The sequence below is a fragment of the Amborella trichopoda genome, chromosome 12, assembly GCF_054954075.1.
Source record: "Amborella trichopoda isolate Santa Cruz 75 chromosome 12, AtrichopodaSantaCruz75HAP2 v2.0, whole genome shotgun sequence".
In the NCBI taxonomy this organism is placed as follows: domain Eukaryota; kingdom Viridiplantae; phylum Streptophyta; class Magnoliopsida; order Amborellales; family Amborellaceae; genus Amborella; species Amborella trichopoda.
The window spans coordinates 13,153,066-13,225,154 of NC_142347.1; the positions used below are offsets into that span (position 1 = coordinate 13,153,066).

The 72,089-nt window shown below is 35.9% G+C and overlaps 1 long non-coding RNA gene and 1 pseudogene across 4 annotated transcripts; one reads left to right on the forward strand and one right to left on the reverse strand.

The window, feature by feature from the left end:
- Positions 1-11,195: 11,195 nt before the first annotated feature.
- Positions 11,196-22,132, forward strand: LOC148779449 (uncharacterized). 4 transcript variants are annotated; one of them, XR_016046531.1, is made up of 4 exons: positions 11,196-11,521; positions 12,077-12,236; positions 14,699-14,931; positions 21,868-22,132. It is a non-coding gene; the product is annotated as an uncharacterized LOC148779449 (long non-coding RNA). The 4 variants fall into 4 exon arrangements; XR_016046532.1 differs by having other exon boundaries at positions 12,095-12,236; XR_016046533.1 differs by lacking the exon at positions 21,868-22,132 and adding an exon at positions 15,536-15,792.
- Positions 22,133-44,425: 22,293 nt separating this feature from the next.
- On the reverse strand, positions 44,426-44,865 carry LOC148779450 (peptidyl-prolyl cis-trans isomerase pseudogene; annotated as a pseudogene).
- Positions 44,866-72,089: the final 27,224 nt, after the last annotated feature.

Genomic DNA, 72,089 nt, shown 5'->3' on the forward strand with positions numbered 1-72,089 from the left:
ATAAAAACTCCACGGTTGTATGTGTATAACTGCCGATTACACCGTCCATCACTGCATGACACTAAACTTCTTAGAGGGCTCTATGGTTGTAGGAGCTAGAACTGCTAACCAACCTTCTTTTTCGAAATCTCCTCTTCTTTTCAAAATTCTCTCTATATGTCTTGTGTTCTAAAAAAAACTTAATTTCTTTGTTAAAATCGTAACATGTCCCTGCTCCGGGTTCTATTTCAAAAATTTCCCCTACTTTCCAAATTTATAAAAATGACTTTTAAAACGAAGGAGCTTGGACACCCATATATGATGATCACTGCGTTGCTGCCTCGTCTCTCTCTTCGGATTCGGCCATACAAGGCTCTACTTATAGAAAGCCTTAGGAAATCTTGAGGAAATCCAAAAAAATGCAAGTCTGCAGATTTGAAACTGAAGTTAAGTGGCACAGCCAGAAAATCCAACTCAAGTTTCAATCTTGTATAACTCACCAACATCTTACACTGAAAGACCCTAGGAGGAAAAATGCCCCAGGTGGGTAAGCTCGTGAGAGCAATGACTTGGAGGGATAGTTGGTGTGCCCTCTGACCACGGGACATCAGAAATTTTTTTTCAATGTTGGCATTATTCTCTCTTTTCCTAAACCTATAAAAAGCCTTATGAAACCCTAAGGAGATCAAAGAAGATGCCAGGTCTAAAATTTCAAACTGCAAAACCCCCTGAAGTTAAGTGGAATGGCCAGAAAATCCAACTCGAGTTTCAAGCTAATGTAACTTACCGACATCTCAAGCGGAAAACCCTAGGAGGAAAAATTCCCTAGGTGGGTGAGCTCGGTGAGCGCAATGACTTGCAGGGATAGCTGGTATGCCCTTTGACCACGTGACATCAGGAAGAAGTCTCTGACATTCACCTACCCCTTGAAGGACAGGGAACACCAAAGTGTCTACTTCTTTGTCTCTCACTTGTCCCTTGAAGGATTGGGAGTGCCAAAGAGGAGCATTTGTAGAAACCCCACATTAAATCTAGCAAATTATATGATTTGTTGGACTCTTAAGACAACACGTATCCTAGTAAACCCAAATCCATAGTTCACACAACCTAACTTGTTGCCCGGAACCAGTCTGCCAGACCGGAACCTGTAAAAACCTTGTTTTGACCCGGATACTTGTAAATGCCTTGCTTTACCAAGAAACTCATTAAAAATAGTAAACTAATCAGTTTTGACCCAAATGTTTTCTGAGAGCTTCATAAGAGGCTGAGGAAGACATCCAAATTAAAAAAAATCAATTTGGACAAGTTTTGATTTGGGCGAAACTAGTGGTGTCGCCCGGGTAACATTGGCGGTGTCGCCCGGGTGACATTGGCGGTGTCGCCCAAGTCATTTAGTAAATGTCCTGTTTTACCAAACAAATCATTAAAAATAGTAAAAAAATTTGTTTCGACCAAAATATTTTCTAGTTGCTTTATAAGAGCGTAAGGAATGCACTAAAAGTAAAAAAAAATTATTTTTACCAAGTTTAGTTTGGGTGACATGGGCAGTGTCGCCCAGCTACTAGTGTCACCCAGGTGACACGGCCCGTGTCGCCCAACCTATTTTTCCCTGAACTGAGTTTTGATGCTTTTTAGATGATTTTTACACTTTTCTTGGGTGACACTAGGCAAGTTGCTCGGGCAACACGACCCATGTCACCCAGATCCGTGACCCTCAAAGTTCGCACTTTTTGACCGAGGATTTGTTTGTTACATAAGTTTATCCGTCCCAACAAGCTTTGACGCCTACAAGGCCTTTTTTCATGGGTATGTAGAGGGAAACAACTAAGGGATAGGGGGGGAATGATGAAGGATAGAGATAGAAAACTTAGAAAGATTAGAAACCCTAGGGATAGCTTCCCTCAGTCACCTAGAACTTCAACCCTTAAGCTTGAGAGAGCTTGGATCTAAGACACCTAGAACAATCTATAGGGCACAACCACCCTATACTGAAGAGACTTGCTGGCTAATATCTTTATCAGAAAGAAAAAAGAGGACCGGTTCTGATACAAGCGAGCCCCAGAAGGCTCGGGAGTCCTGGGACATCCAGCCCGGTTCGGTAACATTTTATTCCCTTTTATCTCTTTTTCTTTTATTATTTTCATTTTATTTTGATATGTTGGTTTACTTAAAAATCGAATTTTGTAATGTCTTGGATCATGCTGGCTCTGCCACAAATCTGAGAGTAGATCTGCTCGTTTCTAGACTGATCTGGTCTCATATCTGAATTCAATTTGTCCCACTTTCTTTACCATTTGTTTTCGTTAGTTTAAGGTGTCAGATCCAAGAGATCTTCACCACCAAATCTGTTAGATTTGCATCATAAACAATAAGATGTTAAGTTATGGGATTGAGAGTGGGAGCTTGAATGGCTTCTTACCAAGTGAGGAAGAATTATCTCATGGTCATATTCTACCCTACAAACCCACTTTATTCGCTTGCAAGTATGATGATGGTAAGAAAGGAAAAGGGAGTAAAGGCGGTAAGAAGAAGAGGACCCTTGCTCAATCATGCCCAACTGGAAATAGAAGTAGACATCTTCCATCACATGGCTCACTATAGCTTTCAATATGGTTTGGTGGGTTTCCCATTAGTCTCATGTAATATGATTCTCAACATGTTTTGAGTTGGTGAGGGACTGCACAATTTTTAGTCGATTGTTTTATTATGTTCCATTTGAGTAGAATTTATGAAGAAACTTTGGCCATTATTATTTTCCATTATAATTTTAATGGATGGCTCTTTATCTCTATCTTCTTGCTTATAAATGATTTTTATGTGAATGACCTCTCTCTCTCTCTCTTTGTTTTTAAATTTTGTTTTACGACTATCTTGTGCCAATAGAAAATGACAAGGCACAAACAATTCAACATGCTCTCATCTACCAGTGAGTACAGATTTCAAAGATAACTACAAATACAAGATGATAGAGATGATAGAGAGAAATCCCAAATTTTGAGGTAACTAGTATATACAACTTGTCAACACGGTTACAGCCTCATTGCCAACTATTCCAACACTCCCCATCAAGTTGGTGCAAAAAGATTGAAAGCACTCAACTTGTTAAGAATTTCTTTAAATTTCTCCTTCCCGATGGCTTTTTTAAAAATATATGCAAGTTGGTTTCCACTGTTAATGTAACGAATTTGAATGATCTTGTGTTGAACCTTTTTGCTGATGAAGTGACAATAAACCTCAATATGCTTAGTTCTTCATGGAACGCAAGGTTTGATGCTATGTGAATAGCGGCTTGATTATTACAATGGAGCTTAATTGGAATGGAGTTTTTGAAACCAATATTCGGAAAAAGAGCCTTGAGCCAGATGAGTTCACACGCTCCAGAAGCTATAGCCCGGTATTGAGCTTTAGCACTAGATCTAGCTACACCGTTTTGTTTCTTACTCTTCCAAGTGATTAATTTCCTCCACAAAAAGTACAGAATCCCATAGTGGATTTCCTATCACAAGGATCCCCTGCCCAATCAGCATCACAATATCCCATAATAGTAGTATGGTCTCTTTTCTTCATTAAAATTCTATTTCCTGGATAACTTTTAAGACACTTTAATATCCTCTTGATAGCTTCCATGTATGTGGTACGAGAAGCAGGCATGAACTGACTAACTAGACTCACAGCATGAGTGATGTTTGGTCTACTGATAGTTAGATAAATTAATTTTCCCACAAGTCGTTGGTATCTTGAAAAATCTTTGATTGGTTCCCCATCATCAATAGTTAATTTCTGATTTATTTCAACTGGTGTTTCAATAGGATGAGCGCCTAATTTACCAATTTTCTTTAACAAATCCAAAGTATATTTTCTTTGAGATAGAAAAGTGCCCTTTTTTTAGTATGCAACTTCAATACCCAAAATATACTCTAATTTCCCTAAATCCTTTAGATCAAAATCATGATGAAGATATTTCTTAATGAGATAAATTCCTTGAACATCACTTCATGTGATTATGATGTCATCCACATAAACAAGAATAACAGCTTTACCTTTTTTTCCGGTTTTTCCAAACATAGAGGAGTCAATAGTGCTCCTAGAGAAACCTTAAGAAATAAGTGCAGAGCTCAATTTGGCACACTAGGCTCTTGGCGATTGCTTCAGGCCATAAATAGCTTTTCTTACCTTGCAAACCATATTTGAGTTTTCCTTTGGATGACCTTGGGGAATTTTCATCTAAACTTCGTCTTCAAGATCCCCTTGAAGAAACACATTTTTAACATCAAGTTGGTACAATGGCCAATCAATGTTGCTTTTAATGGGGAGCAGAACTGTAATAGTATTCATTTTAACAACATGAGCGAATGTTTCCTTGTAGTACCCTCCATTGGTTGGAGTAAACCCCTTAGCAACCACCATTGCCTTGTATCTCTCAATTACACAATTACTATTGTACTTTATTTTATATATCCATTTATTCCCAACAAACGTTTTTCCTTATGGTAACTAGACAACTTCCCATGTGTGATATTTATCAAGAGCAATGAGCATTTCTTTCATTGACGTTTTCCACAGTGTGTTAGAAAAGGCCTATAGAAAGCTAGTAGGTTCGTGATTTGCAAAAATAGAGTTAAGGTAGCAAGGATGTTCTTTAGAAATTTTAGAATAATCTAAAACCTTTTGAATGGGATATTTCGAAGAAACTTGGCAAGTTTGAAAATCTTGAAACTTACTTGGAGGTCGAATGTTGCGACAGGGCGATTAGAGTCAATAACGGGTACCATGGGAGGAGCCACTTGAGGAGCTATTGTATAAGGGTCGGTGGCTTGAGGTTATCATTGGTTCATTCATGATTAGTATCGGTTTTAACATAGTCTTCACTGGTGACAAGAGGCATAATATAATTATCCCCCAGGAGCTTATATTCCTCATTGTTTTGGGTGTGAGGAAAATAAGATTCATTTTCTTGAAACATAACATCACGAGAAATAATTACACGCTTCTTTGTATTATCATAACATTTATAAGCCTTTTTTGTGGGAGAATAGGCAATGATTTTACATGTTTGTGCCTTAGGGCTAAGCTTGCTGGATCCAGGATTGTGCATATAACAAACACACCCAAACACCTTCAAGTGAGATGACAAGTTGTTCTTCTTTGTTAGCACTTCATTAGGAGTTTTTTCTTGCAAAAATTTGTTAAGCCATCTATTAATAAGGTAGCCGGCCGTTAACACAGCATCACTCCAAAAATGCTTTGGGACATTAGATTGAAACATTAGGGATCTGGCAACCTCTAAGAGATGTCAATTTTTTTGTTCAACTATCCCATTTTGTTGTGGGATGCCCACACATGAGGTTTGATGAAGAATCCCATTTTCTTTAACAAAGTTAGAAAAAGCATGATTAACATATTCTGTCCCATTATCAAAAGGTAAAATTTTGAATCGAGTCCCAAATTGAGTTCAATCATTGTATTCCTGGCCAGTTGGGAAAACCTGATCCTTAGTTTGCAAACGATAGAGCCAAGTAGTTCTTGAGAGATCATCAATAAACGTTAAAAAATAATGATGTCCTCGATATGAGAGGACTGGTGCAGGTCCCCAAACATCAGAATGAATCCTATTAAAAGAAGTCGAGGAAATCCTACTTGATGTCTTAAAGGAAAACGAGTCTAATTAGCAAACCGACAAACACCACAACTTTCCCCGCTCAAATGTAATTAAGGAAAGAGAACGCTCTATACTCTATCTGAAGGATGACCAAAACGCCGATGCCACAACTGGCTCTCTGTTACCTTCTTCTTATTAGAAACCAACTCCTTTGAATGGACATCCATTATGCAAAGATCTCGTTCCAAAGGACCCTCACCAATCGTCCTCCCCGTGGCCCGGTTCGGAAAAAAGACATTGGTAGGAGAAAAAATAACATTGCAATTAAGATTTTGTGTAATTTTTCCAACAGAAAGGAGGCTAGACAAGAAATCAGGTAAGTACAGAACATTAGTACTAGGATAATTGTAAAAAAATGTTAATTTTCCACTTCCTTTAACAAAAACCATGGACCCATTAGCAATAGTAACAGGAGTATTTTTTTGAGAAGTATGATATTCAGTTAAAACTTGTTTAGATCCTTCATATGGTCAGTGGCACCAGAATCAGTAATTCAGGAAGACAAAGAATGAGAAAGTAAAGAAGGCCCCTGCTTTTTTTTTTCTTCACTGTAGGTCGGAAAACCCCTTCAAGTAGATCTAAGGTGACGAAAAAGTCACATGTTTTCCACTTCCTATAGAAGCTGGAAAACCCCTTTGAGATCTAAGGGTACCTGTCTCTTTGCCTTTGGGGAAGAGAGCCTCGATTTGGTGGTTTCGACTGCCACAGAGTAACTCTCTCTAGGGCCAATCTCTGATGTTTAAAGAGGAAGGGCACTTCTATTCTCTCTCCTCTTTGCCCATCAAGGATTATCTATTGCTGAGGGATAGTTCATGTACTGTGCCTTGCTAATCGCAACCATACACAAATGCAAGGGATGTCTACCGTTATTTATGAAGGTCCTCTGCCTCCTCTTATCTTTGAGAGTGCTTCTGTCCAAAAAGGATGATTAAGTATTCTCTCCTTGGTTGCTTTGACAGCTATTAAAAATTATAGACAGAGAACGGTAAAGGAGGTTATCTCAGAGATTCGGCCATAATCAGATTAGGTAGCCGAAAAATTTCATCGGAATGGGAAAGACTTTAGAAAGAGTAGGGCCAGAAAAACTTGTCAGAAGAGAGAGAGAGAGAGAGAGAGAGAGAGAGAGAGGGCTTTTGGGGGGCAGATGGAACCCTAGCTGGAATGGGATACACCTTTGGGTGAATGTGTCGACTGGTGTATTATACTCTTCTCTCGTCGGAAACATTTTCTACGCTGAGATGAGAAAAATAATAAGAAGAAAAGAATTACGTGTTTCGCATTTTTGCCTACATCCATGAGAAGGGATATTGCTTGTTATTATCTCATGACTCCTTGTTTCCCTTACATGATATATATATATATATATATATATATATATATATATATATATATATATTTATATATATATTACAACTACGGCCTCAGAGTTAAGAGTAAAAATAGAAGATGATAGAGGTGATAGAGAGAAATCCTAAATTTTGAGGTAACCATTATATACAACTTGTCATCACTATTACAGCCTCATTGCCAACTATTCCAACACTTATGCCTTGATCTAACAATAGACACCCAATTCGTAAGTGATAGCCTTGAAACTAGGCCCTGCATGAGGGTTTCTAATTTACCTAAATCTTTAGGCTTTTAGTTTAGGTTCATGATCTTCCATCAAAGTGATAAAGCATTGGCCCGAAATTTGTCTCGAATTTGTTGGGTTCGATTTGGAATTTCACTTTTTTTTGTTTCTGTAGCATATACGTTTTTTGTGTAATTCAGTGGGGATGATGGGCCCCTATACTTTTTCTTAATCGTTAGTGGTTTTTGAAAGTGTTTGGTGAGAATGGAAGCCTAGATATTAGCTGAGGCATAAGTTGTGCTACCACCACCACCCCAACCCCAACCCCAACCCCAACGCCATTCTCGATAAGAATAAAGCCAAAGCTGAAATCAGTGTATCTAGACATGGCCGAGTCCACTTGAGGCCAATTTATTTGACTGCCATATGGGTGAGGTGAGTTTTTCCGTACGTCAAATTTTTTTATTATATAGAATTAACGTATCATTTTTTATTTAAACACACCGAAAGGGTCTGTCGGGAGTATGCATGTTCATTTTATGCTATAGTGGGGTATTGAATCCCACTAAGGCATTACCTTTATTTTCTCTTCTTTCGAAAGTTTAGAAAGAAGTGCTTGATGAGGAGTCCACCCAATAGCCTCTCACAAAGAGGAAGTCTAAGAGTGGAGATGCAAACCAACAGATCATTTGTCGTTGGTTGCAAGAAATGTAAAGGCTATAAGGCTATAAAAGATAAGGGTGTGGTTTGTATATGGCCGAAGCCCCAAACAATCAAAGTAAGGCGCACCTTTAAAGTATCGAAAGATGTTGTTCAAGTAGTGAAAATCTATGTGATGAGATGAAAATTTATTTTTCTATCTATGTAATTTAAGTCTCCAAAAATAGTGTAGATCGAGCATATCTATATACAATTGAAATTCTTGAAAATTACGGTCCTGAAAATGCATTTCAAGATGCACTATTTTCAACACTTGAAATCCAGGGAGAGTAGGCATAGCGTTCATAATCATTATGGAAAAATTCCGAAAAAAAACTCTGGCCGGTTGGCAAATAACAATTAATAAGGTTGAACTGAGGTTGTCATTACAAGGGCTAAATATCTTATTGTGGTAAAAGAATAGTTGCTATGGGAGATCATCAACGAATGTGTTTAAGTAAGTGAACAAGAATATAGGGGCTCCTTGCTTATTGAAAATGTTGTGGGAACCGTTAGACTAGCAAAAAGATGGTGTCCAAGAGGAAGATGCGACGTTACATGAACCCGTACATGAATTTACATTATATCTATATTACAATTACATTTCCCCTCCCCCAATATTTGTGGCCTCAAGGCATTTGTTTTGACCTTCATTTGGCACATATATTCTCTTGGACCATGAATAAGCTCATAGAAACAGTAAGGAAACCCTAGAAAAGTACTGCTTTGCACTTGATGATTAAGGTTTTTCATCTTATGGACAACTAAATAGACTTCTAAGAACTGATAATCATTTTTTTTAATTGTTCAGTGATGTGAGGCAATATATAAAATTTGGGGACCCTTGGGGCCACAATCTAATAAGATGTTTTGTTTGTGAAATGGATGGTTTTCATTTTTCTGGGTTTCATTCCTAAAAAACTCCAATTTCTAGTGTTCTTCCAGAAAACATTTCACAATTGTCCAATCCCTAATGGTGCTGAGCAAAAGTTAGGGATGTTGTTGTTGTCCACTCTTAAGCATATGAAATATTTTTCATATACATTTCCTAGGTTATCATAGCAAACCACTACTCTATGTTTTAACTCTTTTGCCTTCATCTACTTCGTCAAATTTGTCTGTGCGTCTTTTATTTCTATCCCTTGTATTTTGTTCTCTCTTTTTTCATGGGAATAATTAAGTGGAGAAGGCAAGCCCCTACCTGTTTTTCATCAACTAGTTTAGGAGTTAGTTTTATTAAGGTGTTAGATGGGTGGTTTCTGTGGGAAAGGAAACCACAACGTGGTGACTAGGGTGTGGGGCTGTTACCACTACAAGCCCAGCCCCTTTCCCTTGTTCCCTATTTTTTTCATCTATAGAAACACTAATATATTAAATCTCACCTTAGAAAATTTATGTGGCCATCATTCCTCTCTCTCTCATTATCTATTTATTATTCTTTTGTGTTCTTCCAAAAAAAATTCACAATTGTCCATTCCCTAGTTGTGTGAGCAAAAGTTAGGGACGGTGTCACAATCCACTATTGATGATAGGAAATATTTTCCAAATGCATCTACTAGGGTATCATAGCCAACCACTACCCTCTGTCTACACTCTTTTGCCATAATCTACTTCCTCAAGTTCATTTGTCCATCTTTCCTTTCTATTCCCTTGTATTTTGGTTTCTATTCTTCTTCGTTTTTGGATAATTCAGTGACGAAGACTAGCCCCTACCATTTTTCTCTTTGCAAATATTTTAGAAGTTGGTTTCTTGAAGTTGTTAGTGGGGTGATGTCAATGGGAATGGAAACCACAACGTGGTTACTAGGGGTAGGTTTGTTACCTCCATGTTCGCTAGTTCTTACATATCAAGGTTTGTTACCACCATGTTCGCTAGTTCTTACATATCATGGTTTGTTACCACCATGTTCGCTAGTTCTTACATATCAAGGTTTTGATTGCATAAGATCGTTATGGTGTACTTCCCAAGATCATATCTGGGGTATTCATATCCTCAAAATATCTAATATCTAGCATTTGCTCATTCCATAAAAGAATTGGAATGAGCAAATCCAAGGTTATGAGAAAGCTAGCTTTTGCATTGGGGCACATGCCTCGTCCCCTTTTTCTTTCTAACTCCTTGTAATAATGACATTATTCTATAGTTATAATATTTTGTATTTAAAATTTGTTGTTATTGTTATTATTAATATTATTATAATTGTTATTCTCGACGTTGTTGTTGTTATTAATAATAATAATAATAATATTAATATTAATAGTAATGTTGTTGTTGTTATTGTTGTTGTTGTTGTTGTTGTATCAAGGATAAATGGTTACATAATATACTTTCCCTAATAATATAAGAACTATAATAATATCATGAGATAATATTTTACTACAATCATTACATATAATACCATTATAGTTTTATTCTATTATTATGTTATTATCGAAATATTTGAATATTGTATTATGTGAATCATAAAATAGAATAAATTACTAATATTTGTTAATATATAATTAATAATAAAATAAAATAAAAATATTATTATAATTATGATATTATTGTATAATAACAATATTTACGTGTATTATATTAGTAAAGTAGTGATCATTTAAATATTTTTTATTATAATATAAAATTATTATCTTAAAATATTAATATTATATTATAATGCTATTAAAATATTTGTTAGTTTTAATATCATAATCTTATATTAATTTATTTATAATCTTCATTATGAAACATCATCAACTATTAATATTGGTACTATTATATTATAAGAGAAATGATCCAATAGGACCTTAAATTTGGCACGGAACTATAGAAAATTTAAGTCCCACACCAATGTGATAACTTTTTCTAGATATCCGTGTCAACTTTAATAGTGATCATTTGGGGTCTTACACACATGGGTGGAGGAGGGTCCTAGAGGATCATTACTCATACTCTTATAATGATATGATTATAATATTCTCATAACATTTTCTTAATATTATACTAATATTATATTAATATTTTAAAAAATTAATTAAATATTATAGTTATGATATTACTGCATAATTTATAATATTTATGTATATTATTATCATTTTTATTATTTTTATTATTTGAAATATTTGCTCTGTTGAATATAATCGTCTAAAGGCTCTTTCCCTTTAGAGCCTCCCAAAATTTCATAATCCAAAAACAAATCCTCCAAAATAGGTCTTCTACCCAATGGAGTAGGCGTGTAATATGGAACTGTGGGAGGATCATAAAGTTTGTTTCAAAAGAAAATACGATATGAATAAGTTTGTTAGAGCAGATGATCAAAGGTCTCTCTCTAAATCTCTATCGGATTGAGATGTTGTAGGATTCTTTTAAGCCAGGATCTCTACATTTAGGAAACTCATTCGTCTCTCAAGATCAAGAAATGCGAGGGCCCCAAGTTTTCAATTAACAACTCTATCTCCCTCTATAACTTCTCTCTCTAAAACCGACCGGTGTAATAAAACTCCAACTCATATGATCAATCCAAACCTATATAAAAGGATATGTATTTTTCCTTCCTATTCTCATAAAGAAGTCATACCGGAATCGAGAGAGAGAGAGCAGTAGAGACATACGAATACTTCTTTGCATCAAGGTCAGTTCAGCTTTGTTTCTTTTTAATCTTAATTATGCTTTTTGTTTAATTGAGTTCATCAGTTTATAATCAGTCTTGCGGGTTTCTATTTTTTATCCTTTCATCAAAACCTTTATCACGACCATATACCATTGTTGTTTCTTGGGTGATTCTTTCTCCGTTTTCATTTTCTATTTGCTGGTTCAATCCATCAACAATTATATTTGGCCTTTTCAACTGTTTCTTTTTGCAATTGTTTAACCAGAAAAATTTATTTTTATCTTCTTCTTCTTAATTTATTTTTCTTTTTTTAATTTTGGGTGAGAGAGAGACAGATTGTAAAATCGTAACTCTCTCTTTCTCTAGGCACTAGCCCCACACCCTCTCTTCCTGACCTGTTATCTTTAACTGCGTCTTCTCTCTCTCTCTTACCTGGCTATGCTCGTCCTATCAGTTTTTTTTTTTCGACTGGCTATGTTTAAAGAGAGGGTGCAACCAATACTTACTAAAACTATAGGTTACAATTTCTATACAGGTATATCATACAATTAGACACTGACAAATCTCAATATCCAGTTGCCATTTTTGTTGCAGTTGCCATGTCTGTTCACATTCCCCCTCAAACGCGAGATGATTTAAAAGGAATCATGGAGAGTTTGGAAACAAACTGTAAGAAAGAATGCGGGGATGAGATTAGTAAATAAGTCAGCAAGTTGTCCTGCGGTGGGAACATATGGTAAGGAAATTGTGCCTACCAGATACTCTTGTCGGACATAGTGGCAGTCAACTTCAATTTGTTTCGTGCGCTCATGGAATTCCGGATTTTTAGAAATATAAATTGCACTCTTGTCGTCATAAGAAAGTGGAGTAGGAGTTGAGATAGTGACACCCATCTCTGCATGTAGCCAACGTAGCCAAACAATCTCAGTGGTGGTTTTTTCCATAGCCTGGTAGTCAGCTTCCGTAGGTGCTACTTAGCTTCTATGTAGGTGTTAGTCAGCTTTCATTTCATAGGTGCTACATAGCTTCTGTTTGATTGCCACTACTTAGCTTTCATTTCATAGGTGCTACTTAGCTTCTGTTTGATTGCCACTACTTAGCTTTCATTTCATAGGTGCTACTTAGTTGCTGTTTGATTTTATGAATTGTGCCCATGTCATTACCAGAGAAAATCATGTCGTCCACGTATAGTAACAAAAGAACCCATTCGTCAGAAGTCTCAGATACAAAGAGCACTGGGTGATGACTTTGTCGAAATCCAACCGAAAGAACGTCATTCGAAAAATTTCTCAATCCAAGCACGAGGTTCTAATGTGAGTCCAAGCACGAGGTTTTATAAATAAAGCCTTTCTCAGCCCTTCCCAAGAGCTTTGGCCCTCTTTCTCCCACATTTTGCTCTCTCTCTCGCTCTCTCTGAAACACTTAGAGTCTCATGTTGGGGAGCTCGGGGAAGTGGTTGTGTAGGATTTTTGGAGCAAGTTTAGAGCTCAAGTTAAGTAGATCATGTTATTGTGAAGCATGAATTGAAGCAAGAATCTAAGCATGTATGAAGAATGATTTAGGCATGATAATCTTGAAAATAAGCATGAGATTAGCATGAGATTGTATAGAAATTTGGGTAGAAGAATAGGATTGCATGTATGTGTTTGTGCTCTGTTTTTCAAGAAATTTAGGCTCCTTGTATAATATGATATGCACTGTTGTGATTTTTGTTGATCCTGAAAATTTGTGGGTTGATGGTCTTGTGAGTCTAGTTTAAGCTAGAATTGGATTCATTGATAATCATGTGTAGTTTGGAAGTTATGCTTTGATCTTTGAGGCATGTTATGGCTGGATCGTGGAATTCTAGGGAGAATTGGGGTATTGGTGTCTCTCTGTTCACCAATTAAGTGTTCTCAGAATTACATCAAATCACCCATTGGAAATATTTCTGAGTCTAGTTTGAGTTTGATGCTTATGTCTACATGATATTCTTGATAGATTGCAAGATATGATGTGAAATGTGCATGAATGTCATTGTTATCAGACTGTGAAAATTTCCAGAAACATCGCTTCTGTTGTACTGAGATTTTGCCAGACCTATTGGAGTCCAAATGATATGACATCATAGTCATTCGAAATATGCATGAGTCGATTGTGATTTTTATGTTTTGACGTTACTCTGATTCTTTATTTATGTAAATTTATACTTTGAAACATTCTAGTAGATCATAGTAGACAGTTTTGGTAAAAACACAAAATTGATGTCTCCGATGTCAAGAGTTTTGAATGACCAAATTAGGTTTGATTTCTTCCAAACCACTGCCGTTTGAAATAGTTTTGAATAAGATTGAGATTACACATTTAGCACATTTCAAAATTCTCCCTAATTTGAGAGTTATACGATTAATTGTATCAATATGTCACTATGGACAACTTTTATAAAACTCAGAATTTATGCCTTTGTTGCTATGGATTTTGACTAGCCAAAAGGGGTCCATTTTCTTTCAAACCACTGCCATTTGAACGATTCATGAGTGCACTTAAATTAACATGTTGATCACCTTTTGGAATTTCTTCTTGATTGTGAGTTATGACGTAAATTTTAAAGACATGTCACTGCTTTCACTGCACAGCAGATTTCAGGTAAAATATCTTCATTCTTTTGAACTTTTGAGGGGCCAAGAAAGGTGCAATTGTTTTCAAACTACTCCGATTTGAAAGATAGGAGAAAAATTGGTTTTGGAACCATCTTCAAACTCTAAATATTTCAATGATTACGGCCCTAATGGTAAGCGCATGTCATTGCCTTGATGGCAGGAAATTCAGCGGTAAGGTTAACTGAAATAATATCATTGTTACTATAGTATGATCATTGTGATACTGTTAAAATGTGATATGCCACACCCAAACTGTGATATTGCTACTATCATGAAAATATATTGATATCCTCATTATGTGGTATGTGTTATGTGAATGGGTACCTACTGTGTGAATAATTCTACCGTGTTGCTTATGTGTTATGTGTATGGGTACCTATCATGTGAATGATGGTACCGTACCACTTATGTGTTATGTGTATGGGTACCTACTGTGTGACGATGGTACCTTGTAGCTTATGTGTTATGTGAATGGGTACCTACTGTGTGAATAATGGCACTGTGCAGCTTATGTGTTATGTGTATGGGTACTTACTTTGTGTATGATTGGACTGTGCAGGTTATGTGTTATGTCAATGGGTGTCTACTATGTGAATGATGGTACCATATTGCTTATGTGATATGTGAATGGGTACCTACTGTGTGAATGATGGTACCAGCATACTAAGATATTGGTGTGCTCTGAGCGTATTGCACGACCAGCTGTGACAAGATGAAATTTCTATTGATATAGGAATTTCTCGGCATGCCTTGTGCGTATCGCATTGCTTGGGACATGTAACTTCTCATAAGGTGCGCAAGAGGTGATAAGCTATGTGAGACTTCTCGGCATGCTTTGAGCATATTGCACTGCCTAAGATATGTGACTGATTATTATTAGTGAGGTGCCCTCTTTGAGATGTAGGGTCTGCTTGTGTGTTTGATGCCAGTAAGGCACATTCCTTAGAGTGTAATGCACATCTCTAACTCTGTGAGTGCTAAGGGATGAAAATATGCTTTATTATGAAATAAGAGTATGCTCCATTATAATAAGTATGTATATTGTAGAACATGTCAAGTTATAGATGAGTGAGTAGTATTGAAGAGTGCATATGATGATACTCCTGAGGAAAGGTCTTTTTGAACTACTAATTCTTGTGAAATCCATTATATGTACTGTGAATGTGAATAGTAATTACAGCATTGAACAAATGTGAATTCTGATATCTTATATTGTGCTTGCTCTACCTGAAAAAAATCATCCTATAATTGTGACATAATTGTGATGCATGATTCCTGTTTTATGTGCATGGCTTAGAATCTTCATCAGTGCTGTGTGATAATACTTATAGGCAGGGAAGCGTAATGTTGTGATCTACTTACTGGGCTTTTTAGCTCATTCCTTTGCTTCTTACAGCTGCAGGTCGAGAGTGGCGGGAGGTGATAATGTTTCGTGGACGGATAGCCCACGCTCAACGAATGGATCTATGTTCTTGTGTAGTTCTTGAGTAGGTGTTTGTTTGTTGTCGGTCATGAAATTGTTGTTATTGAAGTTCTGTATTTTGATGACGGGCCAGTGGTGCCTTGGACGATTGTAATATTCTAGATATTGTTGTCATGACCTTGGAGATTGTTTATGGATACGAATGGTTTTAATTTATCCAGCTTTTGTTATGTTTCTGGTGGGAGTTTATGTTTTCTTTCGTGGTTTTCTTCTGATTCCACCAATCGGATGCATTGAGCTACTCCCACCTGAGTGACATTCGCGACCTCTATGAACGCGATCTCGCACCCTGTCGTCCTCCGGTATGGGACAGAAGCGTTCGGGGGGCGCGGTCATGGCAGTTATAATATTAGAGCAACCAGGATATGATCTTCGACCTAGTGAGTCTTAGAAGTGTGTCTAGAATTGTTTTGGCTAGTTTGGTTACTAGAGTGCTTCTGTTGTAGGTCAAGATGCCAAGGACTCATATTGATGATGCGAGTTCGAGTAATGAAAATACCGAGGCCCTTGGTGAGTTTTTAAAGGCTTTAGGGGTCATGACCCAAATGATGAAGGAGAATATGTCGGCCCCGACTGCCTCTGGCTCAAGACTGTATGATAGTTGTTTTCTTGAGAAGTTTAAGAAGTTAGGGCCACCTACTTTTGCGTCGCATAGCGGAGTAGAGAAAGCCGAGAGACAGCTGATACAAGTTGAGAAAATCTTTAGAGTCTTGCAATGCACAGATGAGCAAAAGTTGAGGCTGGGTACCTTCATGCTAGAAGGGGACGTTGAACATTAGTGGTGTTCATCCTAGTAGGCTTGGGAAGAAGTGGAGGCTATACCTACTTGGGAAAATTTTCTAGGAGCCTTCAATGAGAAGTAGTTCCCTGACTCTATGAAGGAGTGGAAAGAAGTAGAGTTTATAGAATTGCAACAAGGGAAATTGATTGTGGAGCAGTATGTGGCCAAGTTTTCAGAACTGTCTCGATATGCGTTGTACGTTATCAATACGGAGGCTCGTAAAGCAAGTAAGTTCAAGAGAGGCCTCAGGTCAGACATAAGGAAGGAGGTAATATCGGTAAATTTAAAGACCTTCTCCCCACTAGTGGATCTGGATAAAGAGAGAATGTGATGAGTATCGGCTAAGGAGTGAGAAGCAGAAGGACCCTACCTCCGAGAGGTTTTCAAGAGAAAAGAGGCGGGAAATATGGTAAGGTTCAGAAAACCTTTCAGGATGATATTCAATAAAACCAGCCAGTGTCATGTGGTTCTCATGAGAACCTCAGTCATTCGGCTCCCGAGTGCTGACTGAAGACGAAGCTATGTTTTAAGTGTGGCAAGCTAGGCCACTTGATCAGAAACTACCCTGTGATGGGATGTGAGCCTATGCCAAGGGCTCAAGGCCGAGTGTTTACTCTTGTGGATCAGGAGGTGAAGGGCTCTACCCAAAGGTAAGGCCCTTTGATTGTTGCATGAGATGCTAGAATTCTGTTTGTGTCTGATTGCTTTCTTGCTCTGTTTTAGCATTACTATGATGTCACATAAGCGTTGAATGAGATTTCTTGGCATGCTTTGAGTGAATTGCATGACCATATTATGATTTGTGATTTGTGATATGTGCATTATGACAATTGCAATACTGTGGTATGTGAGTGACTTGCCTGCTTTAAGTGTATTGCATGGCCAATGATGTATAATTATTGACATTCTTTGAGAATATTACATTGTCTGACTTGTGATTGGCATGCTTTGAGTGTATTGCATGGCCAATGATGTATAATTGTCGACATGCTTTGAGAGTATTGCATTGTCTGACTTGTAATTAACCTGGTTTGAGTGTATTGCATAGCTAATGATGTATAACAGTCAACATGCTTTGCGAGTAATGCATTGTCCAACTTGTGGTTGGCATGCTTTGCGTGTATTGCATGGCCATTGATGTATAACTGTCGACATGCTTTGATAGTATTGCATTATCTGACTTGTGATTGACATGCTTTGAGTATATTGCATGGCCAATGATGTGTAATTGTTGACATGCCTTGAGAGTATTGCATTGTCCGACTTGTGATTGGCATGCTTTGAGTGTATTGTATGGCCAATGATGTGTAATTGTCGACATGCATTGAGAGTATTGCATTGTCTGATTTGTGATTGGCATGCTTTGAGTGTATCGCATGGCCAATGATGTATAACTGTCGACATGCTTTGATAGTATTGCACTGTCCGACTTGTGATCGACATGGTTTGAGTGTATGGCATGGCCAATGATGTATAACTGTCGACATGCTTTGAGAGTATTGCATTGTCCGGCTTGTGATTGGCATGCTTTGAGTGTATTGTATGGTCAATGATGTATAAGTGTCGACATTCTTTGAGAGTATTACATTGTCTGACTTATGATTGGCATTCTTTGAGTGTATTGCATGGTCAACGATGTATAACTATGGACATGCTTTGAGAGTATTGCCTCATCCGACTTGTGATTGGCATGCTATGTGTGCATTGCATGGCCAATGAAGTATAACTGTCGACATGCTTTGAGAGTAGTGCATTGTCCAACTTGTGATTGGTATGCTTGAGTGTATGGGATGGCCAATGATGTGTAATTGTCGGCATGCTTTGAGAGTACTACATTGCCCAACGTGTGACTGGCCCGCTTTCAGCGTAATGTATGCTCGATGATGTGTGATAGTCAGCATGTTTTGAGCGTATTGCATTGTCTCACTTATGATAAGAGATTTGATTGGCATACCTTGAGTGTAATGTATTGCCTGATTTGTGATTCATGGCTTAATGTGTTTAACCTGTAATGAATTATGGAGAAATCTCTTTGGTATTTGACTCTGATTGATGTATTGTGTGTTTGTATGCTAGAGTATTGCCTATAAATTTTGACTCTCTTGGATGCTTAGGATTTTTTGACGCCTTTCTAGGCGTGTGTTGGTTGTATGTGCTTATCTCAATAGGTTGATTGGAAAGAAATGCCATCGTTGAACCCCCATTTATTTGATGAACAAGTATACGATTTTGAGGACAAAATCTTTTTTATAAGGGGGATGATGTGATGACCCAAGCTTTTACCGGCTGAGTAAGAGTAAGAGGCCAGCGTCGGTTGGAGTTGTGTGGAGAGGCCAGTGCCCGTTGGACTTGAATGGAGAGGCCAGGGCCGGTTAGAGTTGGATGGAGAGCCAACGCCGGTTGGAGTTGTGTGAGGAGGTCAGCACCGGTTAGGAAGTGCGTCGCTGGCTGAAGTTGTGGCCAGCGCCAGCTGAGAGAAGAAGAAGTGTACTAGCGCTGACTATGTTGAGGCATAGCGCCAGCTGTGAAGAGAGATAGACCAGCGCTGGCTGTGAAGAGAGATAGATCAGCGCCGGTTGTGTAACATTGCACTTGAAGAGAGTCACCACCATGCCTGACTGTTTGAGTGCATGGTAGATTAGGGAGCTCTCTCTCTCTCTCATAATCATTATATCTATTCTTGTTCTCTCTCTCTCCTCTTACATGTCATTTAGGTTTGCATGAATGACACTTGTCACTTGCTACCCTTTTCTCTTTCATAAATCAAGCCTTTCTCAAGAGCTTTGACCCTCTCTCTCCCACATTTCTCTCTCTCTCTCTCGCTCTCTAGAAAACACTTGGAGTCTCATGTTGTGGAGCTCGGAGACGTGGCTGTGTGTAGGAGTTTTGGAGCAAGTTTAGAGCTCAAGGTAAGTAGAACACGTTATTGTGTGTTTTAGTATGAAACATGAATTGAAGCATGAATCTAAGCATGTATGAAGAATGATTTAGGCATGAATAAGATTTAAATGAAGCATGAGATTAGCCTGAGATTGTATAGAAATTTGTGTGGAAGAATAAGATAGCATGTATGTGTTTGTACTCTGCATTTCCAGAAATTTAGGCTTCTTTATATAATATGATATGCACTGTTGTGATTTCTGTTGAGCCTAAAATTTGTGGGTTGATGCTCGTGTGAGTCTAGTTTAAGCTAGAATTGGTTTCATGTGATTATCTTGTGTAGTTTGGAAGTTATGCTTTGATCTTTGAGGTATGTTATGACTGGACTGTGAAATTCAAGGGAGAATTGTCGTTTTTGTGTCTCTCTGTTGACCTATTAAATGATCTCAGAATTACTTCATATAACCCCCATTGGGAATCTTTATGAGTCTAGTTTGATTTTGATGTTTATGTCAAAATGATATTCTTGATAGATTGAAAGATTTGATGTGAAATGTGCTTGAATGTCATTGTTATCAGACTGTGAAAATTTCCAAGAACATTGCTTTTGTTGTATTGAGACTTTGCCAGACCTATTGGAGTCTAAATAACATGAAGTCACAGTCATTTTAAAGATGTGTGAATCTATTGTGAGTTTAATGTTTTGATCTTGCTCTTATTCTTCATTTATGTAAAGTTATGCTTCGAAACATTCCAATAGATCACTGTAAACATTTTATGTAAAAACACAAAACTGATGTCTCTGATGTTAAGAGTTTTAGACAACCAAATGAGGTTCGATTTCATCCAAACCACTGCCATTTGAAATATTTTTGAATAATATTGAGATTACATGTTTAAAACTTTCGAAATTCCTCCTACTTTGAGGGTTATATGATTAATTGTAACAATATGCCACTATGGATAACTTTTATAAAGCTCATAATTTATGCCTTTGTCGCCATGGACTTTTACTAGACAAAAGGGGTCCATTTTCTTCCAAACCACTGCCATTTGAACGGTTCATGAGTAAGATTAATTTCTCATGTTGAGAACTTTTTGGAATTTCTTCTTGATTGTGAGTTATGAAGTAAATTTTGAAGACATGTCGCTGCATTCACTACACAGCAAATTTTAGATAAAATATCTTCATTCTTTTGAACTTTTGAGGGGCCAAGCAAGGTCCAATTGTTTTTAATCTACTCCAATTTGAAAGATAGGAAGAAAATTGTTTATGGAACTGTCTTGAAACTCTAAATGGTTCACCTTAATGGTAAGTGCACATCATTGCCTTGATGGCAAGAAATTAAGCGGTCAGGTTTAACTGACATAATATCAATGTTACTATAGTATTGTCAATGTTATACTATTAAAATGTGATGTGCCACACCCAAAATGTGATATTGCTACTATCATGACAAGATACTGATATCGTTAATATGTGATATGGGCTATGTGAATGGGTACCTACAGTGTGAATGATGGTACCATGCTGCTTATGTGCTATGTGTATGAGTACCTACCGTGTGAATGATGGTACCGTGTTGCTTATGTGTTATGTGTATGGGTACCTACTATGTGAATGATGGTACCGTGCAGCTTATGTGTTATGTGAATGGGTACCTACTGTGTGATTGATTGGCACCATGCAGCTTATGTGTTAATGGGTACCTACTGTGTGAATGATGGTACCGTACAGCTTATGTGTTATGTGACTGGGTACCTATTGTGTAAATGATGGTATCATACTGCTTATGTGATATGTGAATGGGTACCTACTAGTAAATGATGGTACCAACATACTGAGATGTTGGTGTGCTATGAGCGTATTGCACAACCAGCTGTGACATGATGGCATTTCTAGGGATATGGGAATTTCTCGACAGGCCTTGTGCGTATCGCATTACCTGAGACATGTAACTTCTCATAAGATGCGCATGAGGTGCTAAGCTATGTGTGACTTCTCGGCATCCTTTGAGCATATTGCATTGCCTAAGATATGTGGCTGATTGATATTAGTGAGGTTCCTACTTTGAGAGTATTGCAGTGCGTGCCTGTGTGTTTGATGCCAGTAAGGCACATGCCTTGGAGTGTAATCCACTTCCCTGACTCTGTGAGTGCTATGGGATGAAAATATGCTTTATTATGAAATAAGTGTATCCTCCATTACGATAAGTATGTATACCGTAGAACATGTCAAATTCTATGATGAATGAGTAGTAATGAGGAATGCACATGAAGATACTTCTGAGGAAAGGTCTTTCTAAACTAATAATTCATGTGATATCCATTATATGTACTGTGAATGTGAATAATAATTACAGCATTGAACAAATGTAAATTCCAATATCTTATATTGTGCCTGCTCTACTTGAAAAGCATCATCCTATAATTGTGACATAATTGTGATGCATGATTCTTGTTTTATGAGCATGGCTTAGAATCTTGATCGGTGCTGTGTGATAATACTCATAGGGAGGGAAGCATAATGTTGTGATCTACTTACTAGGATTTTTAGCTCATTCCATTGCTTCCACCCTTGTAGATTGACTGCTGCAGGTCGAGAGCAGCGGGAGGTGATCGTGTGTGGTGGACGAAAAGCCCACGGCCGATGAGTGGATCCATGTTCTTATGTTGTTCTTGATAAGGTGTTTGTTAGTTGTCTATCTGGCAATTGTTGTTATTGAAGTTATGTATTTTGATGGTGGACCAGAAGTGCCTTGGATGATTGTAATATTCTGGACATTGTAGTCATGACCTTGAAGACTGTTTAGGGATATGAATGGTTTTAATTTATCCAGCTTTTGTTATGTTTCTGGAGGGAGTTTTGTTTTCTTTAATGGTTTTCTTCTGATTCTGCCGTTCTTATGCATTGAGAAACTCCCACCTGAGTGACGTTCGCGACGTCTGTGATCGCAATCTCGAACCCTGTCGCCCTCAGGTACGGGAAGGCAGGGTTCAGGGGATGGGGTTGTGATAAGAGAGACAAGGGGACTAGTTGGGCCTTTCATTCTAAGTATTTGCGTTCACGGTGATCTTGATGGTGCAAACTAACACTGTAGCAAGGAGGGTTTATAAAATCAAAAGAGATAGAGAAAGGTAAGAAGTGTTTTGTACCAAATAAAGAGGAAAGGGTCAACAGAGAGAGAGAAAGAAGAGAGGAAGCCCTTTCCTTGAAAGGCAAACCATGAGGCTGGAGCCCCACGGGCACACAACGATAGAAAGAGGGAGGACGGATATTGGCAGGGGAGATGAGTGAAAGAGGAGGAGCGAAACTTCCAATCAAAACCACCCACAAAATTCAAATCGAAGCCATCGTTCTCATGCAGAAAACTACAACAATTGAGAAAACCAACAAATCGGCTCAAGAAACTAGCAGCAAAACCAAAAACCAGCAAAGGGAAAGCACTATCGGGTGCTTGTGGAGCAATTCTAGAGAGAGAGGGTTTATATATAGAGAGAGGTGGGTGCTTGCATAACAGATAAGCAAATGATTTTCTTAGGTTTTCGCCTCTATTGTTGGGTGATTTTCTAATCAGAGTGGCATAACACCATGGGTGCCAAAAATACAGAGGGAGATGAAGTAGACAGTAGCGAATGCACGTTAGGTTCAATCAGCGAATCCTAGTGAGTGATCAAGGAGCAGAGGGACAAGAGAGATTTTGGGGACATTGAGATTTGGGGGCCGAGATATAAGAAAGATTTGGGGCAAAGAGTTAAGATAGATTTGTCGGTGGTTTAGAGATATTTGAGGGCAGAGAGATAAGGGGGATAAGAGAGATAAAAGAGAGAGGTCAGAGAAGTATTAGAAAAATACCGTCACAAAAAAGATTAGAGATGAGCTTGCATCGATGGCAACCGAGCTTGCATAGATCGTAAAAAAGACCCAGACGAAGAATGCCCAAACAGAGAAAGCCATGATAGGATCACAAAGAATCTTGCTGTAATACCATGTGAGAAATAACCTTTCACTGTATTTCTGTATATACTAGAATTATATACCGTTTCTGTATATACTAGAATTATAGAGTGGGTGCAACCAATACTTACTAAAACTATAGGATACAGTTTCTATATAGGTGTATCATGCAATTAGACACTAACAGATTTCAATATCTGGTTTCCATATCTGTTGCAGTTGCAATGTCTGTTCACACCTCCCACAAAATTTCTCTGATTTTCACTATCTACCTCAAACACCATGAACACATCATGCAACTCTCTGAAGTACCCCATAGCTCTTCATGGATGCTAAGAAGTATCAAATGCAGCAATGGCATACTTTGCATATTAACAAACAGGGGTGCCTTCTGTATTGTAAACCCTGCAACTGGTCAATCCACTTGCCTTCCGCATATTCATGGGCCCAGTGTGGTGAATTTTGCATTCTATTTCAACCCCCAAATTTTAGCATTTCTAGGACCCAAATTTTAGCATTTCTAGGACCCAAATTTTGGATGTGACCTCTTCAATCCATTTGCTAAAAAAAAAAAAAAGGGTTTCCAAGTCACATTCATCATGGGGAATAAACAAATAATGCCTCGAGATTGAATAGAAACCGTCCAATTTTTAAATAGTAAGATTTATGTGTAAAAATCAAAATTAAATTTATTCCTTCTATCAAAATCGTCTGGTAACTTTTAGGTGGTTCACAAAGTTTTGGGTCATAAGAATTTTCTTAAGTTTTCTACCTGAAGGAGTAAATGGACAGTATACTCCCATGGAAGCGTAGTATAGGTGTTATATATAAATGTACAAATATATATCAAATTAAAGGATAATAATGGAGAAAAAAGAAGGACAAGCCTTCTAGGAAGTGTTTAGGGAGTGCCAGGAAACAACAACACCAGTACTGCAATAGGCATAATTAGCAATAGATCTCTAGTATCGTACAGCATGTTGCTAGAATGTTTTACTCCCCAGTCATTTCTGGTGCCTAGCAGATGCTACTCCTAGGTTTCTTTTTTCTTAGAAGTAGCCCTTCACAGCCGATCCTAGGGTACTTTCTCGGTTGTTTCCACATCATTTCAAGCTTGACATGCCCCATCATGCATTCTAAATGGTTCACAACCAAATCAAGGAAGATCTTAATATGAAATCCCCTCTAATTTATAATTTCAATTATAGATGACACTAGTTCAGCCTCACATCATCCCTTTCATGATCTATCAGCTATATCATCTTAAGAATGCGTAAAACCAAAGGAAAAAAACTCATGAAAACACAAAGAAACATAAGGATAGGTTTAACAATTGTTTTAAGGAAAATAAAATAGATATTAAAAGAAAAGAAAAGAAACAACTTATTGGCAAGGCAGTCCCCCAAGCTTGGCTCCCATAGTTGGCTGCCTAGATTAGACATAGTAGTCGAGGTGTCTTTCTCCTCAACGCTTGAATTTCACTCAAACCAGGGAATTTATTGGTCTTCAAATGTATTTTCTCTTAATGTGCAATTGAACAATGGATTAAGGTTTAAATTTATTGGTTTATGGAGCTTCAATAGGCTGTTAGATTTGTAGGGTTTGAAGGCTAAAGGATTCGAAGGTTTTGTGGGCATAGAGGGTCTCTTATCAAAATTTTGGGGCTTTTAGGGTTCCTCCCATATATTCAAAATCACATTATAGAAGGGTTTCATAGGCAATCGCTCGAGTCCAAAATGCATAGCCCACATTCCAAAGGTTTCCGTACCCAATGGGCAGAGCAACACTGACCATGCCGCTTCTATCTTTATGGACTTTCGAGTGACTTTCATAAACTTTCAGAATATTGGTTACGCATTTTGGAGTCGTTTGAGTGCTCTATAAGTACCCTTCTCTGATGCAATTCAAGCCAAATGAACGTATGAGGAAGAAACCCTAAAGCCCTAGAATTCTAATCTCAAACCTCCTTTTCCCTCTAAACCTTAGGAACCCTAAGCCTTCAAAACCTAGAATTCCAGCAGCCATTGGAGATCTAGAAACCAAGAAATTTAGAGCTGAAGCCATTGTTCATGCTGACGTTAAGAAAACCCTAGGAGAACTCCCAGATCAAATCCTTTTAAGAACCAAAATATTCTGTGATTCAAATGAAATTCCAAGTACGAGGAAAAGATGCCTGAGGGTTTTGATTTCCAATTAAGTTGTTTTTTTTCTAGTTTATTATCCTAAAAAAAAAATTGAAACCTATAATCCTATTTCGTTGTCTCAAAACTCTTTTTTCAACCTCCATGAGCCTCTTTTTTTAAATTTCACGTAATCCTAGCTAACACTACCGATGGATCATAAAAGGGAAGCCATGATGCTGAATTGTTGTGATCCATAATTCCCTTCTTTTTCAAATGTCAATGAAGATAATAAAAAGATTAATGAGATGTGAAAATCATTATGTTAACGTATAAGATTGGATGTTGTGCAAAAAAATTTATACGTGAATGCTGGGGAAAAATGGATCTTAAATGTCTTTTGCTTTGTTAAGAAGAAACAGTGCTCTAAAAGTTCAATGCGGATTCAAATTTCCTGTGGGAATATGTAAACTCTTTGATTTGATGATTGCTTGATACTCATTGAAAATGTAGCTCGCTTGAATCTCCATACATCTTAGTTAAAAGGATGGATAAGGTGCACCTTGGCAAAATATTCATAGAACTACCTTTCAATCTATTTTAATTAGGGTGTGGTTTGCACATGTTACAAATGAGATATAATTTTGGTTTCGAAAGTCCTAAGTTGGTGATAAAACCTATTTTTATCTCTAATTATAAATTTTTAAAATCAAAAAATTGTTCAAATCAAGCAAATTTATAAATAAATGAAAACCCTAAAGATTTATTTTCCAGATAATATATTGCAAGGTGTATTATTTTTAGGACTTAAAATCTCTCCTTTTTTCAGTATCCATATATTTTGATATCAAGATGGTCAATTAGATATTTTTTCAACATCAAACAACACCTTTCAAATGACTTTAGAGGTACACCTTGATTCTAGATTTTAAGTTGTCAACCTTATATAAACTTTTTCCCTTAATTATATGGGTCCATTCCTTTGTTTTGCTATTTTGTTTCATACGATGCTCAATGAACAACTAAAAATATGCAAAGAAGGTGTCATTTTCAATGTTAGGGGAATTTCTATTTTTACGGTTGAGTGGAAGGCGCACTTGTGTTTGAGATTTCAAAACGCACAGGAAGACTTGTGACAAAGATAAAGACAAAACTTGCAATATAGTCAACTTGCATGACCCATTTCTTTTGCTAAAATGTGCATGTCTGCCTATGAACATCTGCTTTTACGCTTGATTCCATTATCTATATTTTTCAACCATTCTTGCAGGACCTGTTAATGAACTCAGAGTTTGCCATCCTTGGTTTCACTTTCTTGTTCTCTCTCATTTTCACTCCAAGAGAAGATGGCTTCAAATCAAGAAGATATAGCGGAAAAAAAATCTGGCAAGTAACCTACTCAAAGAGCGAAGATGGCTCCTCAGTGAGTTCTATTAGCTCTCATCATGCTCTCAAAGAGAGACGATGATGATAATGCTCTCATCATGTCTAGGGTAAAAAAGATCAACATATTCCAAGGCCAACAATTCTCACATTCCATCCATTAAAAGTAAATAATTTCGGCCAATCCAACTAAAAATCATAACAAAAACAAATAGAAATTACTTGCCATGGACTAGGTTGAGATTTTGGAAGATGTTTCTCACACTAGGGATTTGTTAGGGGGAAAACTTAGGCGACAAGTCTTTCTTTCTCTAAGCCTTTCTAAAACTAGGTTTCTCAACTTTCCAATTTCTTTCAAATGGAGAGGTAAGAAATATTTATAGATCTCCCATGAAACATGATTGCAAAATCAAAGAGAGATGATATCTAAGTGGAAAATTAACTTTCTTTCTCATTGTTACTCAAAAGGGTAAGTTCGTTACGTTCATTTTGGTGAAAATGTCACCAAGTACCCATGGACAGCTTGGGATACTCTATGCCCATCTAATTCACCACCAATTTCACCAGTTTTCCTCTTGTTTGTGGGCATTTTGGCCTGGTAAAATTGTTAAGCACCACTTCCATTTCATTTGCAACAAATTTTACCCAAAACTACAAGAATTGAGAGGATTATGAGTAATTTTGTAAATTTGGACCAAAGACATCATAAACATCCATGAATCCATCCAATTCTCTTATTTTGTTGGGATCTTACTTGGTTTTTCTTACTTTCACTTTATGAAGTTGAGAACTTCATTCAAGTACCATTTTGCATCAAACTTGGATCAAAATCGCCAAAGATTGGGGGAGGTTTTTATTGGCCCTTTTTCTAAAATTCATCAACCTTTGTCTTTTGGACATTGTGAAGCTTTGATTTGACCCAAATCATGTCATAGACCCACCGGTGAATTATATTGATGTTTTGGGCTTTGAACAAGGACCATATCTATAAACATTCAGCTTAAAAGTTCTTTTAGATTGTGAGAAGTCCAAACAAAAATTGGATTTGTTTTGTGTGGACTATAACTCATGAGCAACATTTTGATCATTAACCCTTGTATTCAATTTGGTATTGATCCATGAAACGAACCCCTTTGATATGTACAAAACTTGAAAGTTGGGTGAACTTGACATGTTGCTGGGTTTTCCCTTTCTACTGCAAGACCATGGCCACCTTATGGTCCCATGTTTCAAAAACTGGTGATTGAAACTTATTCTCCTTGACTAAGTTACTCATCTGCTTCTTTTGTTCTCCATCTTCTTAATTTGAAGCTCACCCCATTTGTTGCTTCCTAACACAAATTAAATGAATGAAATGAGCAGTTCCGACCATTTTATTGGCTAAAAAGCACGATGCTTCGCTTTGAGAAAAATTTAAAGAGTAAAGAGAGCAAAATAAGGGATACAAAAAGCTGAAATCATTAAGAGGTCTGGCAGGCATGGTTGACAAATATAGAGAACATAATCGAGGATAGCAAGAAATTTTCATAGGTATGCATGCATATTTAGTGAGGGAAATGGGAGGTGCTAGTCGTCTATTGCTTGTTTGTCTTTGTTCAGGTCACAAGTATTTCCATTTGTTTTGAAACTTCAACTGAATGGTCTACTTCCACTCAACTGTAGCAACAGAAATGCCTCTAACAACACTTACAATGACATCTACTTTTCATAATGCATTTTAGTTGTCCATCGAGTGTCATATTGGTTGCCCAAAAATGTTTCAGGAATGATTTACAATGCCATGACTCCAAATTGGAACCAAAGAACTAATACATTTTGGGGCCCAGTTCATATTAAATTCATGTATTAGAAATAAAATGGTTTTGTACATAAAAGTGGGGTTCGTAAGGAGCTTTAGAAACTCTCAATTATTGTTACTATTCACATTAGACTTTATATGGGTCGTGAAGCACATAGAAATCCTCAAGAAATAACATATGCGGAAACTACAAGAAACCTCAATACCAATAAGTTTGTCATGCCTGTATACCTAGATATATACAGGGGTACTACCTGAGCTCTACTCCCTCACATGATCTACGCATCAAGGAGTATATGATCAGCAACTTTCTCTATGTAAATGTCCTCACGTGGGATTATATCAAGGCTTATCTTCTTTACTTGGTGTCTTAAAAAAATAACAGGAAGAGTTCATGACTTCGTCTCTTCTACTCTCTCTTTCTCTTAATCATGTAGAAGAAATATTGGACTTGTGAAAATCAAAATGATCTATCAGTTTTCCACTATACCAAAGGAGTTTAAATATACTTCCAGGGAGTAGCAACCATGATGTCACCCAAATCATTGACTAAAACCCTCTCTGTCATAAAGTGGTTCGATGGGATAAGTATCCTTTTGAATTTGAAATAATAATAATCTCAAATGCTTTCAATGATGAGCTTTCATCAAGTTTATACCAAAAGCATCCTAATATTCAAACCAAAACCTGAAACCAACAGATTTGTTGTGATATTGTTAGAAAAAATAAGGGAGAGTGATTACTTGGACTCATCATTAGCCAAGCTTGCCTATTATTCTAGCATGTCTAATTCTAAAGGATGCCACTCTCTCATGATAAATCCTTTGGATTTAAAACTTTTCATGTGATACTTAATTCAAAGATGAACTCAATGGTCTAAGTGTGTTCTTAAATGGATCAATAATGTGAGAGACATGGCTCACCAAATTCGACGAATTTTTTCTACAAATTGTGACAGCAGATATGGCCCTTGTAGATGCAACCGTATTTTTCGCATGGTATTCTAGACCCTGTGAGTTTGATAATCTTGTCGAAGGGCTCATGATGCACAATTTTATGAAATTTGAGACAAAAATATTTTGTATACTTTGGAGATATTTTGGACAGGCAGTCAAGCCTTTGTATAAATTTTTTATTTCTATTACAAGGCTAGCCTCTCTCCTATGTAAGCCCCATAAGGTGCCATCCTCTTGTTATTGATAGGACTTCATGTTAGGAATCCAATGGTCCAAGTCTCATGCTAAAAACTCCTTATAGAATGGGAGAAGAACCAATTTTAGTGACTAGAGATCATCTTTACTGCATAATTTACATTTGACAAATGACAAATGCGAGTCTTTGCTACTTATGGATTTAGAAAAGGACACAGTTACCTCCAAATAACTTGAAACTTCAGGGGGAAGGTCATCATCCCTCACATATGAGGTTTCAAAAGTTTCAGATCAATTTAACAAATATCATGATGGGGCTGGTGATGAAGGCTTATCTCGGCGAAAGACAAATTCGGTGTGATCTAGTTTATATAATTTTTGGAAAAGAGAATATGAGGCCTCATTGACCATATATGCAAAGCTCCACATTATTTTGATACGATTTGATGAGTTTTCGCAAGGCCCGGCTGTTAAACTCCACTTTGGCAGAAGATGAGTCTGAAAAAATATTAACTGTATCCAAACTCCTCCAATATCGTGCGGTGAGCCATGTAGAGGCCATTGGAAATATATGGCCGAAAGTTTGGTAATAAATAGAGATGGTTTTGGTAGCCTTTACAATCGGTTGGTTGCCAAGATGCACATAGTGACCGACTATCGAGGCTTTCAAGGTGTATAAGGGCGTAATGTGGTAGGTCCTGGCTTTGGTACACCCCGTTATCATACTTGAAGTGTATCCACAAATATATTCCAAAATCTGGTTGATTGTTCATGTATTATGACCTATCGTCTGCTAAGCATATTTAGGATTGTCATCTGATCAACTCTTATCTTCTAAGATTATCCTTTGATTACATTCGTGAATCTCTCAAGTGTGTTTCCCCTTCTATCATGGCTCGAAAATACATCCAAAACATAAGCAACATTATAGTCAACTAGAGAAATGTACCCATAAAATTAAATTGGATTGATGTATAGTTCCATAAGCATTGTGCTAAGATGCATCCTACTTGTCCCTTAATTTAAGATGCATCAAGATTCAATTGAGCTACATTTAAAAGGGTAGCGAGCAATTGTCAAATCAATGAGTTTACATAAATTTTGAATGTCCAATGAACTTGTTGAGCTTCGTTTCATCTAAACAATTAGTTGGTAAAGATGCATTTTTGCCTCTCGCAAACAGAAATTTCACTGCACAATGTCATACTTTGTAAACATGCCAAGAAAGAAAAAACATTAGTTGTTTTCACCTCTAATTACTCTTTTTGTTATCATGATTATAATACCAAACACATGGATTGCGTTTCTTGCTCGAGGAAAGTACTCCATATTGTGCTATTTAGGACAATTACGGTACTTATTCACGACACTCATTATCAATTATTAGTGAGATGTTAATGGAAAAAAATTTGAATTAGTTGTTTTCTGCTTTGTTCGTCAATAGTAAGTATGATGAATGTCCTTGTTGTGCCATGCACCACTTTATGTTCATTTTTGCTTAAACGTTTTTCTCATTATGAGTAAAGCATAGAGCACAAGGTTTGGAGTGTGAATCGTACTCTATATATTAAAAATATACACCTATGTTGGTTATTGTCAAAGCCATAGCATCATAAGACTATGGCATATGCACATCTTGATTGAATGATTACTTCAACTACTTTTGGAATTAAGAGAAAGTTCATACTAAGACCAATGAATATATGAATATATAAACTATGTGTTAGAATCAGGACCCACGATCGGTTTTTGCTTCGAGCTTTACCAATTGATGGTAAAGTAATTTCGGTGCTTTTGGGTGGTGACCTCAAATTGGCACTGTCAATTGCAAACCATTTCATTTGCCATTTCTTTTTATTCTCATTTCTAGGTCCTCCAAAAATATTTTCAAATTCACGAGCTCCTAGATAATTGTTTTGAAAATCATATAACCAAATATGTCTATTCTAATCGAATTATAGTTGTTTATCAATTATTTTAAATATTTAACCTAGTTCAACTTGAATTTGGAAGTAAATAAAGTAGAGTTCTCAAAATCAATTTGGCCAACGAAACATTGATAGGTCTAATTGAGTCCAAACCACTTTGACATTGACCAAACTAGTAGGAATGAATTTTAAAACTAATATAAAACTAAAGCTGCAAATTATTGGTGGCTAGGAAAACCAGCCAAGCAATTTTCAAGATCTATTAGAAAGGAGCCACTATATAATTGAATTTTTCGCTTAATAAAAACGGTTTCTTGTTGAAATGGTTGGGCCTAGTCAAGCTAGGTTCAGCTCTATTTTAGCACTGGACCTTAAAGATCCAACCTGGTTGGACAAAGAAAAAGGGACCATTGCCCATGCCCAACATGGTTCTTGAGTAGGTGGTCTGCCCAAGCCCTATAAATTTTGCTAGACAATTGAAGGTTCTTAAAATTTAAATTTAGATTAATAAAAAAAGAGCCTAGTACAATTGAACTATAACCCCTAGCCTAGGCACAACACTGCCTAGCTACTAGGTGAATTTCATGCCCATGCAAGGTTTTTCAAGGCTTAGTTGCTTGACCCATTGGCACTCGTTCTACTATACTACTAATTATCATACAAAATGGAGAATAAATGTAGTATGATAAATCTTTCATGCATTATTCATCAATTATGTTTATAAAGGTGCTAGTCAAGTATATAATAAACAAGCCTTCTATCTTTATTTGATGGTGGAGATTGGTGAATGGATGGCCAGTTAGCATTTTAAAATTACAAACACACACACAAAACACATACGCAAACACACACCGATATACATATATATGGAAAAATGTAAAAAATACATGTAGGCAAAATGCTACAGTGTTTCACCCCCATCATGGACTTGCTGTGTCTGTGGCGGTTTATTGAACGGACCCACAACAGACAGCACCATCTTTTGTTGTTCCGCGTAAATTTTTTGACCGCCACGGAGCTAGAATGTCTATGACGGTACCCACCATGGACATGCTAGGTCTGTGGTAGTCGAAATCACTGTAGCGTATATAGGGAATGGATCCTCTCAGCTCACGGGCTGACAGCTACAATGTTAACCAATGGCTCAGATTCAATTTGTGCCAATAAGATGGTTACAACCTCATTATGTATTTGTATTTTAATTTTTTTTCTACAAATCAAAATCACTTGAAATTTTCATTTTCATTTTTTATCTACAAATTAAAATCACTTGAAATTTTAGGTATTCATTCTTCTCATCAAGGCACACCTAATAAAAATATAAAAAAATAATTTAGGAAATATAAATTGATCAAAATACCGCCGAAAGTTTTTGAGGGTATTTTGGTCAACTTCTATTGCGGGAATTTCTTTTATTTTATTATTTTTTCATATTTTCAAAGAATAGATTCTCAAAATTTCAAGTGATTTGGATGCGTATAAAAAAATTGAAAATTCACATACGAAATGAGGTCGTGACCATTGGATTGAGCTCAGATTCAATCTGAGCAGTTTGCTGACACTGTAAGTGTCAGCCCTTGGGTTGACAGAATCCTTTCCCATATATATATATATATATATATATATATATATATATATATATATATATATATATATATATATATATATATATATATATATATATATATATATATATATATATATATATATATATATATATATATATATATATATATATATACTGCATTTTCAAGAAGAGTAAAATGGAAAGAATGATTTTTTTTTTTTTTGTTAACACATTCATGTGGTATTTCCATCTCAAAAGATTGAGTTGAGTTTTTGGTTGGATTTCACATAATTAGAAACACAATGGCCAGACTATTCTAAATAGGACAGTAATAAAAGGCTAAAATATGAATCAATATCAAAGTAAAAGAAAATATAAAACATGAAAAAAGATAATGTAATTGAAATACAAAATATAGACTTCTAAGTTGAGGTTTCGGACTTTCTAAAATTTTGTTTATTGAGAGAGGGAGTTACCTGCAAGAGAGTTTCTTTTGTTTGTTGAGGACTATGCCCATGGAAAGAAGAAGGCACTTCATGAAATTTTGCATGCTTGGAAACCAAGAATTAGGCTACTGTAGTTCGAACTAAGTACATACGAAAGAATACTGTGTTGGATTAGATATGCTTGAGAATGCAATTTGTAGAAAATAAGAAAGGGACGATTGTAATTTCAATTTTGGGAATGCGTAATATTTAGTAATGAAATATTTAGGTAATATTATTTTTTATGGGAATGCGCAGTATTTAGTAATGAAATATTTAGGTAATATTATTTTTTATGGAAGGGCACGTGTTTGAGATGCACATAACCAATATTTTAAATAGATTGACACATTTAGATTGAAAAAAAGAGAAGGAAAAGCATATGTTGAAGTAGTTTAAGCCAAGAAAAACTAGGACTTAGCTCAAGTTACATATCAAACAACTCAAAAAATTAATAAATAAATTTATATGTCGAATGATTATTTAAGAAACAAACAACTTTTAAAATAAAGATTTGTCCCAATAACTCGAGTGACATGACATTACAAATAATTTCCCACTCGTACGTTAATTTAATTTGAAAAAAAACCCTAACTTGCTAATATTATTTAAATATTAGTATACATGCCTAACATTATTTAAACTAGTGGCATGCACCCGTGTTGCAAGTGTTATTGAAAATGCTGTGCTTTTAACTTTTTATTAATGATTTTTCTATAGAAAAATAACATTACAAAATATAAAATGAAAACATAGAATGAACTAAAAATTTAACTAAATTTTATAATAAAGTAGTAATAATAGTTTCTCACAAGTTTGGAGAGAAAGCACAGGAAAGATGAAATAAATTTCACAAACAAACAATGATAATTGAAATACTATTTGATTGAATATTAGACATAAACGTAGTGAAATGAGTAAATTATATGTGTTATTTTAAAAAATGCATAAAAGTTTAATACATCTAATTAAGTAACATAGGATATTATTATGATTATTCATTCAATTATAGTAATATTTATTACTTACAAACGTAAATGTATACTATAGAAATGTTCTTATGTTATTAAATAGATTATTCTAAAGTATCCAAAAAAATAGATTAATATTATTTAGTCAAATTGTAATAGTAACAACATAATTAGTATTTCTGACTTCTCAAATTATATTTAATAAGAGAAAAACGTTTGCATAAGGTTGCAACCTTAAATTGTAGAACTAAAGAAGCACCTCAAAAATCCATCAGAAAATGTTGTTTTCATGTTTGAAAAACCCTCTAAATGATCATCTCGACATAGAGATGTATGAGTATGATTTATTTTTTTTTGGAGTCTCATAAATAGTGCATCTGTGCAACATATTATCTAGACCGTCCTTTATCAAGATTTTTTATATTTTTAAAGATCTAGTAGATTCTACTTATTTTTTAAGTTTAAAATTTTATAATTAGAGATAAAGATATTTAGATAATTCGAAGAAGTTTTGCACCAAAATTATCTGTAATGATAAAATTTGGAGGTGTGCTTTAATGAGAATGGCTAAGTTTGCAAGTTTATACAAACGATACCCTCAATTTAATAATACTTAGTGATTTACAATATTTTTATAATATAAAGTATGATTATTATTATTTATATGCACATGCGCATCACATATATTATTATTCATATGCACAAGCTCATCACGTTTAAGGGTGAGGCCTTAAATAATCAAATTAACCGTGTACCTCAAAATTCACTAAAAGAAGTTTTTTCGATGCTGAAAAATCCTCAATTCGATCATCTCGACATCAAAATGTATGAGCATGAGAAAAATAAATTTTAGGTCTTAGAAATAGGGCATCTCATGTATTATCAAGACTGTCAATTTTCCAAATTTTCACCTGTTCATAGATCTGTGCGTTATATACTATTTTTTAATTTTTATAATTAGAGATGAAACTGAATTTTCTGCCCATCATAAAGATTTCCGATATTGAACAAATAAAATAAGTATAATATTTAGTAAAAAAGTTATAATCACATTCCTGATATTTATATCTTAAAGTTGATTTAGTTATGAATATTATAATAGTTATGAATTATAATTAACATAAGTAAAATGATTAAATGTAATCATTTTAAATATATTGATATAAATTTTACAAAATTTTATTTATCGATAAATTTATGTAATTTTATTTAATTGACAATACATTGTAATTAACTAATCTGGTAACTATTAACTGCAAATTACTAACTAAATATAATTTATTATAAAAATTAATTTTAATTAACTCAATTATTATTTTACAAAAAAATTGGCTATTCATGATATCATATGAAGTGAATTAGTGGCGTGCATCCATTAAGAAAAGCCATGATGCATGGACGAAAAGTAATAAACAGTCGTTTGAACCTGCTTTCATTTGTGTGGATGCGAACTTCGGTTCTAGGGTTGGTTCTTTAAAGCTTCTCCATATATAATGGTATTGTTGTTCATGTAATTCATCTATCATCTTTCTAACAACCTCTTTTCCCCGCCAAGTTTGTATATAGGAAAGCCTGACACCGTGATCGAGTTGGACACCCTTTATAATGTATTTGGCTTTAATTTTTTGTTGGTAAAAAATTTGGGCTTTAATTTTTTTTGCAACCCAATCACCAAGAGCTAGTGGCTGATGGACCCTCTCCATTGGACCAGTACATGTGTGCTCCTTAACCATGGACTTCACTTTGAAGTATGTCATACAGCCAACTCGTAACTATCGCACTTGTCATGTGCATCGTTCAGACTTACAACTTGCCCATACCCTCCCCCCTTCGCTTTTGTTAAACTTCATAACTAAATTATTGTTGACAGGAAAATCAAGCAGATGATGTTGGTATTCGTTAACATTTTAAAAAAATTATCCAATTGTCAATTGAATCTTGTTACCAACTCCTCTACATGGGCTATCAAATAGTTTAATATCCTCCACATCATGCTCTGGTACAAGTCAATCTCGGGCACCACTTGAATGTTCTCATATTGTTAAGTTAAAAGAGCATTACGCCGACCGTTGATAAATGATAAAGTGTAAGACGAACCAACAATTTCCTGCACATAAAATATTTAAATAAAGCAAATTAGAGATGAAAAAGTAAATTGTAGACGTACTTATTCCTTGGAGATGGGTCATCACCAACTGTTTAGAATTCCATAGATCTCTGTTCCTGCTCTATTGCAGAGGAAATGTGTACAATAATACTTGAAGAATATGCTCCCAACATAAAAAATACATCTATATCATTAGTTACATCAATCAATTCAAGGCCACTAAATAGATTTGTAGTGTGGTCCATAATAATCAATTTGTTTGGATTACATGATGTTAAATTCCCAAAATGACTTTTTAGTTCCTCCAAGGAACAATTTCAATTATACTTCGTAACCGTCAATATTTCCCCTTATATACAACACATCCGTCCTCTACAATCGTCTCAAATGACCCCCATATCAAAATACCAGTTGCACTCCCTCGGTAACCATCGTCAATGCTACTGTATTAAATGAATACCAAACTTTATGTTACAAAAAATCAATACAACAATGAATACAAAATATTTGCGTAAATCTAACTAATTTGGGGTCCATAAAATGTGAGTTTTACATAATAAATCAAAATATTGCACTACAAAAAAGGTCAATTACTCAATAAACAACAAAACATGACAACTATTAATACAAACACAAATTCAATAACAAATATTAATACAAACACAAATTCAATAACAAATATTAATACAAACACAAAATAAACAACAAATACTAATACAAACAAACAAATTGAACAATATTTAACCTAAACAACAAATACAATATAGTGTACTACTATATATATCAACATAAATCACTACTAAATAAATCGAATATTTAATAAACTACCCAAAAAAAAAAATCTTAATACAAACAACAAATAATTATACAAATAAACAACTTCAGCAATATTGACCATAAAATGTTTATTAGTCAACATTACACAATAGTAATACAAAAATATAATATTGTATTAATTGTGACAAAATTCATCAACAGTATTAGGCAAGAGTAAGAAATTAAGACTAGACAGAGAGCCAAACTCTTCAATTTTGTGGGATACTGCATTGTATTGAGAGACAAAAAAGTTCGTAGGATACTGTATTGGGGGACACAAATTTTTAATAACCGTAAAATATCAAGAAAAAGCCACATTTATGCTTGATTGTTTTGTTTATTCACAGAAAATTATCGGTTTATTAAAAACTAAAATGTTTAAAGTTTTGGATTTTGAAAAGCCGAAAATTAAAAATTTTTGGTCGTTCGACAACCGAAAATTTTATATTTTCGGTTGATGAACAACCGAAATTCCAACCATTTTGGTTGTTCAACAACTGAAAAAGGGTAAAAACATTTTTTTAAAAAAAATTCATTATGAAGTGAAAAAAATGGGTATTCTAGTAATAATGAAAAGTATTTTATATTTTTGTAATAACAGAAAGTATAACATATATATACATAATTTTCCGTATTATTTATTATAAATATAAATTTCAATTAACTGAATTATTATTCTTTTAAAAAATTGACGATTCACAGTATCATATAAAGTGGATGAGATAATATATAATTGTGTCTCTCTATTTATGCTTTGTAAGTGAATGTTAGAAATTTATTTTATTACACATGAAATAGTAATCATTGAAATAAAGTTTCAATTTAATTTTTGAAAGAGAAAGAAAGCATCGTACCGTTAACGTAATCAAAGTAAAGGGACATAGTTTGATGGGGCTGTAGCCCTATCAAAATAAGTAAAGCCTCACCACATATCATTCTAAATTGCAATTCATGTATTGGAAGACCTTTAAATCAATCATCTTGGCTTCAATATTATGATTGCGAAAAAACATTAGGATTTCAATCTCTAAACATAATATTGCAAGAAATTATCAAGACCATCCTTTTTCGATGCTAGTTTTTGTGTTTTAAATTTTAATGTCCGTGTTAAAAGCTTATTTTAGAGCCATCATGGATATTCGCGATGTCGAAACTGCTTTGCGGATGAAGATTTGAGGTGAGGTTTTATTTTAGTACAAGGTGAGACATTAATCTTGGCCATTGGATTTGAAATTGGGTGGCTGCAATTATTCCATTAACTTAGCTCAAACTTTAAAAGAAATTTTCTCGAACTTTGTGGCGCATCCAAGCTATCAAACTTCATATCGGATAGTTGTAAGTAATTGTGACCACCTTGTATCAAAAGTAAATGGTCTCATTGTATTTCTTTATTTAAAGCGTATGTGTAATATTTTTTGTGCTTATCTTTTAAAAGGTATAAATCTTCACTCAAGTTCGAGTATTCATTGTTTCCATTTTTTTGTGGTTTTTCATACACTTTGATTTTTAATTATTTCGATCTTTTGTATATTTTTATAAATTTATCAAAAAATAGTAAGTTAAAAAATTTCACTAATATTAACCATACTCAGAAATTCCAAATAATGTACTTCATTGATAAATTAGGCCTAGAGGAGGCACAAAGAAAGTTAAAAATACTATGACACATGAACAACGTCTCTTTTTCTCTACGACCTCTGTTTCTCTCCAACACCCTAGGGACCTGCACTAGAACCCGATGTGATGCCCTCTGTTAATGCCCCTTCATTGTCTCTAAAAGACCAATGGCAATTGGCTTTTATTATGTTTGCAAAAGAGCCCAATACTGGTTGCCTTTTATTATGTAACTACATAAAAACATCAACCTTCCTATTAACTATCACGAAGATAGACTCTTAACCAAATTGCCAATCTCTATCTAACACCCAATCTAAACCATATTATACTCCAAACAAATTACCTAAATAATTTAACTGTTTTTAAGTTCCTCCTTTTGACCAAAATCAATGGGTCCTTTTTCATAGCTTTCGCTGCTCTTGCAGGCCCGGCTCGTCCTGCGTGTGTGAGAGTCAGTGATGGCTAACAAAAAAACTCTTAGAAATTTGGGCCAGATTGTGTTCCTAATTGAAAAAACAATAAAAAAATTGTCTGCGCATAATTTTCATGTTAATAAATAATAAAATGCCACTCTCATTGTGTTTTTATTAGGATATAATTATTGTTTGTTCTTTCTCAATTTGGGAACCGATCTATTACGATTAGAAACATTCACATGGGAGACTGATTATGAATCAATTTAGTGATGATTCACTTGATTAATCTCCATTGTCCATGGACTCAGATTCCGATTGATAAGGATGTATTTGTTACGTAAGAGCTATCAATTGAGAAGATATATTTCTTTCACCTCTTTGTCTGTAAATTCATTGGTGGGTTTCCGCTATGGGAAAGAGAGACAGAGTGATAAGAGAGATAATAATAGAGAGAGAGTGTAAGAGAGAGATATAGAGAGATAGAGCACTTGAAAATTAAAAAAAGCAAAGAGTGAGATCCTCCGAACGATTCAAGAGGGGTACCAAAATTATTGTAGGTGACCAAAATTTTACTTGTTTCAAGATAGTGATAGGAGACCACAGATCATAGTCTCTCTTAAGTTTGTAAGTGGTTGGTATCAAGGGTTTGAATTTCAAAAACGGTTCATATGTAGATGTACCATTTCATACCTAGTAAGGGGTGTTTTTTAAAGGGCATACCGTTTGGAAAGAGGTAGATGTCTTTTAAGGGTAAGCACCATTTCAAATGTTGTAGTTAGTAAATATTGTTCTTTTGTGATTTACTTAGTTAGTTTTGTAGCATTCCAATATATATTTTAAACTTTATATTCCTTAATTCTCATATCCCTAAAGCCTTTTCCTCCCATGTATTCCTATGTCTTAAAATTAATTTAATTTAAATATATCTCTTGATCTTTCTTTAATTCTATCTCTCTATCACATTTTTCTCTCATGCTTATTTCTCTCGATGTAATTTACTTTCTTAGTTCGTTCCTAAAATCTCTCTCATATTTCTCTTTTCTTAAATTTTATTGTTCTTCTTGCTATCTCTCTCACGGATTCATCTTCGATATTTTTTTCTCTCTATCTCTCACCATCTTTATCTCATGTGTTCGTCTCTTGATAATTCTCTCGCTTTCTAATTTATTTTGCTATCTAATTAATGCAAAAAATATATTTAAATTTACCACTTTATCTTTGTTTAATTCTATCTCTCTATCACATGTACCTCTCTGGCTTATCTCTCTCTTTCTAGTTTACTTATTTTTTTCCTAAAATCTCTCTCATATTTTTCTTTCTTTAAATTTCTCTCAGGCTCGTCAGGTTGACAAATGATATTATTAAATGCATTCAAGTGTTTATACACATTTGCACCCTTCTTCATTCTCGAGAATACAATTTTCTTTATAATAAAATTTGGTTTGTGAGACACTTTGCTTGATACAAACTTTTCAATTTTCGCCACAAATCTTTCACCGACTTTCCCCAATAATGTTCAAACAACTTTCATTCGCCAAACACAATCTAATAGTAGCCCATATCAAGTTTGTCTCGATCATCGTCGGTCGTATGTACCGGTTTCTTATCTTTCCTACGTAATTCCTTTGTGTTTCCCTTTATGTACCAATAAATATTGTATTTTTAATTTCTAAATTTTAAAATCATATTTTTCATTAAATTCTCTCCTCAAACTTGTGAGATGTCACTTTCCCAAAAATATTCACTATTTCATTGAGCACTGATACTTCTTGTTGAGAAATCAGGATAACTCAAATCCCTACTTGATATGGTGAGCACCCCACAACACTAATTCTAACACTCAAATAAGATGCCCAAGAAGAATATGTGTTCAATACTTATGGCGGAACATATATAAACTAAAAAATAAGTAATATGGAAATCATCAAAGAACAACAGAACTAAAAGTTGAGAGGGACTCATATTATTGTTGTTCACCCATGATGGGCTACGTCCACAGGCAAGCGGGCAATGGTGCATTCACTATTAAAATGAAGAAATATATAAGTTTGGTGTTTCGTAGACTTGCCTCATATCATAATAAGGAAAGCTTAAAAAATGAATTTCCAACCACAAAACGACTATCAATCGACCTATTTCTTCGTCACCATCAACTAAGACCGTCACTGTGAAAAAAAGCCGACAAAACAGCCCAACACGAGCACAAATGGTGCGAGTGTTTGTTGCATAACTCCAATTTTCGTCCCCAAGCTTCTCTACAATTTCTCCTACTGTTTTCTCACTCTAAAAATAGGTTATAAGGCCTCACTAAAAGAGCCTACTTTTAATGACAAAAATGACCCTCACCTTAGTTAGAATTCCACATGGAGTGATGTTTTGCATTGCGTCCCAACAACTTTCAGTGGTGATAAGCCGTTTCTTTCATTGATTAATGTTTAAAATGCTAAGGTTTGGTTTATATCTAGTGATCATAAAAAGTTGATTGGTTTAGATGACGAATTTTTTGAGTTTTAAAATGTGAAAAAATATTGCTATGAGTTGAAATGTAACAAAAGATTATGCCTTGTGTTTCGATGATGACATGAGATTATATAATGTAAGAAATATATTTTATTTAATTTGGCTATTATCATGGTAATATCTGCATTTGCTGCGAATATTACCAAATAACTTTAGACATTTGAAAGATAAATGTTATGACGGCATTATAACAGCAAGTCGTTATTGAATGAAATGGTAGAGACACAAGGTCTTCTTAAATGAAAGATGAGGACGCCATGCATTGTGTGTGGTGCCGATTTGGATGGCAAAGGAAAGCACCAACATAAGGTAGAAGTACTTAAATACCTTGGGCATGACTTTCACATAGCTGCCATTTAATGGTCCTACAATTTTTTATTCAATGGCCACGGTTTCAGAGCTGCCACACACTGCTATGATCACGGGCCTGAGGTTACTCCCAGAAGCTAAACCATCATTCTCAATGGCTGTAACCGCATCAAAACTCTCAATGGCTTATACCAGAACTGGCATCACATCCTAGTCCATGGACTTGTTACACATGACATTGAAAACAAAGCTTTTGGAATTTAGAGTAGCTCTCTATCGACTCACCACCACTTTGATTGCCCTAGTGCTGTGCATAAAAAGTCAGAGATAACATAGTGAAAGGGAGGGCACTTGTATTGGAGGGGTTTCTAGGATTGGCCATGGCCCTTCTCTCTGGTGTATGGATCCAGGATGTTCTCTGCAGTCCTTTAGGAAGCAGTTGCGAACATGTTCACCATAATCCTACTCATTTACTGCTAGTGATCATTAGGTCGAAGAAAACACTGGAATAGGTAGCATTGGTCTTATTTCCACCAGAGCTCTAATGGCATGCTACAGTTATCAATTGTATAAATGGGGAGAAGAATGGGGCTAGAGCCTTGCTTCTTGGTCTGCTTTCACTATTTTTTCGTAGGTTTTTTTTATTCTATTGCATCTCAAATTGTGAAGTACCAACAATTCTTATTTCCCTGAGGTTTGCCGTTATTGGGGCTTGAAGGAATGGGTACTTGTGTTTTCTTTTTCCCTTCCTGAAACATTAGTGCATTTTGGTCTAACTTTGTCAATCTGATATGGAAGAGAAGGTGAGATATTGAAGCCATTGTTGGATCTTCATCTTGTGAGGAAACTCTTTGAACTTGAAGCGTAACTTCTACTTTTTCCATTTTACATTTTCTTTTCTCTACTTAAAGTTTAGTGTCTGTTTTTCAGAGAAAGATTTTATAAGGGTGAGGCCCTAAACAATCAAATTATGGTGCACTTTAAAAATTCACTAAAAAAGGTTGTTTCGATGCCCAAAAATACTCAAATGAGTCCTCTCGACCGGAATATGTATGGATATGCGAAAAATAGATTTCATGTCTTGGAAAAAGAGCATCTTGTAATGCATTTTCTAGATCTATCAATTTTCAAGATTATCAAGTGTTAATGGATCTAGTCGATCTACACTATTTTTAAGGCTTCAAGTTTTATAATTAGATATGCAAATAAATTTTCTGGTATCACAAAGATTTTCAATAGTGAAACAACAACTTTCAACACTATACTTTGATTATTTAGGGCCCAGGCTTTATACAAACCACACCCACGTATTTTATGTGTAGAAAAGCCTGGTCTGGAGCTCCAATGGAAAGCCTAGTAACTAAACCTAGGAAAGCCATTGCCATTGTAAATTATAGCTCGAGTTCCAGCTACAAGCCAACTTACATCGAAGGCTTGTGCTTCTGTGAAGCAGTGCTTAAAAAACTGAAAAATAAGGAATTAAATACTAACTTGTGCACTTGCTGATCCCCATCAGCTCATGATTCCAATGGTTTGCAATTCCCTAAACTTGGAATCACCGGAGTCCCTACAGTAACCTAAATGCTTGGTTTTGGAATCTTGACAACATGGATGCCGGCTGAGGTCCTATTATTCAACTACTGATGCAAAACACAAATCTCTTGAAGATTACATATACACACATCTTGTTAATACTTGGACAAAAGCAGACATTGCTCACTAGAAAACAGAGGCCATAAGGGCTAAACCCTAACTCCCAGATGTCATAAAATTTCAATATTTTCAAATTTACACTCAACAAGAAAGAGTTTTACAATTATTCAAAATACACATCAAGGAAGAAGCAAAAACCACATAACCTTAGCAGCGCTAAAGCTTACTACAATAAAGCTAGGAGAGAAAAGAAGCCACAAGCCCTAATAGCAGAAGAGGGAGCTCTTGATTTGGTTGTTAAGGTGGTGGAACTACAACGGATTCCAATCTCTCAGTTATGTCATTAAAGCTGGCTGCAGTCTGCGATGAGAGCGGGCTTGAGGACCTGGCCATAAGACCAGCCAACATTCTCAATGGCCAGGACCACATCCAGCCTCTCCACCACCCCACCAACACAACATACCATCCGTCTAGCACAGTATTCTTGTTCAAGCTTATACGAACCTTGAGCAATTGTTATCACGCTCTTCTCCAGTAAACATAAATAGGACCCCAAAGCCTTTGTGCTTCTCCTTGAAATTTTCGTCTGTTAAACTTTCCACCGTATGTTGATTCACCACCACTGCAACTGCTGCCTACGCAAAACTGGCCTGCAATGACTTCATGGAATGAGGAGCCCTTGAAATGGAGGGGCTTCCGGTTTGGGGCTTTACCCTTTTTACTGGTGCACAAGGCCCTGAAGTTCTCTATGGTAATTGGAACGACGTCGGAGAAGAGCTCCATTACAATCCGGCCCGCTTTGCACCACTGATCGTGATGTCAAAGAAAACTCTAGGGCTCCTAGAACGAAAAGGCACCTCTGCTTTGTTAACAATCACATGCTCAGGTTTTGTTCGGTGGATTGGCTTCCTTGCTTCCTAGTTATGGTTTTGCTTTTTTCTTTTGGTTGGATGGCTCTCTTTGTCTGCAACCTCAATGGTGATATGAATACCACTCTCAATCCTGTGTTCAACAGATTCCTAAGGATTGAAGGTGTTCGTTCTTCATCTGAAGACGTTTTTCTCTGATGGATTTCCTCTTCTTCCACTCAAATGCGGCATCGCTTACCGTCACCAACCTTGAGATAGATGGAGACCCTAGGTGCTGTGGAAGCCATTACTATTCAAAACAGGAGAGAAGAGCAGCAGTACTAACCTTTTCAACACCCAGAAAACAAATGCAGAAGAGACTCCACTCTGATTAAGAAAGGGAATTAAGTACTCTTTGCTCTGCTGGTTTTCTGAAGTGCGATGCTTTACTCTTTATTGCGGGCCTCAATCATTTCAAATGCCTTAAAACAATCTTCTCCCATTTGGCTATCAGGTCTCTTGGTCAAAAGGAAATAAAATGTGGAAAACGTTTGCATACAGCCAAGGCTCTGAATAATCAAATTAGAGCCCCCCTCAAAAATTTCACTAGATGATATTGTTTTAATTCCCAAATATCTTCAAATTGATTATCTCAATATCAAGAAGTATGGACATGAAAAAAAACGATTTTAAGTTTTGGAAATAATATATCTTGTAACACATTTTTGGACTGTCCATTTTCAAGATTTTCAAATTTTCATAGATCTGCTCTTTCTACACTATTTTTTCAGTTTTAAATTTTATAATTAAAAATGGAAGTATATTTTAAGGCTATCTCAAAGATTTACAGTATTGAAACCACATTTTTAGACACAATTTGAAAGTGTGCTTCACTTTAATTGGTTAGAGCTTAGGCTCTACACAAACTGCCTATATCTTACCATAACTAAAGGAAACGTATACACAGACCATTTACTTTCTTTTCCTGACCTTGATTTAACCTTTTCAAACGCTAATGTCTTTAGAGAAAGCTTTCTATACACCGTTAAGTAAAGGAAATTTATATATGCCAATCATCTCAAATCTGAATGGATGAAATGGCCCAATCACAATGTCACTCTTAAACTCTATTTTAGTTCTATGTTTTTTCTTTTACAAATCATTTTGACACAAAATTTGGGGTGTCAAAAATATTTATAAAAGTATTTAAAAAATAACTAAAATACCCATAAAAGTTTAGGGTTTCTTGAAATATTTTTAAAATATGTTTTTAGGTGCACTACATTGAGATGATCACATCCACCTAATTTCATATTCTTGTAATTTGAAAAAAAAAAAAAAAAAGAAAGGCTATGCTGTTAGATCTAGATAAAATGGTCAAGACTCAATTGTGACATTGTGGCTGAAGGTATCCCAGCCATTCATTCGGATCCGGAGAGAGCGGTATATAAATACTTATGGCTAGTGGGGTACAGAACGCTTTCTAATCATATACATTCTAATTTCTAAGTGATAATTAGATTTTTGCCCGTGAATATTGAAGATCGCAGAGATTGCTATAGACGCTCTTGCTATCTGAGAAGAGAAAAGATAATGGCAGGCTGGCCGCATAGAAGCTCAATGTTTTTCTTTCTGGGAGAGAGAGAGCCGTGAGAGTTTTGCTCTGGTGTTAAAATGGTCCCCTGTGTAGTTTTGGTTGATCAGGAGTTGTGTGCAGATAGTTTTAAGCCCATTAGGAATTGTGTGGTTGGGTCATTTTCACCTCCATCTATAACATTTTAGGTCTAGGAAATTGGGCGCGGAGAGGTTGCTCCGTAGAATATTGCCCAGATGTGAGGATTATTGAGGATAATAAGGTGGTTTTTGTTCTCCGATCTGAGTTGAAGGTTAGTAGAGTGTTGCGTTTCAGATTTCCCAAAATACGAGGTCGGCTTCTTCTTTAGATCCTTGGAAACCGACTGACCATTCTTCGTTTTCCCAAAGGATGTGTACTTGGGTTTGACTCTGGGGCATCCCCTTTCATGCATGGAAGTTGTCAGTCATCAAGCGCATTGCTAACAGTTGTGGTGAGCATTGTGACATGGATTGGACGTCTATTTTAGGCGTTGATCGATTTTCTGTCAGGGTGAAAGTGTGATTTTTGGTGGGTCAGGGTCCTCCTCAAGGGACCCAACTTCGTGTGGCTAACGAATTTTTCTTTATTAAAGTCTCGGTTGAGGGTGGGAGGCTACCATCCGGTATTGGTAGGGATTACAAGATTTCTGGCTCTGCAGTTACTGTCATTACAGAGAGCATGCCTCAAAATGTTAATGGTATTGCACTCCGGAAGACTGCACTTACACATTCGGTAATGGAGAATTCCGGTGGTCGGCATGGGCTGTGACGTCAAAGGCACATAATCAATAATGGTAAGTTTTTTAACTAGCCTTTTTCAGGTATCTAATATTACTCACTTTTAGAATTGTTGTGAAGTAGCGATGGGGCTCAATGTTAATTTCGATAAGGCCTATCTTATTGGTATTAACTGTAGAGAGGAGTTGGTGATGTAGGTTGCTCATGGTTTGGGGTGTAAAGTGGATCTTTTCTTTTTATTTATTTGGAGATTCCTATATCAGTTGAGAGGGCAGCCATCTCCGTATGGAATTATGTGTTGCATAGAGTTCAAGTAAAATTGGATCCATGGAAACAAAAATACCTGTTGTTGGGAGGAAGAGTAACTCTTTCATCGTCATGCTTTGCAAATTTATCAATTTACCAGAAGTCAATTATGGAGATGTTGACCTCTATAGTAATAAAAATAGAGATGAAGATGAGAGATTTTATGTGAGATTAAGATGTTGAGAATACAAAATTTTATCTTTTGCGATGGGATATAGTATGCACACCTAAAAGCAAACGTGAACTACGCATTAGAAGAGTGGGGTTAGTAAATCAAGCTCTGTTATCCAAATGGTGGAGGCATAGTCTTACCGTTATAGGTCATCTATGATTCCCAATCTTTGCTCACAAATAAAGAATGGATGGGCTTGAGTTTTGGATTGGGGATGGGAGTGGTAGTCATAGCAGATCAGTTTTCTAGCGTGCAATTTACCTATATAGACAGCTGATTCTCAGTAATATAAGGGGGATGGTTCAGGATGGTAGTAATATTTTTTTTTGGCATAAAAATGGGTTCAGGAGATGCCACTTAAATGGGTATTTATGGATGTGTTTGACAAATTAACACAGCCAATTGCCAAGATTTCTAAGTTAGTTGAATTTAGGGGAGATGGAGTGGTATGGAGTATTGCTTTTAGCAATAACAAGATAAATGAAACAACTATTTCTAGCTACTTTGTCCTCATGGAATTGCTCAATAAGGTTGTTATTCATAGGGAAGTGGAGGATGAGGTAGTCTAGGATATTGAGTCTGATGGTCTAATCTCAGTTAAATTTCGCAACTGACTTCTCTTTAATGACTTGGTTAGGTGGTCTTTACCTTAGGTGGCTACGTTTTGAAAATGACCTCTCCCTCATAAAGTCCAATTATTTTTTTGGTTGCCGACTCAAAATAAGGTTTTAACTTTGGATAGTCTTATCAAGAGAACTAAGATCCTCCCAAATATATATCTAATGTGTAAGGACGATGGTACATTAGGGGCCCATCTCTTTATGATTTATTCTGTGGCAACAAGGATTTTGTCTTGGTTCATGGCTCGAATCGGGATTTCCTTAGCAATGGCTCAAAGAGTGCTTGGTGTGGCTACCAACTTTAATTTTTCCCATCTCTCAAAGGCTAGTAAGAGGGTGTAGTGGGTTACCTTAGCTGCAATCGTATGGAAGGTCTGGAAAGAGAGGAACAGAAGAACCTTTGAGGGGTCGGTCTACCATTCGATAGACTTCTCAACACAATCAAGCATATCATTTGGTGTTAATTGTCTTTTGTACCTACGGGCCTTGCCATTTCTGAAGTAGATATATCTCTGAACCATGATAATCTTAACCGTTTGAAATTGACGAGGTGTCGACCGAAGTCATATTGGACAGCACCGCCCTTGGGTGGCTTAAAACTCAACTTTGATGGTTGCTCCTTGGGGAATGCTGAGCAGGATGGATTTGATGCGATGGTGAGGGATTCAAATGCAAAGGTTATCTTCTCCTTTGCTGGGCCAGCTGGGGATACAACTGCTAGCCACACTGGGAATATAAGGGTTATCTTCTCCTTTTGGGATTCGGCTTTGGTGATTGAAGGTGACTCACAAAATGTGATTAGTTGGTGCAAGAGAGAGAGATGAGGATCCCTAGGAAACTGAGATTGTTATGGCAACAAATCTTAAATATATCCGATAATCTCCTAATATCTTTTGCCTATGTTTATCGGGAGGCTAACGATGTGGCCTATTTCTATTGGATTTAGTGCTATCCAAAATCACCCACATAAAGAAATCCCATATTTTTGGGGATAGATTAAGATTGATCCATATTATGTGGGATTGAGATATTCCCATATTATTTGGGATTGAAATTGAGATTTGATAAGTTTCCTAAGGGAAATAGAGATAAAAAAAAATAGGACTCTTGGAAGGATATATCTCATGGTCTTTCGAGATATATGTAACATCAATAGGACGTTTCCTATTTAAATGGACTCCTAATCTTAAATATATGGGATGAAAGTGTAGAGAATTTGTGTGCCCAATTTGGGTCACCATATGGGAATGGTGGTTCCTCAAGAGAGAAAAGGAGGTAGAGCCTCCTGTGCATAAGATGCGATTTCCTCCTAGAGAAGAGAGCTTCATTTGAAAAGAAATATTGTGTTGGTGTGTCTTTTGGACTCCCGAAGATTGAGAGGTTTGCTTCTTGTAGAGAAGCGTTTCCCATGGAGATTTTAGGTTGTTTCCCCTTTTAGTGAGATAAAGCCTCGTTTGCTCTCAAAGTTGTTCTCTTCATAGAAAGTGGCCTAGTTATGGAATAGAGATGAGAGATTGACAATGATGCCGTTTGGGAGAATAGGTTTAAAGGGATTTGCTGGACACGGGTTTTTGGTTGAGGTTTGTTCCAAAATCTTTGATGTAACTTTCATTGGAATAGTAGATTTCTGTTTGTTGTACCCACGGATGTAGCCCTTTAGGGGTAAACCACATAAATCTTTGTGTTCTTGTGTTATGTGATTCATGATTTATCTCTCATACTTTATTTATCAAATATTAATCCATCGGTTTTAAAGCTTCTGCGCGCACAACAAGTGGTATCAGAGCACAACAATTCCTTGGTTAAGTTTAGTGCTTCCTCTTCTTCGGTTATGGTTGCAGATAATGTAATCTTTTCGTTGTAATCTCCTTTTTTTTCAATAAAATTTGGTTAACATTGGTAAAAAAAAAAAGGCTTTCTAATTTTTTAAGCTTTATATAACTTAATCTTATACAAGAGTAAATAGGAGCTCTAACTCAATAACCCGTGAATCCCTGTTCCCACTCATACTTCTTTCCTTCCTCTATGTTCCTAATCCCTATTTCCATTATCATTCTTTTTATCTCCCTCTGCTCCCCTTGCCCCAATCTATCAATTTCTTTCATGGGCACTTGCACTCTTTTCTATTAGCGCTCTCTCGCTTTTATTATTTTTTATTTTGCAGGTTCATTCTATCAAGCACGTGAATTATTGTGAATTCAAGGATCAAGGTGCAATGAGTTATATGATCATTCTGTGCTGCATGTCCTTCCTATAGGGCCCATTTAGTTCTCTGAAAATATTAGTATTGCTGTTACAAAGAGCATAATACATAGAAGATATTGTATCTATATACTATATTATTAAGCCACAGTTAAAGAGGATATAAAAAATATAAAAAAAGGACATATACTATATTATTAAGCCACAGTTAAAGAGTATGTCAAAAATATATAAAAAAGGACATGTAGGAGTGACTTTAGATAAAAGATGTTAAGCACCGGCAAGGAAATCGTTTTTTTTGTCTTTGAAAAATTAATGATAACTTTCATTAAAAAAAAGTGCAAAAGCTCCAAAGTACATAATACCAGAGAATAGAAACAGAGGGGTATAAGTCTCTACATCGAAAGACGACCAACCCAAGCTTAACATCCCTGACCCATAAAGGTCATGGAATGCAAGAAAAAAGACCCCAACTAAGCTTACCCAATCAACTTCCACAAATCTCACGAGTATCGACCTCCAGCCCTCAACCCAAGACTTGCACCAAAGACCCATAAGAAGCTCCATCCCGTGCACAACATCCTCTCGGTACCAAGCTGCACTAGTCTAACGACGCCCATAAAGAATAAAAAAAATTTCAGAAATCCCTAAGACCACACTTTTTATGCAACTTTTCCCAACCTAACATTTTCTCTCACTTTTTCCCCAAAAGAATCTCACTTTTTCCCCAAAAGAAACTTTCTATGCAGATACCCCCAAGGAAAAAAGTTCAGTTTTTTAGACGGAAATGCCCATCCCATACAAAAAAATCATTTGGGCCAGATTTGACGTTGAGTTTTGAACCCTAATAGCATATCGCCGGGGCATACCATCGCATTGTCGGACTGCGTTTAACATAAACTTAAGTGCCGGACCTCCCTAAGACAACTACCAGACCTAAACTGAGTACTGCTGGACTGCCCATTACTCGGAGCCCTGGAATCCAGTAATATCTACTATCGGACTGCCACTTGCAATTGCCAGACCGCAAACATGTACTGCCGGACAGCCCTTTACAGAGTGTTCTACTACCGAACAGCACTTACAAAGTGCTGGAGCCTTATTTTGGTGGGATAAAGGAGAGAGAGGCATGTGTAAGGTAAAAGTAAGGGAGGGTAGTTTAAAAATTATTTGTTTATTTATTGGTTGGGGGTATTTGCCTGGAAAGTGTATTTTGGAGAAAAAAGTGAGAGAAAATGTTACGTTAGATGTGAGTTGCACGGAGAGTGTAGTCTAGGGTTTTTTCTGTAATTTTCCCTAAAGAATACATTAAAAACATGACCTTATCATAATCAACCCGCGACTGAAATGCCGGTGTTAAAAATAGGTTGGAGAGAGGTGGGAGAGGGAAAGGCAAAAGAAAAAGAAGCCAGGTTAATGGCAAAGAGTGAACAAAGGAGGTGACCAGGCCGCAAAAGAGTGGGCAACGCTCTCAAGCATCAAGTTCCTGTATCAAACGACACAAAGGGAGTCAAAGCCCCCAAAGGATAGCTTAACCTCCGCGTCAAAGATCGCCAGGCCCACAAGCAGACCGCACCCCATCTTAAGCGCTAAATGGCAGTGGCAAAGTACATAGGGTGTCTAGGCCAACAGGAGAATTGAAGGCACCAAAAGCACCTCGATTGGGTATCTGACCCCCAAAGGGGGTACACCACCTGGAACGGCATGGAACTTGACATAACAATTAGGAGAGAGATGACTATTACTAAATCAAGATAACTATTAGAAGGAATATTGGAACACAAACTTTTAGAGGCATGCACCATTTTCTCATATATATATATATATATATATATATTAAGAGTACATAACAGTATACTCTTAAAGTCATGGCTTTTCTCAAAGGGTTGCATCTCCTTGTCACCCTTGGAGAAATTCCTCGAAAGGGTTTCACCTCATTGCCGTCTATAAAAAAAGTTGCTCGAAGAAATATAGAAATAAAGATCATGTAATACTAAAATACAAGTCATCTAGAAAGAAAGTTCCTTAAAGATATATTGAAAGATCATGTAGTAGTAAAATCCTGGAGTCACTGCCTTTCTTCAAGAGGGTGGATTTCCTTGATATCTTCAGAGAATGTTCCTAGTGCATCTCCTTGCTATCTGGAGAGAGAAATCCTAGAGTCGCTACCATTTTCTATCCAGGAGAGAGATCCTAGAGTCGCTACCATTTTCTATCCAGGAGAGAGATCCTAGAGTCATTGTCTTTCTTCAAAGGGTTGCATCTCATTGCTACCTACAGAGAAAGTTCCTTTTGCATCTCCTTGCTCTCTGGAGAGAGAAAGGACCTTTCTACACACCATTATATTTCCTTACCAACATGGAGAGAGTCATCAATACCATTCTTTTATAATCTATATCATATTTCGTTATTTCAAGTATGTTCATTTTAAAAAATATTTCTAATCATGTTTTATCTGTGATTTTTTATATGATTAAACCTAGTTTCAAAGCCTAGTGAGGTAGTAAAGAATAAATATTTGTTAAATATAAATGAGATGAAAGTTGAAAAGTTTGCAGTGGAAAACAAGTAAGTCTCCTCGGTACCTTCCCTAAATTATCATCCCCTTTAAAGAGATAAAGTTGAAAGAGTTTATAATAGAATAACAAAGTCTCATCATACCTTCCCTAAATCCCTGTCCCTTTTTATTGACTTTTTGTTTCTCTTTTTTCATCATTTTTCTGATATTTTATATTTTTTATTCTTTTGTAAAGTTCAAGAGTGTAGAGATTGTTGATGATCATACAATTAATTTGCATATCATATCATATATAAGAAGTGTCATATTAATGGAAAAAGTTTACTCGGTTGCTACCTTAAAATATATAATTAAGGTGTACCTCTTAAATCCTTTGCAAAACGTTGTTTTAATGTAGGAAAAATATGTAATTGATCATCTCAATAGCAAAATATATAGATATAGAGAAAAGTACAGATTTCAAGCCTAAAAATTATACAGCTTGCAATATATTATTTAGACCGTCCATTTTGAAATTTTTTATCTATTTATAGATTTGCTTAATTTAAACCATAAATACGGGGAGCGGGAGCGGTTCCGGTTCCGGGAGCGGGAGAGTGGGATCGATGGCTGCCATAAGTTCCAAAGCTGGGGGAGCGAGGTCCGGTGAGGGTAGAAGTCACTGATCGAGATCCCGTTTGGATAGGGAGCGAGATCCCGATACATTTGGATCGAGATCACGATACATTGGGATCGAGTCCCTATTTAAAGGGAACACATTCCATGTTTTTACGGAACGAGATCCCGTTTGAATAGGAAGCGAGATCCTGCTTGAATAAAGAGCGAGATCTTGAGATATTGGGATCGAGATTCCTATTCGACAGGAACGCGTTACATGCAAAATGGGATCGCGCTCCCATGTCTATTAGGATCGCGCTCCCGTCGACAACAGGAACGGGATCCCATATTATGCTGAGTTTCCCTTCCATCTAAACAATACCACAATCCTATTCGGATAGGATCGAACTCCATTCATTGTAGGATTGTATTTTTGCGCAATAATGGTCCGTGCCCCCATCGGAAAACTCCACTTGTATGAAGAATCCAACTCCATTACACATGGTGTCGTGCACCAACAAAGCATGGTGGCCGGTTCCCATACTAATGCGCTCTCAATTTGGTTAAATTTATAAACAATTGTTCTATCTATCAATGGCCCGTGCGACTAGATCCATACACAACCAATCTTAGATGTCCATGGATTAATTAAATCCCATTATTCTAGTATGAAATAAAGTCCTCTAATGCTATGGACGATTAATGTTAATATTGTTCAAATTTGCATACATGATACGAAAATGAGCTTTACTTTGGCATTTGTATACATGGAAATATCTTGCCTAGGATTTGGGTACCATTTGGATGAAACCTAAGCATGTATGGTTACTGTTAGGCTTAAATTCGGGAAATGCATCACCGTTATTGTTTGGTAGAAATAACTAAATGAAAAGTTTTCTAAAAATAAAATGGTAAAATAAAATTACCATTGGAAGCTCATTGGAAGAATAAAATGGTAAAATAAATTTATTCAAAAGTTTTGAAAAAATTATTGTGATAGAAATAAAGATAATTATATATATGTGTGTGTGTGTGTGTGTGTGTGTGTGTGTGTGTGTGTGTGTGTGTGTGTGTGTGTGTATGTATATATGTATATATATTTAAATCCAAATTTGAGAACTCATTTGAGAATTATATAGTATTTTATAAAATCAAAGTGGAAAAGGTTTATATAACGTTCCAACGATAAAATGTAGAACTAAAGACGCACCCCAAAGATCCATCGAAAAAGGTTGTTTTAATGTTGAAAATGTCCCTAATTGATCATCGACATCAAGATGTATGAGTGTATGAAAACAAAATTTAAAATTCTAAGTGCCGGAAATTGTGCATCTTGCAACATATTATCTACACCGTCCGTTTTAGGAATTTTCATATGTTGATAGATCTACATGATTTTAACCATTTTTGGAGCTTGAAAGTATTTAATTAGATATGAAAATAGATTTTCAAAAAATCCAATTTCCATTGCCAATGGTATGATAGGGTAGACCCTGATGGATCATGGGACATGCACACTTGACAATCCAACGTGCAATCTAATTTCCATTGCCAAGTAAGGGAATAGTTCAATGTTTGTTATATTTTCTATTACTTAATGATCATTTTTCTCCATCGCGAATTGAAATAAAATCATGTAGGGAAATTTTGAGTAATCTCATTTTATTCCCACTTACTGCACACGGGCTATAAATAATAAATGTCCTTGTAATTTACAATGACATTACAATAAAGAAATAACAATCATAAAAAAAGGGGATGGAGTGTAAGAGAGAAAAGTCTCAGTCAAGTGTCAGTCACTCAGTCTTATTCAGGCACGAATTCATTCAAATATTACATAGAGACAAAGAGAGAGAGAACACAACTATAGGTTCATCCAGTTGGGAGCCCACCGGATGGTTTGCAATCTTCGCACGACAGTCGTCGAAGGAGAAGCTTCACCTCTAGTGGGTGGGGTCACAATAGAAGATTTCACCAGTGTATGGGGTTGCGAACAATGGTCATGATGGAGATCTAAAGGGCTATCATGCTCTTCTACAATAGGCGGGAGAATGGCCAGTCTAGTATGTGGTGAGGGAGAAGCCAAATCATCTTCCACATCGAAATGCTCATCCGTCGTAGCTAGGGCATCTATGTCATCAACAAGGCTGTCATCTTCAGGATGAGCATCCCAGTTCCTGTAGTTGGTCTCGTAATTAGTCCTCAATCTTCTCGGTAGCCTGTCATTATAATGAACTTAGACCAACGACTCAGATCGATTAGCATTCAGTCGATTATGCTTAACATTGTGGAAGTAACTATACGTGCTCCAACATCTCTCGGTGCATGAAGAGTTAACACCTTGGGACATCACCTTAACTGCGACTGAATACAACTTTGAGGCCCCACCACCTTACAAGCCCCATCACGACACTGATGACATTGTACCTCTATCTGCTATGGATGCTGGCAGTGAGAAACTCCCCTTGCTGCGAACAAAACCACTTACTTGTTGTCATACCCTGCTTCGCTCAACCTGATCCTTTACTATCACTTCAAGAGCGCCATGGTAGGACCCAGACACCTCAACATCCTGATGGGGCTTCACCCTCCTCTCCCCACCAGGTGTGGGTACTGACAACCATTCACAAGAAAAGTATTTGGGGCTAAGAAGAAAAGAGAGACAATGAAATGGAAGGTTCGCCTTGTTCCATCTAGCTACCACTAAGTCCTTGACCTTTTGAAGCAACAATGGATCATCATATAGGGCAACCGATATTTCTCCCAACATGGTATCCATATGCTCATACGCATCTCCAATAGGGCCTTATCACTATCTGCAAACTCTATCATCTTCCAGATTGGCCTTGTAAACCCTAACATTTTTTTGTTTGTTGCCCATAAATTATGATCCATCACTATCATGCGAACTTCACCATGCTCCTCATCTCTCAGACCACATCTGAGTCCATTCCAATGGTCGCTCAAGATAAGAGATTTCAAAGCGAGCCTCACTTCCTTAAGGCGCCTTAACATGATATAGTGATAACCGAATCTGGTCTTCTTGGCTTTTAGAAGCTCGAGTTTCGAAATAGTTCGAAATATGTACAAACACCTCGTGTGGTTGCATATATGTGTACTCTCTTTGCAATGATCCCTAACAAAAGCAAATGTTAGGTGCCCTTTCTCTTTGTCAACAATATCCTTCATGAGAAGGCTCAACGTGTGAGCTAAGCAGCTTGACCAAAAAATATGGGGATGATATCTATGAATTATTGAACCAGCTCCCTTGCTATTTGATGCATTGCCTGTCACGACTTCAACGACATTATATGGTCCAATATGGTCAATGGCCTTTAAGTTTATATCTGCAATATTCAGACTAGTATGCCCAATTTCGGAGCAATCATAGCCATTCACAAATATAGCCTTATCCCCTGATACAACCATTATGTTTATCAAGGATTGATTCTTCACATTGCTCCATCCATCAAAAGTAATAGAAACCCCATAAGTTGGCCCTTCATTTCACAATGCACCCAGCTCACTGTCAATCTGGCTCCTTTCTTTATCTAGCAAACTTGTCTTCAATCTCTCATATTTAGGGGGCACATAACCCTTGGGAGCATTGTTTATTGCATATATCATTTCTTGAAACCGATGACCTTTTACCACATTAAAAGGGATCCATGAGCAAAAAAACATCGAGCGATTATAGTATCGACATCCTCCCTCACATGAGCATCAAACATATGGGCTATACTACCCCTAGCCCTTTTATTTGAACTTGAAGCATTTTGTGTCAACCCTTATAATTGTGATAATGAAGTGAATACAATTTGATCAAGCGACCTAATGCTTCTTTTTTACTCGAACCAAACAAATGTTTAGCCTCAGACTCTTCTACCCTCAACGCATCTCGTTCGTCTTTTGACATTTTTGGGCATACAATTATCCCCTTAGACTTCACCCCCGGTGAAAGGCCTAATAAATGTGCGCGCACACGTGTGTAAGATCATGTGAAAGGGACATCTCGACAGCCGAAATTACATTTCCATTTCCACCCTTCACCTCCATATTTCGTATCACCACCTACTAGAGTGACATAACGCCACAAAGGCATTCGAGATGTTCATCAACCTCTTCATCTTCTACACCTGTATTATCCCTTCCAAAATATTGAAGGACTTCACTTGGTTCCATAATAATACAAAATGGGATACACTGCACAACAAGAGAATATTACTTTATTAATCCCATCTCTTAATAGTCAATACATCTTAATAGTCAATACATCTTCCTTGCTCACGTCTGAATCTTATTTTACTAGGCCTATATATATATATATATATATATATATATATATATATATATATATATATATATATATATATATATATATATATATATATATATATATATATATATATATATATATATATATATATATATATATATATATATATATATATATATATATATATATATATATATCTCCCACACACCATTCCACTCTCTTTATATGCATTTCCTTCTCTCCCTAAACTTAGTAAAAGATAGACTTGTATAAAAAGGTCAAGAACGTTCATAATTTCTTGTGTGCAACAAACCGTTAATAATTTTTTGCACACAAAGTAAATGATATAAGTGAATAAAAGTGACGATAATAAATTTAATGTCAATGTGGTACCCAAACTAAAAAAACCAAAAAATAAAATAGACAAGATAAGGAGAGATATATAATGCACATGACAAAAGCGCAATCAATAACAAAGTAAAAGATATACAAAAAGATAAATATATATATATAGAGAGAGAAGATGCACATGTGCGTTAAACCATAGAGATTATCAACCAGAGGAGAGAGAGGATAAATTAAATGCACAACCATGTGCCAATAAGTAAATTCAGAGGAATATAAAAGATAAGAGTAGAAGTGTTCACCCCATGGGCCCATAAAAAACATGTATGAAGACAACATCCTCCACCAACGACCACAATCATGAAAGCTTCAAGTGCCTCGATCCACAGCTGCACGCACTGGCCAACCCCTCCCTGCTTGCCACCCTCCACCAATGATCTCAAAAAAATAGACGAGCGCTGCCACAATACCTAACAAAATCGATTATGGTAGACCCTAAGGCCACCATATGCCACTCAAAAAAGAAAGACCCACAAAAAAGAAACTGGGATGAGGCTGCCAACATCTAAATGGGTTCAAGATCTTCCAAATTGAAATCAAGACGTGGGAGAGGTTCATTACAGTATGCTGCGAGCTTGGTACTCCGTTGGACGTTTGAATCCACTTCCAGTTCATACTCTCGTGAAAGAGCTTGCATGGCATTCCGAATGTCCAGTATCTCTCCCTCAGCTCTCTCAGAAATAGAACGTGAGGCATCTAGGGTGGCTAACAACTCAGCCTAATGCTCTCGGAGGCCCTCATTCTCTCTAAGGGTCTCAGATAACGTATCAGCCAAACTAGGGAGGAGCTTAATAAAAATAAGGGCCTCACGGGGTGCATATTTCTGCGTGAGGCCTCACCCTGGAATGTGCGGCCATGCACAGTTACCATCTCCTGGAATACCATTGCATGGGGAGACCGTAACTACGAACTATGTATTGGGGGAGGGTTCACCACCTAGCATTAAAATCTCCTTAAGCCTATTTTTAAAAGATATAGGAGGGAAGTTTATATTCGGTGCATTGAAACATATTTCTGGTTCAACGGGGGGGGGGGGATGCTATGATGTTTGGGAGTTGGAGGTGGAGGGAGGGGTGGCATATATTGAGGCATATCGGGGTCATAAGCTTCAAGATTATGAAGCGGTGCGTTGTAAACTTGAGAAGAAGCGTCACTCATTTCTCCATCCACTTTTTACCTACAAACTAACTAATTCTAATGGTGGGGATGGAGCTTCTAATTTATAATATAAATATAGAAAAGAAGCACCATGATTCTTTTACCAATTAAAAAAAATAGTAGGATGTAGCAAATTAATTATTGATATTAAAAAAGATACAACACGATTAATACGTAAAGAAAATATAAAACACTGGCAATTATAGCATCATGAATAATTTGGCAAACATACAACATAGTTACTTACTACAAATCGCTAATAATGGAGCTTCTAATATATAGAAAAAATATAGAAAAGAAGCACGTTGTTCCAATTTTCCTGTTTTCAAAAGACCAAGATATAAGTGGAATCAGCAAATAAATTTTAAAAATTGTAATGAAACACACCACCTTTGCAATTAAATATACCACAATTCCAATGAAATTTACATTTACGAAAAAAAAGCATAGATCTAAGGAAAGGAAATTAGGAACATTAGTAAAACTTAATACCAAAGGTAGCAAAGAGAATAAGAGAGAGGATAGTGTACGGTGCAGGCATCAAATTGCATAGAGTTTGAGAGGGCGGTGAGTACCCATTTATTGTCTCATGAATTCTGGGCTGACAATTACATGTTTGTAAATTGAAGAGCTCATCATAAAACAAACACTATATAAATAACCCAACAACAATAACTAGTGCAGGTCTACGGCCAATGACCATAGACCCAACTAGTACCTATCTATCGAGGAGTGAAGCTCCTCAAGGCCATCTGCAACCACTCCAAAGTCATGAGCAATATACTAGATAATATCCTCAATTTTTGTAAGCTTGGCATTTGCAACTTCAAGAGTGGAGCAGACTAGGTTAAGCCGAACCTTAAGGTGCTCATAATCAGACCAAACCTGTCATATATCTTTCATAAGATGATCAAACCATAGACAGATGACCTCCGTCATCGACAAAACTTCCTCAGCCTTGGAAACGAAAGGCATTTCCCAATAGGGAGGTGGAACGTGGATAATAGAGATAGAGGTTGGGCCATTAGAGTTTGAAACCATCTTCTATGTCCAATGAGACAAGCGTTATAAGTCAAGCCATATGTCAGAACTTGGAATATACATGGTACTCTTCAATTTTTATTTTTAACCCAACACTTTAATTAATGAATTTGTGAATGATGTAAAAAATTCGTATAGAGTTCCAATGTAACAATTCCAAGATTGGGAGGGAGGACTCCAAATCCAAAGATTCCAAACTCCAAAGGATGCAATGCATGCAATTTTGAATTGGAAATGAGTGAAGTCTAGAATTATCTATAATAATCTTGTAATCGCCTCCACGCATAAAAGTGAATAATATTGTATTTTCGTCCAAACATATGGGTCATATATTATGAGAGGGAAAAGCTTACTAGAATGGTGTAGAAAGAGCCTAGATTCTAGAAGCTCCTAAGTAGTTTCTAACTTTATATATACATGTACTGTGTTTTAGTACAACTACAAGTAAAGTAATGAAATTGAGTTCATATAGTCTTTTTGTGTGAATAGTACAAATTCTATAAGTAAGCCGTCTTCATCCTTATTATCTAAAAGCTTGAGCTTCTTTGGGTTTATTACAGAGAAAAAATGAAAACAATCTATTTTTTCAAATAGAGAGAGAGTACATATATAGTTTCTATGTTTTGGTTTTTGTAATGAAAATGGATGGGGCTGGAGTTTCTTTGGTTGGGAACAACAGGGATATTGATTAAGCCAATAGAGTATATACTTTGAAGTCATCCTCTAGGGAATACTAGATAGGAATTAAAAGTAAACCTATATGTAGGAACTTGGACTATACATGGGGCTCTTTTTCTTTGGATTATGATTCCTCACACAATATGGTACTAAAATTAAGAGCACAACTATGCAATGGTATAGTACAAGTGTGTTCGCAAGATAAAAACCCTAATGATGAATTGGACAAGGGTCCAAAATAGGTTTAATTCAAGAATAGATGCATATAGAAGAAGGAAACTGTGAAATTTCACAAAGAACATGCAAAGGAATAACCAATTAAAAAATAAAGAGAAATGAAGGACTACACTGCTATTACTGTTTGACAACACAGAATGAGGGATCGTACTACTAAGGAGTGAGGATACATTTGCTCCTAGATATATGCTTTTAGAGAGAGATACTTATTCCACCCTGACCGTGGATATCGCATTCTTAGATAATTGATGACCAGTTAGAGAAGTAACAGTAGTCTTTTGACTTTCTAGCATATATAGAAAATAAAAACTCATTCTTTATTGGTAGCATTTGAATGGTTACATATAAGGCATAACACACTTCATGTATCAATTTTCAAACAACAATAAAACTAACTAGTGCAGCAAGCGAAGTGACTAGTGGAAGGAAGGAAGAAGACAATTTCTACACACATAAATGCAATAATGGAGCAAAAAAAATTATGCCACAACATGTAATATGTAACATGCTAATATGTAGAGGGCATGGGTCAATGACCTGTTGGAATGATAGGTATGATTTAGAGTACTTTTAGGGTTGAGCCCAATGCGAAAAGAAGTACACAAGTAATACATAATTTCAAATTGTGATAAGAACTTGGAACTCACACTTTCATAGCAAACAATCAGCACCAAAGTTTCAATAATATCATTGTAATGAAAGATTAAGCTGTCGCACCCAAAATCTAGTTATGCATTAAATCCTGGGTACACAAATTCAGGTATTTGATGGCTTCTGAACCCAGTAAAAAACAAATATCAAGTTTGGCTGCTTTTGCAGTGGCTCATCTAAAGCTTAAAACAAGTTTGGGGTAATTACTATTAGACCAGTTTATTGAATCAAAGGACGAGCATACTATGCTCCCTCAATATGTTTATTATTACTTTTACTCCCCCGATCACAAGGAGATAGAGAGAGAGAGAGAGAGAGAGAGAGAGAGAGAGAGAAAAAGAAAGACAGAAAGATTGAAAATGATAGAGAACAAAACACACAAACCCCTGTAATAAATCCCTATTATCTCACTAATCCCTGAAAGAACACACTGTTTTAGAAGAAATCTTTCATGAAATGCACAAACTTAGAAAAAGAAAGAGTACAAGAGGGTTGGTTATTCTTATTGCTTGACAACACACAAATGAAGGAACGTATTACTGAAGACACATTTGCATGTAGGTATAAGCTTTTAGAGAGAGATACTTATCCCACACTACCCGGGGATATTGTATTATTAGAATAAGTAATAACCAGTTAGAGAAGTTACAATAGACTTCTGACTTTCGAGCATGCATAGCAAATAAAACTCATTCCTATAAGTAGCATTTCAATGGTTACACATAAGCCATAACACACTTCATGTATCAATTATCAAATAGCAAGCGAAGTGACTAGTGGAAGGAAGAGGACAATCTCAATGCACATAAATGTAATAATAGAGCAAGAAAATTTAGAAGACATTTTTCATGAAATAGAGATAGATAGAGAGAGAGAGAGAGAGAGAGAGAGAGAGAGAGAGATCGAAAGATAGAAAAAGAAAGAGTACAAAACACACAAACCTCTGTAACAAATACCTATTATCGCACTAATCCCTAAAACAACACACGATTTTAGAAGACATTTTTCATGAAATGCACAAACCTATAGAGGAAAATAGTAGAAAAAGTATGCATGGATTGAGGAAACTGCTAAAAAAGGGGAAAAAAAGCTTTGCAAGGAAATGAACAACAGTACTTAGATTGCAAAATAATGTATTCTTAAACTTAAACTACTGAGTTTACAACTTTACATTACAAAAAGGAGTTTACAAAACATTTATGCAAAGCAAAAGATTCAGCAACAAGATATAGGAATAGGGCTTGTTTTGAGATCACAGGAACAAGATCGTGGAATAATGTCTACTGAGTCTACTACTCCCACAACAATTTACAAAAAGTTTACAACTATAAAGTACAAAGTACAACTATAAACCCTAAAGCTAAGGGCTTATACTCCACAAGTGAAAATCGAAAGCTTAGGTTTCCATTAGAGGACTGGAAGAGGAAGAAGTGACTGTGAACTGGAGCAATAATATCGTATAGAAAAATAACAAACAAAGATCCAAGGAAAATAGTTGTGGTGGTGAATGAGGTCATGAGGGTTGTGCTGGTGTGCTAGACCTGGACTCCGAGTTTGTCTCTGTCGGTTCACTACTGAGAGAGAGAGGTGGAAATGAGAATATGAGAGAGAGGTGAAACGAGATTCTAAGAATATGAGAGAGATATGAGGAAATGATAAAGAATGGATATTCGAATGGGGTGGGGTCCTCCTTGTGCAAAGGATTTGAGCGATGAGGTGTTAGATATTTTGAAATGGAGGGTGTGAGAGATGAGATTATAGAATATTTTGGGCCAATCTTAGCCCTCCATACGTATTGGACCGTCGGATTAGTGGAAGTATATACGTGGTATGGAAAACATTAATATAATATTTTATTATTCTAGACATAAATATAATATTGTAATAATAGATGACCATTAATATGCATGAAATACGCATGAGTTAAAAAATATATTTTGTACTCTCCTACCAAACGTACACGCCACCTTTAAGAAAAATCGTGGAACCGCACGACTATATTATATAACATTGTCTTCAATAGAACAAACTATTAATTTCTTTTTACTTCATATCTAGTTAAATAAAAACTTAATTTTATATTTTGCAATATAAAAATGATATATGGGTTTTCCCTTGTACATGCGAAAAAGCATTGAACTCCTTTAGGATCACAAAATTATATCGTTTCTTACCACTATGCAAGACATGAATATAATATTTTAACATTAGAGGTGCATTAATATGCATGAAATACTCAGGAGTGAAAAATCTATTTGGTCTAAAAAAAATATATTCCGTCCTTCCAAAAATACTCATTAGGTTCTCTCTCTCCAAGCATGCCCCCTTCTCTTTCTCTCTATTGGCATGGTTTTATACATATTATTTGCCATCGATAAGCATCGTAAGCCATTGTGGTGGAACGACGGTTTTAAATTTGGATTGGAAAATGTAATCCACATGGCGCTTACAGGATGTAAGTACATATGCAAGAAAAATTTGAAAACACAATTTAGAAAGGGAAAAAGTTTACATATGGTTGCAACCTTAAAATTTAGAATTATAGATGCACCTCAAAAATCCATCAAAAAAGGTTATTTTAAAATTGAAAAACCCTCTAATTGATTATCTCAACAGCGCGATGTATGAATATGAAAGAAAAAAGATTTCGAGTCTCAGAAACAATGCATCTTGCAACACATTATCTGGACAGTCCAATTTCAAGATTTTCATATGTTTATAGATCTACTTGATTTTAACCAATTTCGGTGTTTAAAATTTTATAATTAGATATGGAAATAAATTTTGAGATAATCCTAGGAATATTTTACACTAAAATTACATATTATGACAAAATTTGGAGGTACACCTTATTTGGATTGTTTAAGGTTGCATTATACTTTAATACAACCATTGCATTGGATCATTGCTCTATAAAAAAATTTGGGTATTAAAGGCAAAGCTCTCTAAGAAATATCTTTGGGTCTCTTAAATACACCAAACATGGTTTTTTAGAAGTGTGGTTGTATTATACTATGATGCAACCTTTGCATTAGATCAATGCCCATGATTGAATATCACAGTTACAATTAACTGGGAAAATTAAACACCTGGTCACCACTTGTGCTGACCATAACTAGAAACCCTGAAACAAGATATGCCCTAAAGACCACATCTTCTTAGGGAAATGATTTCATGCAATGGTTGCCCTAAAACAAGATATGTCCGAAAAAAAAATATGCCCTATCAAGTATTGTTTTTAGCCCAATTAACACATGTCATACATTTTGATATTAATCTCAAGAGGAATGACACTATAAGACCCTCCCACACCCATGTGAGTAGGACCCCAAAGGATCACCATCAAATTTGGCATAGAACTCTAGTAAAGTTATCACATTAGTGTGGCACTTGACGTTTTTAGAGATCTGTGTCATGTTTGATGGTGATCATTTGGGGCCCTACTCCCATGAGTGTGGGAGGGTCTCATAGGATCACTACTATAATCATATCAATAATCAATCTCAAAAGAAGAAGATTTTCAATTGGAACCCTAGATATGGTAAACAATTATTGAGATTAAGAGAGTGCATATGCAGAATTTTGGGACTCTTAAGTACACCAAACATGGTTTTTTTGAAGTGTGTTTGCATTATACTATGCTACAATCGTTGCATTAAATCAATGCCCGTGATTAATTGTCACAGTTACGATTAACTGGGAATATTAAACACGTGGTCACCGCTTGTGTTGACCATAACTAGAAACCCTAAAACAAGATATGCCCTAAAGACCGTGTCTTCTCAGGAAAATGATTTCATGCAACGGTTTCCCTAAAGCAATATGGGAAATGACCTTGTGAGACACTCCCACACTCATGTGTATGGGACCCCAAAGGATCACCATTAAATTTGGCATAGATTTCAAGAAAAGTCACGTCCCACACCCATATGATAACTTTTCTAGAGATCTGTGCCAAATTAAATGGTGATCCTTTGGGGTCCTACACACATGGGTGTGGGAGGGTCTCATAGGATCATTACTCTTACTATAATCATATGAATAATCAATCTAAAAAAGAAAAATATTTTGTATTGCAACCCTAGATATGATAAAAAATTATTTAGTTTAAAAGAGTATGTATGCAGAATTTTGGGTATCTTAAGTATACCAAACATGGTATTTTAGAAGTGTGCTTGCATTATACTATGATACAACCGTTCCATTAGATCAATGTCTGTGATTAATTATCACAATTACGATTAATTGGGAAACTTAAACACATGTGGTCACCACTTGTGCTGACCATCATTAGAAACCCTAAAACAAGATATGCCCTAAAGACCACGTCTTCTTAGGGAAATGATTTCATGCAACGGTTGCCCTAAAACAATATATGCCCTAAAACAAGAGATGCCCTAGAAAGAACTGTTTTCAGCCCAATCAACACATGCCGTCCATTTTGATATTAATCTCATGAGAAATGAAACTATGAGACCCTCCCACACCCATGTGAGTAAGACCCCAAAGGAACACAATCAACTTTTGGCATAGAACTCTAGAAACGTTATCACGTGGGTGTGAAACTTGACTTTTCTAGAGATCTATCACAAGTTTGATGGTGATCAGTAGGGGTCCTACTCACATGAGTGCGGGAGGGTATCACAGGATCATTACTATAATCATCTCAAGAGTAATGATCCTATGAGACCCTCCCACACTTATGTGAGTAGGACCCCAAATGATCACCAACAAATTTGGCATAGATCTCAAGATAAGTGAGTCCTACACCCATGTGATAACTTTTCTACCGTTCTATGCCAAATTTGATGGTGATCCTTTGGGGCCCAACTCACATGGGTGTGGGAAGGTCTCATAGTGTCATTTCTCATGAGATCATTATCAAAATGAATGGCATGTGTTAGTTGGGCTAAAAACAATTCTTTCGAGGGCATCTCTTGGTTTAGGGCATATATTGTTTATAGTAAGAGTAATGATCCTATGAGACTCTCCCACACCGATGTGTGTAGGACCCCAAAAGATCATCATTAAATTTGACATAGATTTCTAGAAAAATTATCACATGGGTGTGGGACGACTTTCTTAGAATACATGACTATGGGAAAATTAAACACATGTGGTCACCACTTGTGCATACCATAACTAGAAACCCTAAAAAGAGATATGCCCTAAAGACCACATCTTCTTAGGGAAATGATTTCATGCAACAGTTGCCCTAAAACATTATGAGTAATGATACTATGAGACCCTCCCACACCTATGCCCTAAAACAATATATGACCTAGAAAATATTTTTTCTAGCCCAATTAACATAGGCCGTCCATTTTAATAAGATGCGTATATCCAGGCCTTAGGAGTAATTTTACTAGGGTTCCAACTGAAATATTTCTCTCTCCCCACATTGCTCCCCTCCCTCTATTTTACTATCTCGATCCTCATACCCGTCGTAGTAGTACACATCTCTTTAATTTTTTCTCTCTCCTACTTTTTGACTCATAGTAAACACATACACACTAATCCATTGAATTCCATGTTACCACGTCTCCTGTGTACTCTTAACTAATTTTATATCTATTTTTTAAGAGTAACGTAAGTGCCGTTCATCTAATTCCAATGATTGACATTTATGTACTTTCACTAACTCTATCCTGTTAGCGCCACTTGTTGCTTCCAGCTTATAATTGCTTACGATGCCAAAAGAGAGAGAGTGAGAGAGAGAGCGACGGGGGGGGGGGGGGGGGGGGCGGGGATATGCTCGGAGAGAGAGAGAACCCCAAAATTGAGATTACTCTTTTTGGGGTATTTTAAGACCGAAAAGATTTTTCACTCAATAAGTATTTTATCCATATTAATGCACATCTATTAATGTCTTGAATAGTGGTAAGATATGAAAAGAAATAATAATGCAAAAACCTCAAATTGATCTGCTCACATTTAGATGTATGAGTACGAAAAAAAAATATTTTGAGTCCTAAACATAGTGTACATTGCAATATATTATCTAGGCCGTTTATTTTCAAGATTTTCATGTATTTATAGATGTACTTGATTTTAATCATTTTTGGAGTTTATACTTTATAAAAATTTGATAATAGAGTTTGAGACAATCCTAATAATTTTTTGACATAAATTCCATGGTATGATAAATTTGGAGGTGCGCCTTAGTTGGATTGTATAAAGTCACAACCTTATAGAAACCATACCCCTTTTTCAATCGGGCTTCAAAGGCTATGGCTGGTAGGCTTAGTTCTGAAGAATACAATTCAATAAATTTTGAACGTTATAAAAAATAAAAACAATCCTATCTTGTTGGTGTATGTACGTTCATTAAGTACAATGAATGACATTTGTGTACTTACATCCTATGCTGTCAATGCCACCTGGAATGCACTTTTGTAATTTTCCCTTAAGATTTAGAACATTCAAATTGATGTTCCAGGAGAGTGTAGATTTGAGACATTCACTAGAATATTCTCCAACTCATGATCTTGACATTGATATATATGGTTATGAAAAAGTAACGAATTTTAACAAGTAAAAATTGTGCATTTCCTAACACATTTTCTAGACCGTCATTTTTAAGGAATTTTGATTGCCCACAGATATGCTAGATTTACACCTTTTTTAGCATGCAATTTCATTATATAAAAGAAAAAAAAGATTTTTACGCTAGATTTTCTGGTTGACACCTCACTCAAAAGGCTCAAATGCAATCCACATTTGCAAGTAATGTGTTATGCAACAATAATATATTTCTTTTTTTGACCATCGTATGCCTCCGCAGGGCCTATTTCACTAATAGATTTCATAGACATTTTTTTCTCATCCTCATGAGAATTTAAAGTTGACGTGTAGTTTGGGAGATTTTGTGTACTTTGGGAGATTGCACTCATTCTAGGTAAGTAGGGATATAGAACTAAGTTCTGAAATCTGAAGCATACAATTCAATTATTTTTATTCTAGGTAAGTAGGGTTATAGAACTAAGTGGTGGAATTTCATCAAAACTATGATGATAGAAGTACAATATGTTCAAGAGGAAGCCCACAAAGCAATTTCGAAGAATTTTAATGAGGTGAAATTGGTGTAAGATGCTGAAAAATTGTAGGAATTGTTTCAAAACTCGAGTCCAATTCATTTGATGAAAACATGCTCGCTCAAATATTTATGATTTTCAATGAATGTGACTACAAATAGGAAAGGCTATGCTTTTTAATGAGGCGTTAGATTTATTTATATGTTTAGACTTTACACCGTGAACACTTCCAAACTATCCTTCAGTTCATGATTTTTTCATGCTTACTTTCTTCCTTCGGGTTTTGTTGAGAGCTGGATGGGGGTCTAGAAAACCCATATTGAGATGGGAGAGACTAAGGAGAGGGAGCATGAGATGCAATATGGACTTGACATGCACTGTAGAAAAATGACACATTATCATTTCACTTTTGAGAAATATGGACTTAACATGTACTTACTTTGGTAGATTGTACTCATCATCATTTCTATTATAGGAAATATGGACTGGATTATCCAGTCGTTTTTGGGGAAAGATAATTATTTAAAAGGAAAAAGATTTGGTATGCCAATGTGACGAAAACTAAGAAAGGCCATGGTTTTTTAATGAGGCATTATATTTATATGTTTACCCTTTACACCGTGAGCAAATTCAAAACAAGCCTTCAGTTCATGAATTTTTCATGGTTAATTTCTTTCTTTCGGGTTTTGTTGAGAGATGGATGGGGTCTAGGACTCTAGAAAACCCATATTGGGATGGGAGAGACTAAGGAGAGAGGAAGAGGGAGAGAGAGAGTGTTAATATAAGAATCATTTCTCTTTTTTTAAACTAATATAAAGTGAAAAAGAAATTTATAATAAGTTATTGTTTGAATACATTATTATATAATTTACTCAGGCGGTTCCACGCTTTTCCTCGCCCTTCCATATGAAGATTTAAAGTTAAAGTTCATCATTTCTCTTTTGGGAAATATGGACTTGACGTATACTTTGGAGATTGCACTCATCCTCATTTCTATTTTGGGAAAAGTAATGGACTGGATTATCCAGTGGTTTTTGGAGAAAGATAAATATATGGATGAAAAAGATATGGTATGCCAATGACCTGGATTATCCACAATGCCCTTCAGCATGTACAAACGGAGACATATTTCCCTTTTTTAGTTTTTTATACTATAGTGAAAGCCGTCAAACAAGGCTCTGGAAAAAGTTTATATAACCTTACCCTGTTGGAAGTAATCTAAAAAGGCACACATCTAAAACCCCTCAAACAAAGTTGTTTTGATGCTCCCAAAAAAAATTATGTCAACCTCGGTATATACATATAAAAAATTGGACCCGGTTTCTATGCGGCCAAGCTCACCTATGTAGACATTCGAGCTCTTAATAAATCTCTTTTTTGAGATGGATTTTAAGACTTCATTTTTAACGACATGTAATCTCTAATATGGAGATCGTGAATAGGAAAACATAAATAAAATTTTAAAAGTAGAAATAATAATTCTAGTAAGAACACATTTGGACCGTTGGTTTCTATTGTTTTTAGATGGAACACCTATTTGCATCCATCTTTAAGATGGATGCTTTACACTTTCTGGACCGCATATGTAGAAACGTGGTCCAGCCCGCATGAAACAATTTTCCATATAAAAATCATATATCTGCTAACAAAGTATCTCAATCATCTACTTTAAAAATTTTATTTGTTGATCTACTTAATCAATATTATTTTTGAAGCTTCAAATTTCATTAGTTGAATTGTGTTCTTTGCATAGAATTGAAATAAGCGATTGTGTAAATAATCGTATAAATATGTAATGGAGAGCGTGTAATATTGTAATGGCCATTCACGTAAATCGTCACAAAAATATGCAATGCAAGATTACATTAATATGTGATAAGCGATCATATAAATGATGACATGATTTTGGAATAGAAGAGTGCATAGATATGGAATGAGAAATATATTTATTAGGCAAAACTCAGATATATATCCATCATTATTTGATTTTAATATTGGAATATGCAAGAAATGAGAACATAATATGTATAATTTCTTGGTAATTAAAATATGTAAATAGTTGAAATTTGAAAGAATAATCAATAGGAATAACACTTTGATTATATATTAAGGAATGACTCAAGGCTAAGTGATTGGGGTGCTAAGCCACCATAATATTACATCTTTGAGCGCCAATCCTACCATGGCAAACCCCATCCCCACTATAATACCTAAAAGAATATCCTTTTTTTTTGGTGGCCTTTTCATTGTAACCTCATTTGACGATTATTTATATAAAACCATCCCAATTCCTATTTTTTAAAATTTTGAGTAATTGAAATTTTTTATTTACTCTTTAAGTTTTCATCCTGCAAATTCAAATAAGTCATACCCAAAATTGAAATTTCATTTATAAGAATCATTTCCCTTTTCTTAAACTAATATGAAGTGAAAAAGAAATTTAGAATAAGTTCTGACTTGAATACATTGTTATATAATTTAGTCATGCGGTTCCACGCTTTTCCTTGTCCTTCCATATGAGCATTTAAAGTTAAAGTTGAGGTGTACTATTGGAAAAATGACACATCATTATTTCTCTTTTGGGAAATGTGGACTTGACGTGTACTTACATGGGAGATTGCACTCATCATCAATTCCATTTTGGGAAGTGTAATGGACTGGATTATCAAGCGTTTTTTGGAAAAAGATAAATACTTGATAGAAAAAGATTTTGTATACCAATGGCCTGGATTGTTCAAGCGGTTTTTTAACGGCAGGATGGACAGCCAGTTGGGTTAGCATAAAATAACGTGCGCCGTAGGCAATTAATGCTATGTCAGGCATGTGCACCGCCGAGAGGGACGATATGACTCGGTTCATTTCTTCTTTTTTCCCAAGGCTCCCACTGCTCCTACTCGCTCTCTCTCTCTCTG